Below are 72089 nucleotides of genomic sequence, written 5' to 3'. Positions count from 1 at the left end.
TGCTTCATTCCATCGATGCCTAAGAGCCAACCTCATCAGTGATGTCACAATGGCTTCATTGTCCTATATACTGGTATTAAATATCCGAGTATCCAGCGGCCGCCAAAAGATATTCAGCCCTGGAATCCGGATAGATAGCTAGGCGACTCTGGACTGCTGGTTCTCTGACTTAACCTTCCCACAAAGTTATCTGGGAACTGCTGCTAAATACTGGCAGTGTAAATGTCTGCATGTAGAGTATTGGAGTTTATGCCATTTAGGGGCTAATTCTCTGCAGGCATTGGAATGAAGCTCCCTAAGGGCTAGATTCTATATATAGTGCCTAAAAAACCAGTGTTATTCTATATGCCGTGCTTAAAGTTAGGCACAGTTTATAGAATAGAGCTTAAGCCCGGGAATTGAGCCTTACTTTAGGTCACCCATTTGAACTAACTGAAATGTGGTACAAAAGTACAAGCCTATATTAGGTGCATATCCCCATTATTCTGTAACAACACATGTTAATTTTAAGAATGCCTTCTTTCCATCCATGACCCTTCTATTTGTGTACTCAACTTCTCAGATCACGCGTAAAATTCAACTCAATTAGTGCCAATAGTTGCTTGTTAAAAAACCCAATTATTTGTGCTAATTAGCTTTTTATTTCATTAAATTGCATGCTCAAATTTGTGTGTGCAATTTTTGGAGACTTTTACAGAATTAGGGGATAACTGTTAATTCTATAATGACACTTAGACACATAAGTGCTGTTATAGAATACTAGCGGAAGTCTATAGATATACACCCAACTTTAGGGTCGAGCATCTACGCCAGCTCTGTGGCTGATGTAAATACTCACACGTACTTCTTAGTATTCTATAATCTGCCTGTGTAAGTGCTAGATATGCCCCTGACCCACCCATGCCCATCCCAGGTCCATGTCCCCTTGCAGTCATGCACTGTGGATTTTGTGTGCGCAATTTGCAGAATCCCAACTAAGCTCAGTTGTGCATGTAACTGCTAATTAATGCAATTAACATCAATTAATACCAATAACAGCCAATAGTTGGTTGTTAATGCCAATTAGCAGCTAATTATTATACTAAGTTATGCATGAAACTGACACTATTCTATAACTTACGTATGCAACTTTGTGCACTACTACTACTACTACTTATCATTTCTATAGCGCTACCAGACGTACGCAGCGTTTCACACTTGAACATGGAAAGACAGTCCCTGCTCAATAAAGCTTACAATCTAATTATGACTGACAGACAGACAGGACAAGTAAGGGATAAAGGTTAGGACAGACAGGACATATCAGGGATAGGGCACAGTTGAAGGTTTAGGAGTTAAAAGCAGCATCGAAGAGGTGGGGTTTTAGCCTAGATTTGAAGATGGCCAGAGATGAGGCTTGGCACTAAGCGTGAAACTGTGCATGGAAGTTTATAGAATTAGGGGGTCAGCATATAGTTAAGTCCTGGAACTCACTGCCGGAACAAGTAGAAAAAGCAGTTAATGTAGTTGGTTTAAAAAAGATGTGGTCAAATTCCTGGAGGAAAAGTCCACAGACCATTATTAAGGTAGACTTGGGGAAAGCCACAGCTTGTCCCTGGGGTCAACAGCATGGAATCTTGCTACTTTTGGGGATTCTTCCAGCTACCTCTGTCCTGGACTGGTCACTATTGGAAACAGGATATTGGGCTACATGGACCCTTTGACGAACTCTTATGTTCTTATGCATAAATTAAGGCATTTTATAGTCAACATGTGCAGTTTGGATTCCACCAGCGCTCTGCCCAGACCACACCTCTGACAACACCTACAGTAAAAGCACTGGAGAACGACCACGTAACAGAAATATGATAAATGTCAGTACAATACCATATAGACAGCATGGAAGAACATTCAAATAGAGATATAATATGATGTCAGCGTAATACCAATGAAACACCTAACAAGCACACATTAGAACATTCAAATAACAAAAGTGTGCATGTAAACGACAGTGTAGCGACTGCCTGTGCGGCATATTGTAAGCCACGTTGAGCCTGCAATGAGGTGGGAAAATGTAGGAAACAAATGTAGCAAATAAATAAATAAAATGTAAAAAATAATAGGGGGTAATTCTATAAAGTTGCACCTAGAGGTAAGCAGGTACCTGCAGAGATGTGCATCTACTTTTTCCAATCAGAACGGCAAGCCTCATTTCAAAAATGCAGAACCATGGGGCCCTTTTACTAAGCCGGGTAGGTGCCTGCGCGTGCCCAACGCATACCAAATTGGAGTCATCACCCGGTTACCATGTGGCCTTTGTGGTAATTTCATTTTTGGCGCGCATCCGCCACACGCGTCTGAAAAGTATTTTTAATTTTCTAGTGCACGGCAGCTACGCGCATCAAGTGGCATTTGACGTGTGTAGGTCATTACCGCCTGCGTGAGACCTTACCGCTAGGTCAACAGCGTGCAGTAAGATCTCAAACCCAAAACAGACGCCCGGCAATTTTCATTTTGTCGCACACCCGTTTTCAGCAACAACAACAAAAAAAGGCATTTCTTGTAGGTGCGCTAAAAAATCATTCTGCATGCCCAAAACACACGTCTACACTACTGCAGGCCATTTTTCAGTGCGCCTTAGTAAAGGGACCCCTAAGTGCATTGGTACCTCTCCAGTTCTAACCCTGGCCCAGGAATCTTTTTCCACAGTGCAAGCGCTTTTACCCTTCACAGTGGAGTAATTTTACAAAGAAGGTGCTAACTTTTGTGTGGCTTTAAAAACCTGGTTATTCAATTTGAAGCTATTCATTTGAATACCTAGTTATCTAAGATGCTTGTGGTTGGTTCATCATCTATTCCTTCCCCTTACTACTCCTTTGTCCCGCCCTCCATTTTAGTTATTCCCTTCCTCCTTTGTTGGTTTCCCTTAGTCCTTTGTCTCTTCGTTCGACTGCTTGGTTTCTTTCCTACCGAAAGTATTGTAGTTCCTTTTCTCTTTTGGGGGCCCTTTTACTAGGTGCCTAAGCGCGTACAATGTGCGTCAAATTAGAACTACCGCCCGTGCACCGTGTGCCCTGGACAGTAATTCTAATTTTGACGCTCTTCCAAAACACGTGGCAGAAAACAATTTATATTTTCTACCACGTGGTGCTAATTGGGCGGTAATTGGTAGCGTACATGTGCTGACAATTACCGCCCAGTTAACGCTTGAGACCTTACCGCTATGTCAATGGGTGGCAGTAGGGTCTCACGCCCAAAATAGTTGCGCGCTGATTTTTACTTTGCCACACATCCATTTTTTTCCTTCTGCACCTCATTCCTCCTTTGTTCAATTTACTTATCCGTTAACCCCACTAATATTATGTTTACTACAAATTGTATATTCTTTTTACGACTTGTAATTCTTCTTATTGTTACTATGTAAGCCGCATTGAGCCTGCCATGTGTGGGAAAGCGCGGGGTACAAATGTAATAAATAAATACATTTTTGGCAAAAAAGGCTCTTTTTTTTGCAGGCTCGCTGAAAATGGACCTGCGCGCGTCCAATACACGTGTCTACACCAGTGCAGGCCTTTTTTCGATAGTGATAAAACATCCTGTATTGAAAGGTAATAAATGTCCCCAAAAGAACAAAAAGATTCCAAAATACAAAATATCACTATAATATAACTTCACAGTCACTCTGCAAATGTACTTATCTGAAACTCAGTAGATTGGTAGTGAAACTCTCCAAGCGATGGTTCTTTTGGGGACATTTATTACCTTTCTATATGGGATTACACTATTAAATTACACTTTCACACTTTCACAAATGGTGTACTCAAGGATGTATCTGGGCATCAAATGTAAGAGCCTTAAATAGAGGGCTCAGAGTTCTTGCTGCCTTCATGAGCCTTGGACCCATGAGGGCCATGGCTTAGATAACTGAGACTCACAATTTCATTCACACATTATCTCTCTATATAATAATTGGTCAATCTGCATCCCTGGATGGCTGGGTTCGTAACCGTATGCTAATGAGTTTATATCAGCTCGCTGCCAGCGTTCCCTTCCCTCTCAGTGTCCCACCCTTGCAGAAAAGTGAAATGACATCAGAGGAGGGCGGGACACTGAGAGGGAAGGCAAGCGAAGGCTGGAGGCGACGTGAGCCGAGCCTGCCGCCACTGCGACCTCAGGTATGGAGGGGAGGGGAGAATCGCTGGACAGGGAGGGGAAGGGAGGGGAGAATCTCTCGACATGGAGGGGAGGGCAGGGGAGAGAGACGAGAAAAAGCTTAGACGACAGCCTTCCTAGCAGGGGCGTAGCCAGTATGGGGCCAAAGGGGCCTGGGCCCCCATAGATTTGCCCCTGGACCCCCCTGCCGATGACCCGATGACCCCCCTCCAACCACCGCTGCCTACCTTTGCTGGCGGGGGACCCCAAACCCCGCCAGCCAAGCCGAGGTCCTCTTCTTCCCAATTTCGAGCAAGGCTTCATTCTAGTCTGACGTCCTGCACGTTGTACGTGTAGGAAGTCAGACTAGAACAAAGCCTTGCAAAGGATTGGGAAGAAGAGGACCTCCACTCGGCTGGTGAGGGTTGGGGTCCCCTGCCAGCAAAGCTAGGCAGTGGGGGAGGGGGGTCGTCGGGTCGGCAATGGCAAGGGGTCAGCAAAATTCGCCCTTTCCTTTCTGAGCACACTACCAAAACCCTCATCCACGCTCTTATCACCTCTCGCTTACACTATTGCAACTTGCTTCTCACAGGTCTCCCACTTAGCCATCTCTCTCCTCTTCAATCTGTTCAAAATTCTGCTGCTCGACTAATATTCCGCCAGGGTCATTACGCTCATATTAGCCCTCTCCTCAAGTCACTTCACTGGCTTCCTATCCGTTCCCGCATACAGTTCAAACTCCTCTTATTGACCTATAAGTGCATTCACTCTGCAGCTCCTCAGTACCTCTCCACTCTCATCTCTCCCTACATCCTCCCCGGGAACTCCGTTCACTGGGTAAATCTCTCTTATCTGCACCCTTCTCCTCCACTGCTAACTCCAAACTCTGTTCCTTTTATCTTGCTGCACCATATGCCTGGAATAGACTTCCTGAGCTGGTACGTCAAGCTCCATCTCTGACCGTCTTCAAATCTAAGCTAAAAGCCCACCTTTTTGATGCTGCTTTTAACTCCTAACCCTTGTTCACTTGTTCAGAACCCTTATTTTATCATCCTCACTTTAATATTCCCTTACCTCTTGTTTGTCCTGTTTGTCTGTCCTAATTAGATTGTAAGCTCTGTCGAGCAGGGACTGTCTCTTTCTATTCAAGTGTATAGCGCTGCGTACGTCTAGTAGCGCTATAGAAATAAGTAGTAGTAGGGTTCAGCAATGGCGGGGGGGGGGGGGGTTCGGCAGCGCCGGGGGGGGGGCTAAAATGTGCCCCCTCACCTCAGGCTCTGGACCCCCCTCCCGCTGAAGTCTGTCTACGCCCCTGCTTCCTAGAGCCCATTTCATTTGTTCCGAAATGGGCTTTTTTGCTTGTTATATATATCTTGCACATTATGTATTTTTTTTGCATATTGTTACATCCTTTTATATTGTTTATATATTTTCTTGGAATACTATTTTTTCATGTGTGTATCTCTGGCATCTGAATGCAAACATTTACACCAACTCGATGGCTGGTGTTAAGTGCTCGCGCCTAGGCATATAGGTATGTATGTACTCACTTATGCTAATATTCTGTAAAGGAAAGTAGGCACCTGCTTTCGTTTCTAGAATAGACTCCATTAGACACCCTCTAGGCTAGGGGTGGGCAACCTCAGTCCTCGAGGGCCGCAACCCAGTCAGGTTTTCAGGCTTTTCCCATTGAATATGCATGAGATCTATTTACACGCACTGCCTCCGTTGGATGCAAATAGCTCTCATGCATATTCATTGGGGAAATCCTGAAAATCCAACTGGGTTGCAGCCCTCGAAGAGCTGCCCATGCCCGCTCTGGCACTGAAATATAATCACACCTTTATAGACATGCCCTCATACAGAGTGGTCAGTTTTCACAAAGTCCACATGTACTCAGTTAATGGCACTTCAGACTTTCCCAAACCTATTTTTATTGCTCTTGCAATTTCTCTCAAATATTGCAAGTAAGGGAAAGAGAGATTCAACAATTACAGCCAAATGAAAAACTGTTCACAAAACCAGACCTTCCTGCCGCTGCTGCTCTTTGTGTCTCATCTGCTGCTGGGTTTTCCATTTCCCCTCGATCTATTACAATTACACGCCCTAATAGATTTTTCAAAATCCCTAAGACCACCTTTTCTAATTGCTTCCTGATAACCCTGTCAAATGAATTCTGGATTGAAGAGTATTTTTATGTCTGATGTCCTTGCTTAAGATGAATTTCTTCGTGCTATGAGTTCTTGACCCAAAAGTGTAATTAGATTAAGTCGCACATGGGTAATGAGATTAACTCTTAGAGGTGTATGGTTGGCTAGGTGATTGCCAAGCCGTCTTACCAATGTTTAGACGTCGTTGTTGTTTTGAAGACTACCATGGTAGTTTCTCATGTTTACAAGCCAGAATATTGTGCTTAGTGCTAATAGGAAGGCCTGTTTCTGCAGGGCTTGGGTTTATAAAGAGTAAGTCGTTCTTGCCAAGAAAAGATAATGAACGCAAATTGAATCTTACTCTCATTGAAGCTGCAAAGCCACTGGAAGAGTAGAGTAATGAGCCTTCCAGCAATCAACTGTGTGCTTTGCCCTGCATTTCGCCAGCCCTAATACATGACTAGCAGTTCAACTCATTAACATGGTAGCATAGAGGCTGTAATCCCCATAGCAACCAACGGGCAAATACAATGTGAGAATAGTCTAAGCACCACGTCAAAGCTTTCTCATTTTTCTAGGATTTTTAAAATGTCTTCTTGCTCTCACTTCAAGGCTTCGCCACAGTTTTCAAGGGAAGTCAAATGTCCCTGATTGTGCAGTATACAAAATTCTATTGGGGGGGGGGGGGGTTGGTTCTTCTTCACAAACTAAATTTTCAAAGTAACCTCATAAGTACATAAGTATTGCCACACTGGGACAGACCAAAGGTCCATCAAGCCCAGCATCCTGTTTCCAGCAGTGGCCAATCCAGGTCACAAATACCTGGCAAGATCCAGAAAAAGTTCAATATACTGTATTTTCTGCTGCTCATCCCAGAAATAAGCACTGGATTTTCTCCAAGTCAATTTAATAATGGTCTATGGACTTTTCCTTTAGGAAGCCATCCAGACCTTTTTTAAAGCGCGCTAAGTTAACTGCCTTTACCACATTATCTGACAATGAATTCTAGAGTTTAATTACACATTGAATGAAGAAATATTTTCTATGATTTGTATTAAATTTACTACTTTGTAGCTTCATCGCATGCCCTCTAGCCCTAGTTGGGGTCAGCCTTGCCTACCTCTTCCCTCAATAATGATCAAATGATGAACTGGAAGGTTTGGGATGGCTTATTTAAAAAAAAAATTCCTATTCACATATGTATTAATTACATTTGTTAATTTACTTACCCCCCTTCCCAAAGAGGCCCACATTGATGTACAAATACAGTACTTAATAACAATAGCCTATTACATTTGTAGCCTAGGTCTCACCCCTAGGCTAGAGCTCAGTTCCTTCAGACCCAGGCTGACAGGAACAATTCCACCAGTTCACCCACCCTGTACCTCTCCACACACTCTTTCAGTTCCTGATCCACACTCTAGTCAAGCTGGTGATGGGTTATATGGTCTGGAATTGTGATCCGGGGGGGGGGGGGGGGGGTTGGGAGACATTTGCACTCTCTGAGGTCAGCTCACTCTGGTCTATTGGTCCCCAAAGACACACTGTAATCCACAGTCTTGTGTGAAAACTCAACCTTTTATTCTCCAACTCCGCAACATCAACAGTTTAGCAATCCAACGGAGTATAACATCTGAGGCTGGCAAGTAATATTTTTAATCACATTTTTTGGGGTGGGAGGGGGATAGTGATCACTGGGGGAGTAAGGGGAGGTGATCCCTGATTCCCTCCAGTGGTCATCTGGTCATTTGGGGCACCTTTTGTGTGAAGTAGAGGAGTAGCTAGTGGTTAGTATAGCAGACTTCGATCCTGGGGAAATGGGTTCAATTCTCACTGCAGTTATAAGACGTCCAAGTCTTAGGAACGCCCAAGTCCCGCCTTGAACACGCCCCTGGCACGCCCCCCCCCCCCCCCCCCCCCTGAGATTTAGACGTCCTTCTGACGGACCTCAGAGAAAAACATCTAAAAAGAAGTTTCAAAATACTGATTTGGACTTTTCGGACGTTTTTCTCTCTTGAAAATGAGCCTGATAGTCTTGAAAGCATGACACAGGATCCTAAATATGACTCTAAATGAAACCAGCAGTCAGTGACGATCTTGCAAAACTGCAGAATTTTCAGAACAGGCAAATTCCTCTGAGACAAAACAGCAAAGAGCAGCTGTTGTCCAGGTAAGACAATGAAAGAACGAACTAGTGACATCAATTAACCAACAGAGAGAAAAAGTTCAAGAGAATACAACATATGCAACCTGAACCATGGCATTTGCACAGTGATTCATCAATGCTCCATTGTATGCAAAGGGTCTAACACACTTCCAGACTCTGCACCTGAGGACTGTTAATTGTTAGCTATCCCTTTTCAATTCCCACAGTGCTATATGTTAGACAAGGCTTTCCAAGTACTTTTCATTTGGAATTTGAAGATGGCCCCTTGGGGGGGAGAGCTGATACTTTGAAGTTCTCACCAGTCATACTTGGGATTACCAGATGGCTCCAGGTCAGCGAGGACTTGCCGCGCTATTTCTGATTTCACTTCCCGTGCATTCAATGCAAGTAAAACTAAGAATGGCTCCGCCTCCTCCTCCGTGTCCTGGAGAGCTATCTAGTAACCCAAGCCATTGGTCTAAAAGTGCTGAGTTCTAGAGCCAGACTTGTGCATACGCACTGTGGTAAAGATGCAGAGCTGCCAAGTTACCCATTCCAGGAGGGAGACGTTTTGGCCAGTACTGGATTTCTGCCAATCTCATCCTGGTGCATTATGGGACCTGCAGCGCTGATTTCAATGGATAGAATCATGGACTCAGGGGCATAGTCAAGGTGGGAGGGGGCCAGAGCCCAAAGTGAGGGGGGCACATTTTGGTCTGAATCCTCACTGCCCCCTCACCGCCGCCCTGCCGCTCCCCACCCACCACCGCCGCTGCACATACCTTGGCTGGCGGAGGTCCCCAACCTCTGCCAGTCGAAGCATTTGTCCGGTGCTAGTCTCTGGTGCCGCCGCACTGCCTGCCCTACTCTCTCTCTGCTCATGTCTGGCATGCTCGTTCTAACGCTCAATTTCACTAAAACGAGCATGCCGGATGTGAGGAAAAGAGAGAGCAGGACAGGCAATGCAGCAGTGTCGGAGACCAGTGCTGGACAAATGCTTCAGCTGGTGGGGGTTGGTGACCCCCGCTGCACAAACCAGGGACACAGAGCCAACTTGGAGGGGCCCAGGCCCCCGTGGCCCCCCATAGCTATGCCACTGCATGGACTACAACAATACTTTGGGATGTAAGTTTAAAACCAGAACCAGCCAAAATGTTTCAGGCAGTGCCACGCGCTGCCCAGTTACCACCTGGTTGGCATGAGAGCCCTTGCCGTCACCTCAGTGGGTGGCGGTAACGGTTCCCCCCGAAATGGCCGTGTGGCAAGTGCTTTACTTGCCGCCCAGCCCAGCCATTTCCTGCAGGAAAGCAAGACCTTCCCTTTTACCAGCTGCGATAAAAGGGGGCCTCGGTGCGCATGTGAAACACGCGCCGACGCCAGCACCGTCCGCCTTTTGCCGCAGCTTGGTAAAAGGGACCTTTAGAGAAGAAAATGTAGATGTGGAAAAATACCTTGCATTGGAAAGAACTCAGTTTTGGATTAAGTGAACATCATTGTTCATCATCTGGAGAAAAACATTTATCATTTCTATTCATCAGGTACTGTTGTGTTCAGGCATTTAAAGAACTGAATTTAATTTTAGCTATATTCACTAAACTGTACTTGTCTAGCCAGATAACGCACACAGCAGAGAACATAGTACTTAATACCCATCACAGAAAGCATGTTGCATACCTGCAAACCAAATGCACCACTTCTGAGCTACAAATCTAAACATCTGGAAGGGTTTTTGTCCTTTTCCAGGGTCTTACAGGGTTAATCTGGCCATTAATAATGGGGGGAAAGCCCAGACAGGAGAAAGTTTGCAGAACAATGGATTGCATGCCGTGGCCTCCATTTAGCTTTTGTCCAGTGAGACTGAAAAGGATTTGATTTTCCATTTCAAAGATAATTAAGGTGGGCGGCCTCCTTGTACAGCTCACTTCTGAGGCATTTGTAATATGAATGGAAAAGCTTTGTAAACCCAATTGAAGGCAAATTCTATAAGTTCTGTATTTGAAAGACTTCTTTTTTAGTCTTATTACTAGGCATAAGTGATCGAAATGTTTGTGCCCAATTGCATTGGGAGAAATTTTGAGTAACCTCTGCAGGTGTAAGTAGGGTCATTTGAAAGGTGGGTATGACTGGAGAAGGGTTTCCAGCATGCAACTGTTTTCTAAAAGTATAAGGACTAGGTGGGGGGAATGCAATTAAACTACTAAATAGTACATTTAGAGCATATTGGAGATAATATTTCTTCACTCGACGTGTAATTAAACTCTGGAATCTGTTGCCACAGAATGTGGTAAAAGCCATTAGCATAGCAGGGTTTAACAAAAGGTTTGGACACGTTCCTAAAAGAAAAGTCCATAAACCATGATTTTTTTTTCTACATTTGTACCCCACGCTTTCCCACTCATGGCAGGCTCAATGCGGCTTACATGGGACAATGGAGGGTTAAGTGACTTGCCCAGAACCACAAGGAGCTGCTTGCGCCTGAAGTGGGAATTGAAATCAGTTTCTCAGGACCAAAGTCCACCACCCTAACCACTAGGCCACTCCTCTGCTTATTCTTAGGACAAGCAGCAAGAAATCTGTTTTATTCATTTGGGATCTCGAAAGGTACTTGTGAACTGGATTGGCCACTGATGGAAACAGGATACTGGCCTTGATGGATCTTTAGTTTGTGCCAGCAGAGAAATGTTTATGTACTTATATCAGGCCTCTGCTATCAACTCCTGTAAAGCAGTTGTGGTCCATCGTAAGAACATAAGTATAGCCATAGTGGGTCAGGCCAATGATCCATCTAGCCATCCAGTTTTCAACAGTGGCCAATCCAGGTCATAAGTATATGGCAGAAACCCAAATGATAGCAACATTCCATGCTGCCAATCCCAGGGCAAGCAGTGGCTTCCCCATGTCTATCTCAATAGCAGACTATAACTTTTCCTCCAGGAACTTGTCCAAACCTTTTTTAAACGTGAAGATTCCACAACATTCTTTGTTTACGAAAGGAAAAGGGATCTCATCATACTGTGGCAACCAAAACATAAATTTCTTAGGAATCCGCAGTGGAAAAAGTAATCACTGATCCCAAAAACCTCCCAAAGAGGGTCTATACTTGTGTTTTTGAAAAAAAAAAATAATTATTTCTATGATTTTTCTCATGCAATACAATGGTTTCAGTTTTGTGCTTCTTTGTATGTGCACAATCCAAAGCCCATTCGGCAAAATCCAACACACACACACACACAAAAAAAATTATTTTAAAAAACCGGGACTTACCTTAATTATGCAGTGTCCATCTAGCAGCCACAGCTGGGCAGTAGTTCAAAATTGATGCGTATAGGACACGCATAGGCGCCTGTATGGAATTCATGCTCAGCATGCATCATCCCAGTACCCACCTTTAAGTGAGTTATAATTACCCCTTAATGCATGTATCATTCTTCTTTTATTTTGTCAAAAGGGTACTTTTGGTTTTTAAATGATTACTCTTACTGTGTCCCATCTTGGCTTGCGGTGGAAAGGTCCTTGTCTAGTCATTTTCCTTTAAGGGTGTTGGCTGAACTTGGGCCTCAGAGCTGCAAAGGGTTGCTTCCGAATAATAGAGCGGTTATATATGCCACCGTCACAGCTTTTGCAGCCTTAACGAAGTCACTTTCTAGACCGGTGGATTCTCCCGGTAATTTGGTTTTGTGGCATAATAAACAGTTAACGGTTGGTAAACAGTTCATTAACTGACCTCTTTGGCAAAACTGTGAAATTTGGTTCTTGAGCCAACTGAGTTTCAAATCCCTACTTCTCAATTATTGCACTGGTATCAGTTACGTAGCGTTGTCAATTCCAAAAAGTGGCCACTAAGTGATGTACCGAACCATACAATTCTTTCTGGATTTGTTGGCATTCAGTGCAGGCAGCAGCACACAGCCTCATTGTTTTACAAAGCCTTGAGGTCTAGTGTTGCTGCATCACGTAGTTCCACGCAACACGTGTGGGAACTGGATTTAAACGATGCATTGTCAGATGTCCAATGGTCGCGTGTTTGGTCAACTGGCCCTCGGGCATAGGCGCCCGGTATAAGAGGCTTGGAGAGGCTAAGCCTCCCCCCTGCTGCAGCAGAATGGACCAGCTGTGGAGTCCAGCTGCTCTGAGGGGATTAAATTGTTGATTTACCTCCATCCTCACAGCAGGAGCTGCAGTGAAAGCCCTCTAGCAGTTGTAGAAATTGGTTTATGGTTTGTTTACCTTACTGCTGGGAAAGCAGGGGGGGGTTGGCTGGAGGTGTCCTGGGTTGCCAGGGAGATATTTAAGGAGGATGACTTCCTGACCTGCACTGAGGACAGATAGCAGCAGAACGGATACTGGGCCAGCATGATCAGAAAAAGTCACCAGACAACAAAGGTAGAAAAGATCATTTTATTTTCATTATAGTGTTTGGAATATGTCCACTTTGAGAATCAGGTGCTCAACATTAAAAGTTTATATTTATTTACTTATTTATGGCATTTTATCCCACATTAAACATGAATTAGGGTGTTTTGTGGCTCTACATGAGAATTATGATGATATGATCCCTTGTTTCATATTGTTGACGGTCTGCATTTTCCGTATGGGTGGTATATTGGTGTATTAGGTTCTGCCCAGTGTAATATTTATGGTACGGTAAGGTTCTGAGCGTGTTTTTGCACAAAGTTGTGCATAGTGTTTTGCAGTTGAGCGATTGTGCTTAGAATATGCTTTGAGCAACCACTTTATTCTTTGACATATGATACATATCTAATATCTAAATTTAATAAAAGGTATTAATTGTGACTTTTATTTTTATTTATTTATTTTTTCTGCGTGTTATCAGACAATTATGGATTTAAGCTCCACCCCTGGCCCCACCCGTAACCCCGCCCCCTTTAGCCTCCCCAAACAGTTGGGCCACTGACCGCCTATGCCCTCGGGCATCACTGTCGGCTGCGATAACTCAATCTCTCTTCTTTATGTAGGCTCTTTGGACACCTAGAAAGAGTAAACTGTCAGGGTCTTCTAGTTGTGATTTGTGTTGGTCCTGTAAAAACAAAACTGGAACTCTTATACATCTCCTGGTGGAGTGTTCACCTCTTGTAATATTTTGCTCAGACGTTTGGGAAAAATTGAAAGAGATCTTTGGATTCCAAGAATCTTTTTCACCTAAATATGTGATATGGAAATCTGTTTGTATTTCATTTCTCTTTACAGAAAATGATAAGTAATTGTTTAACTTTTTGGTCTCGGTTGCAGTGAAACTGATCATTTCGCATTGGAAAGATAATTCCCACGTTAATGTGGTGGTTTGGTGGAACTGGATTCTGCTTTACAAAAAATATGAGTAATCTACGGTATTTTCCATGTTTGGTCATAAATCAGCTATTCAAAAATGGAAGTCTTTGGACCTTTTTCTATCCAATACGGACTAATTTTAAGTTTTGAACTCGGCTCTGTGTATTGTATTGTGTGTTTTGTTTTGTTTTGTTGTATTGCCTTTTGGTGTGGCTGTATCTTTAAAATCTAATAAACATATTTTGGAACTGTTAAAAAAACATATATATATATATTTTTTTTTTTTTGAAAAGCAGTATCCATTCAGTTAGTTGAATTTATGCAAAAAAGAAACAAAATGAATGTCTTAGAACCTTTCTACTCAGGCTTTCACTGTGGTCTTACTACAGAGACTACATTGCTCTCAGTTTTCGATGATTTGTTTAGAAAAATGTGTGTTATTCATGATAGTTTAATAATTTATTTAGAAGTGTTGCAGCTTTCGATTCAATCAATCATGAGCTAGCTTGTGTTTGATTTCACATGTCTGTTGATAATATATAACTTTTATTTCCTGTATGTGACAGCTCTGAAATTCTACAGCAATGCTTTAATCAACATAAACAGAAGTTAAATATTGCAAAAGCAGAAGCTTCATGGGTGGGAGATAAAATAGGTAAGAAACAAGGAAACAGCAAATATGCTTTCTCAGAATTTACATGCTGCACACAAGTCTGCTTATCTTTCGTAGTATTGACATCTATCGATAGTAACATAGTAGATGACGGCAGAAAAAGACCCGCACGGTCCATCTAGTCTACCCAACAAGATGAACTCTTTTTCAGCGATTTCAGAGATAAGAGACTGATCGTTTGACGTTGTGTCAATACTCTTTTGGCATCTCTGATAGAGCTGTTTTTCTAAAGTGATCTCCTATGTATGAAATTCCAGTTCATTTCAGCACATATCCAATATTATCAATTAAACTTGTGAGTAAAGGATTGTTGTATAGCCCCTGAAGCAGCCCTGTCGGGCGAAACACGGCCTGTGTCGGGCTATTTATGTGTTTTAATAATAAATTACTGTTTTATTTTTGCGATCTGCTTCGTTTGTTTTCCATCTTGGAGCTTGCAGACCGTTTGCCCTTGGGTTTTCTTGAAGTCATATGTGCTACTTCTTGTGTATACCTTACTTTGATTTGTATCTGCCACTTTCAGGACACAGACCGTAGAAGTCTTGCCCAGAACTAGCCCCACCACCCAAACACCAGCCCCGCCTCCCAATCTCGGCTAAGCTTCTGAGGATAGCTTTGTACTGATTGTTAGAATCATGTAGTCTCTGCTCAATAAAGTTGTTGTACAGTGACTTTCATCATGGGAGCAGTGGCTATGAATACTGTTAGGAATATGTGTATAACAGAACAACGATGGATATACAAATTACAGTCTACTATTTCAAGAGGTTTAAATAACAAAATCGAATGAAAATTTTTTCTGTAAACAAAAACACACCATTTCCTGATTCACATTAAGTATGATCATCACCAATTATCTGATTCTCAGCCCCGATTGGGGGAAAGTAGAGGCGTCCTTTTAAAGGCCAGCCGCCATTTTAAATTCTTTCCTTGTCACAAATGAACAAACTTTGGACAAAACGAGTAGGCTGTGAGCTTCTATATGCTGTTAAAAAATATGCTGTTTAGAACCACGAAGCGCTGACGAGTCCTCTTATAACTAATTTTTTCCTGTCTCATAGGGCTACTTACAATTGGCTAGTGGTTCGTTTCCTGACGAAGCTATTGAGAAACCGAGGCTCTCTATAGAGCGAACCACAGAGTGAAAGTCATGTTACAGATAGCTATTGATAATTAATGAACTATCACAGGGATATCATCCAGGGCCGCCGAGAGGGGGGGCAGGGGGGACAAAATTCCCTGGACCCGGGCCTCCAAGGGGGTCAGGGCGCCGGCGCTACTGTCCCCGGTCTCACCTGCCTGCCTCCTCAGCTCCGGGCCCCCTGCATTCGAAGCAGCAGTCACAGATCGCCTCCCTTCGGGCCTTCCCTCCCTGTGTCCCGCCCTCGCGGAAGCCGGAAGTTACATCAGATGATGGCGGGACACGGGGAGGGAAGGCGAGGCCAGAACTGAAGAGAGGCGATCTGCGACTTCCACTTTGAATGCAGGGGGCCCGGAGCCGAGGAAGCAGGCAGGTGAGACCACGGACTGCAGCGGCGGGAAGAGCGGTGGGGGGGGCGGCAGGGGCGTGGGGAGCGACGGGGGCAGCAGCGGCAGGGGGAGCAACGGGGGCAGCAGCGGCGGGGGGGCGGAGGTGGGGCGGCCTTGCCCCGGGCCCGGCCTAGTCTCTCGGCGGCCCTAATAACTACTACTACTACTATTACTATTTAGCATTTCTATAGCGTTACAAGGCGTACGCAGCGCTGCACAAACATAGAAGAAAGACAGTCCCTGCTCAAAGAGCTTACAATCTAATAGACAAAAAATAAATAAAGTAAGCAAATCAAATCAATTAATGTGAACGGGAAGGAAGAGAGGAGGGTAGGTGGAGGCGAGTGGTTACAAGTGGTTACGAGTCAAAAGCAATGTTAAAGAGGTGGGCTTTCAGTCTAGATTTAAAGGTGGCCAAGGATGGGGCAAGACGTAGGGGCTCAGGAAGTTTATTCCAGGCGTAGGGTGCAGCGAGACAGAAGGCGCGAAGTCTGGAGTTGGCAGTAGTGGAGAAGGGAACAGATAAGAAGGATTTATCCATGGAGCGGAGTGCACGGGAAGGGGTGTAGGGAAGGACGAGTGTGGAGAGATACTGGGGAGCAGCAGAGTGAGTACATTTATAGGTTAGTAGAAGAAGTTTGAACAGGATAACATCACTGGAGGTTTTTCTGACTAATGAGGAAGCTCGCCCGGCTGATAAAGTGTAAAAACACACAAAAAAAGCCGAGCAACTGAAGTCTTTTCCTCCAATACTACACAGTAACATAGGGGATAAATATATAATATGTAAACCGCTTTGATTGTAACCACAGAAGGGCGGTATATCAAGTCACATTGTCTTTCCCTTTCCCTTACCAGTGCCTACAGGTTTCCACTGCACATTTTCTGGGCCTGACTTTGAACTGTATAGACCCTAAAACATGTATATTTCTTGACTTAAACTCTATGTACTGTATTTAGTGGGAAGCCTTAGGGTGTCATATTTCCAGTGAAACGTTCTGGTTCAAACCATTTTGCCGTCCATTTAGAGAGTTTGCTAGCGAGAAAGAACAAAAGCTCCTTGCGGATTTCACAGATTTTTCTCCACTAATTCACATTCTCTGCCTTTATCTGTTATTATATGTGTTTTTCACGAGATGCACTTGCTGCAGGGTAGGGATGGGAGCCCAGAACCTTTTGGTTTTGTGTTTTGTTTTTTACATTTGGAAAGGAATCTTATTGAGAGGCCCTTTTACTAAGGCGTGCCGAAAAATGGCCTGCGCTGGTGTAGGTGCATCTTTTGAACACGCGCAGGTCCATTTTTCAGCGCGTCTGAGGGAAAAAAAGCCTTTTTGTGGCCGAAAACGGACGTGCGGCAAAATTAAAACCAGCGCACGTTCATTTCCGGCCTGAAACCTTACCGCTACCCATTGACTTAGCGGTAAGGTCTCACGCATTAACCGGGCGGTAAATCATCAGCGTGCGTAAACTGCCGACTACTGCCGGGTAAGCACTGTGTGGTAGAAAATAGAAACTATTTTCTACCACGTATTCTGGATGCACATCAAAATTGGAATTAGTGCCTGGGGCAATTTTCCCTAGACTTGACGGCCTGATCCTTAACATTTTAGACAAAAGGCCCACAATGTTTTTTGCAAAAGTTTTTTTCATCTTGTCTAGGGTTACTATTCGTCCGGATTTCCCCGGACATGTCCTCTTTTTGAGGGCATGTCCAGGGCGTCCGGCGGGTTTTGCCTACACGCACATTTGTCCAGATTTCTGGACAAACGGGCGGGCGGGCGGCACTATGGGTCTCCCCTCCCCTTCCCTTACTTACTATCTGCCCTGGTGGTCTAGTGACCTCTTGGGGCAGGAAAGAGCCCCCTCTTTCCTGCCCGGAGCACTGCCTTGCCCTTCATTCTTCTCGGTCTTGGCTGGGGATTCAAAATGGCCGCCAAGAGTTGAAGTCTCGGGAGGCTGCTTCGGTGGCCATTTTGAATCCCCAGCCGAGACTGAGAAGGATGCAGGCAAGGGCAGGCAGCGCTCCGGGCAGGAAAGAGGGGGCTCTTTCCTGCACCGAAGAGGTCACTAGACCACCAGGCAGTAGATAGTAAGTAAGGGGAGGGGAAGGGAAGGGAATATGTGACAAGGGGGAAGGGAGGTGACGGGGGTGCAGGGGAGGGGAATATGTGACCCGGGGTGGAGGGAAGGGGAATATGTCAAAGGGGGCGGGATGAGGATCCGAAAGGGATGTGGTGTGGGCGGGGCAGGGGTGTGGTGTGGGTGGGCAGGGGCGGGGCAGGGGGTGTGACGTGTCCTCTTTTTCAGAGGACAAAATATAGTAACCCTAATCTTGTCCATTTTTTTCAGTGGTTCCCTCAGTGTTAATTTTTAGGATATTAAATCCTTAGATTAAAAAAAAAAACGTGAAGAAAAGCACCCTGTGATGCCTTTGAGGTGCATATTCCAGTAATCCTGACCAAGATGTATTGATGCATCCCACTAATTCAAGTTTGATTACACTGTACCCCAGGTCTAGTGGCAGCGCCACCTAGCTGCCAGGAGCTGGAGGTTTTTCTGTTCAACACGGAATCAGGACGCTGAAAGCCGCTATACAGACTGGACGATCTGTTGCATGTTTCAATCAAGCTGTTTGATTCAGACTCAAGTCACAGTATTGATTTCTAAAACAGACAGAAGCACAACACAGTCTTTACGCACCATTTTTTTTTGTTTCACTTTGCCCGAACCATGGATCTGTCCATTAGACTCTTAGAGGATCTTTTACTAAGGCACGCTCACGTTTTTGGCACGCACTAAACATCAGAGACGCCAATGCATTCCTATAGGCGTCTCTAACGTTTAGCGCGTGCACAATTTTAGCGCGGGCTAAAAGCATCAGCGCGCCTTAGTAAAAGATGCCCTTAAGCACCTTTGATATACATGGGCAACACAGGGTTAAGGAAGAAATGGGGAGCATGAACATATCCTTTATTCTTGAATAAACAGTGATTCAACAGCAGATCAGCGAACGCAGACCCAGCAGAGGAAATGCCAGATGAGAAGGTGAGGCTCCCGGCCCCATTCCACATGGATACCAAATGTTTTTCCTAATACTCACTCTGCCTCCCACCGCAGCATGGTGCTGGCTAGGAAACATTCTTCTTCCCGTTCATGCTTTCCTATCTGCAGCTGTCCCACCTCAATCTCCCATTTGCTTTTCACATTATTTGCTGCTTTGCTTGTTTCATGGTCAGTTAACAGGCAGGACAGGTGTCCGGGGTTTGCTACGGTCAGCGCCCCCATCCCCCACCCGAGCTTAGACCTGATGATTTGGATTGTGTGAGTTTCAGCAATACTTAGAGAACGAGGGTCTCTACAACAGTGACGCATCTAACATGCGACAGTTACACAGAACCAAAGGCCTGCTGGAATCATGTTATTATTATTGTATTGGTGATAATTTGTTCAAAACTCATGTAAGGGGATCCCCAGTGAACACCTTGTGGGCAGAAGTAGATTCTGGGGTTACATAAAATAATTTGTATTTTTGATAGGTCCAGAGGGTGTGGTGGGAGGGGAGACCATTCTCCCAAGGGCTTGTACAACTTCTCACTCTGACAGAGATTCAGAAAATGGAGCCCGCTGCGTACAACTGGTAGCACTATAGAAGTAACATAGTAACATATAGTAACATAGTAGATGACGGCAGAAAAAGACCTGCACAGTCCATCCAGTCTGCCCAACAAGATAACTCATATGTGCTAATTTTGTGTATACCCTACTTTGATTTGTACCTGTGTTCTTCAGGGCACAGACCGTATAAGTCTGCCCAGCACTATCCCCGCCTCCCAACCACCGGCTCTGGCACAGACTATATAAGTCTGCTCAGCACTATCCCCGCCTCCCAACCTCCAGCCCCGCCTCCTACCACCGGCTCTGGCACAGACCGTATAAGTCTGCCCAGCACTATCCCTGCCTCTCAACCACCAGCCCCGCCTCCCGATCTTGACTAAGCTCCTGAGGATCCATTCCTTCGGCACAGGATTCCTTTATGCTTATCTCACGCATGTTTGAATTCTGTTACCGTTTTCATTTCCACCACCTCCCAGGGGAGAGCATTCCAAGCATCCACTACTCTCTCCGTGATTTATAGTAGTAGTTAGTAGTAGTTAGGAAGGTAGCAAAAGAGAAGATTAAAGAGTACACAAACCCAAACTGTAAAGAAAAAAACAACACAGCAGGGCCTTCAAGACTGGAACAATCGAGAGTCCTTTATTCATAAAGACCCGACACGGGCCATGTTTCGGAGTAACGATGCCTGCCTCAGGGGTCCAATATTCAAATGCTCTCAGAGGCAAATTCAAAAAGGAGGGCAAACTCATTTAAATAGCGCTGCTAATAGACTCAAATAGAAAATGTAAAACCGCCATAGCGTGTCTATAAGTCAGAACGTCTTCCAAGTAAATCCTGGCAGCACAGCAACTAAGAATCGCTACAGTGACCGCTGGCGGTTGTCTTCGGCCACTGAAGTGATTTGTCCTCGGCCCCTCCTTTCCTCGTTTCTCTCTGGCCTGGATGCTGTTCAAAAGCACCATCCTGGAATCCCAGGCCAAATATATTCTGTGTATTAAAAAAAGAGGAAGGAAGACCAAACAACAGCTGGCATGGTTAAAAAGTGAGGTGAAGGAAGCTATTAGAGCTAAAAGAAAATCCTTCAGAAAAAGGAAGAAGGATCTGACGAAAAATAATAAGAAACAGTATAAGAAATGGCAAGTCAAATGCACAGAGCTGATAAGGAAGGCAAAGAGGGACTTTGAAAAAAAGAGTGCGTTGGAGGCAAAAACACATAGTAAAAAATTTTTTTAGGTATATTAAAAGCAAGAAGTTGGCAAAAGAATCAGTTGGACCACTAGATAACAGAGGGGTAAAAGGGACACTCAGGGAAGACAAAGCCGTAGAGGAGAGAATAAATGAATTCTTTGCTTCGGTCTTCACTGAGGAAAATTGGGATAAGCAGTATAAAATGTTTTATACTTTTTGGGGATCTTACCAGGTATTTGTGATCTGGATTGGCCACTGTTGGAAACAGGATGCTGGGCTTGATGGACCTTTGGTCTTTCCCAGTATGGCAATACTTATGTACTTATGTGCCATGCCAGAAATGGTATTCAAAGCCAACAAGTCAGAGAAACTGAATGACATCTCTATAAACCTGGAGGATGTAATGGCGCAATTTGACAAATTGAAGAGTAGCAAATCTCATGGACCGGATGGTATTCATCCCAGAGTACTGATAGAATTGAAAAATGAACTTGCAGAACTATTGTAAGTAATATATAATTTATTTTTAAAATCAAGGATGGTACCGGAAGATTGGAGAGTGGCCAATGTAATGCCGATTTTTAAAAAAAGGTTCCAGAGGTGATCCGGGGAATTATAGATTGGTGAGCCTGACGTCGGTGCTGAGCAAAATGGTAGAGACTATATTAAAGAACAAAGTTACAGAACATATTCAATAGCATGGATTAATGAAACAAAGCCAACATGGATTTAATGAAGGGAAATCTTGCCTCGCCAATCTATTACATTTCTTTGAAGGGGTGAACAAACATATGGATAAAGGTGAGCCGGTCGATATTGTGTATCTGGATTTTCAAAAGGCATTTGACAAAGTACTTCATGAAAGACTTCAGAGGAAACTGCAGAGTCATGGGATAGGAGGTAGTGTTCTATTGTGGATTAAAAACTGGTTAAAAGATAGAAAACGGAGAGTAGGGTTAAATGGTCAGTATTCTCAGTGGAGAAGGGTAGATAGTAGTATTCCCCAGGGGTCTGTGCTGGGAATGCTGCTTTTTAACATATTTATAAATGACCTAGAGATGGAAGTAACAAGTCAGGTAATTAAATTTGCTGACGACACAAAGTTATTCAAAGTTATTAAATCGCAAGAGGATTGTGAAAAATTACAAGAGGACCTTACGAGACTGGGACACTGGGCATCCAAATGGCAGATGACGTTTAATGTGAGCAAGTGCAAAGTGATGCATGTGGGAAAGAGGAACCTGAGCTATTGCTATGTAATGCAAGGTTCCACGTTAGGAGTCACTGACCAGGAAAGGGATCTAGGCGTCATCATTGATGATATGTTGAAACCCTCTGCTCAGTGTGCTGCAGCAGCTAAGAAAGCAAATAGAATGTTAGGTATTATTAGGAAAGGAATGGAAAACAAAACTGAGGACGTTATAATGTCTTTGTATCGCTCCATGGTGCGACTGCACCTCAAATATTGTGTTCAATTTTGGTCACCGCATCTCAAAAAAGATATAGTGGAATTAGAAAAGGTACAGAGAAGGGCGATGAAAATGATAAAGGGGATGGGACGACTTCCCTATGAGGAAAGGCTGAAGTGGCTAAGTGGAGAAAAGATGGCTAAGGGGAGATATGATAGAAGTCTATAAACTATACTGAGTGGAGTGGAACGGGTAGACGAGAATCGCTTGTTTACACTTTCTAAAACTACTAAGACTAGGGGGCACGCAATGAAGCTACAAAGTAGTAAATTTAAAACGAATCGGAGAAAATATTTTTTTCACTCAGCGTGTAATTAAACTCTGGAATTTGTTGCCAGAGAATGTAGTAACAGCAGTTAGCTTAGCGAGGTTTAAAAAAGGTTTGGATAGCTTCCTAAAAGAAAAGTCCATAAGCCATTATTAAAGTGGACTTGGGGAAAATCCACTGCTTATTTCTAGGATAAGCAGCATAAAATGTATTGTACTGTTTTGGGATCTTGCTGGGTACTTTTAACCTGGATTGGCCACTGTTGGAAGCAAAATACTGGGCTTGATGGACCTTCAGTCTGGCCCAGTATGGCAATATTTATATACTTACTAGTAAAAAAGGCCCGTTTCTGACCCAAATGAAATGGGCGCTAGCAAGGTTTTCCTCATTGAGCAGTTGCCTGTGAGGTGCAATGCCCCCCCTCCCGGCACCATCCCACCCACGGTGATGCATCCGGCCGCAGCCATCCGACCCACCGTGCCCATCGCACCCACCTTCACGTTGGTTTGGCGGTGGGGGACCCGGAACCCCGCCACCATAAGTCCTGTGTGCTGAGTACGGCGTCATCTTCGGCGTTGGTAGCTGTGCAGGGCAGAGTTCTGTGCGTCTGACGTCATGCACATGCAGGACGTCAGACGCACAGAAGCCCTGCCTCCACAGGCTAGGAACGCCGAAGATGACGCCGTAGTGAGCAGACAGGGCTTGTGCTGGCGGGAAAGCAACGCAAAGGTGGGTGTCTCAGGAGGGGGTTGTTGCGGGGGGTCCTGGAGGTCCTTGTGTTGAGCTGCAGCTTTAGGGGGGGGGGTCAACCGTTTGTTTAGGTGATTTTTTTTTCCTGCCCTCGATGTCATGACGTTTGACGCGAGGGCGGGGCACAGGTCTGTGGGGTGGCTTCACCACCATGAATCCACGAACCGTTCTGGGAGACTGACTGACTTCAGTGACGTCAGTGTCCTCAGAACGTTGAGGTTGCTTTTTATTATAGTAGATGTACTCGCTCACTCTGCCTTTCCATCTAACATCAATGATGCATCCAGTATTGCTCCAGGCTCCAGCTGCTATTGCTCCCTGTTCTAACCTCATGCAATCATGCCTGTAATTGATGTAAAAAAAAAAAACAGCAGCACCACAGCAGATCCCCTCCAACTCTGCCCTCTTAAGGGCACAAGGGCTCATGGGCTGCCAGATATTGCTGTACTGCTGGCCTGCAAACCTCTGCAACTTTAAGAGAACAGACTCAGAAGGGACATATTGTCACAGCTTGTTTACATCAGCAGCACACCAGGGCATGCTTAAACTCCTAATAGAGGAATCCACCTCTGGCTAGCACCATTGACCTCCCCTCCACTGGGAGTTGTTCCATTGCCCTGGAAATTGTGCAAGGTAATCCCCACCCCCCACCCCCACCCCACCCCACCCCACCCCCTTTCTCCTTGCTCTTTGCTCTAGTTCTAAGTAGCCCAGCCCTTATAGGATCTGAAGCTCTCCATCCTTCAGAGCTCTCGGTCTGCTTCTTGGGAGACAGATAAAAAGAAGGCAAAAGACCAAATATAGAAAACATAGAAACATGGCGGCAGAGAAGGGCCGAACGTGGTTAGTGCAGTGGACTTTGATCCTGGGGAACTGGGTTCGATTCCCACTGCAGCTCCTTGGGACTCTGGGCAAGTCACTTAACCCTCCATTGCCCCTGGTACAAAATAAGTACCTGAATATATGTAAACCGCTTTGAATGTAGTTGCAAAATACCACAGAAAGGTGGTATATCAAGTCCCATTTCCCTTTCCCTATTTGAGATTCTAGATGGAATGTTGCTACTGTTGAGATTCTGTTGCTACTATTTGAGATTCTACATGGAATGTTGCTATTCCACTAGCAACATTCCATGTAGAAGCCTGCCCTTGCAGATCAGTGATGTGGCAGCGCAGGCTTCTGTTTCTGTGAGTCTGGTGCAGGACGTCAGAGTCACAGAAACAGAAGCCTGCGCGGCCGCACTGCTGATCTGCAAGGGCAGGCTTCTACATGGAATGTTGCTAGTGGAGGAGTAGCCTAGTGGTTAGTGCACTGGACTTTGATCCTAGGGAACTGGGTTCAATTCCCACTGCAGCTCCTTGGGACTCTGGGCAAGTCACTTAACCCTCCCTTGCCCCTGGTACAAAATAAGTACCTGAATTAGGGTTACCATATTTTGTCCCCCAAAAAGGACACATGCCCCGCCCCTACCACACACCCCATCACGTCCCCTTTCACGCCCCGCCCACCCCCTGTCACACCCTCACTCCGCCCCCTGTCACACCCTCACTCCACCCCCTGTCACATTTTCCCCTCCCCCTGTCACATACCCCGTCGCCCCCCCTCCCCGTCACCCCCCCCCCCTTACCTTACTACTGCCCTGGTGGTCTAGTGACCTGTTCGGGGCAGGAAAGAGCCCCCTCTTTCCTGCCCGGAGCGCTGCCCTGCATGCATCCTTCCTGTTGCTGATCCTCGGCGCCGAGTCAAAATGGCCGCCGAGAGTTGCCGTCTCACGAGGTCACTGCAACTCTCAGCGGCGATTTTGAATCGGCTCCGAGGATCAGCAACAGGAAGGATGAATGCAGGGCAGCGCTCCGGGCAGGAAAGAGGGGGCTCTTTCCTGCCCCAAAGGCGGAAGAGGTCACTAGACCACCTGGGCAGTAGTAAGTGAGGGGAGGGGAGGCTAGCAATCTGCCCGTTTGTCCAGATTTCTGGGGCAGATAAAATCATGGAAGCTATGAGAAGGTAAATAAAGAATTATTATTTGCCTTGTCTCTGGCATGTATTCAGCTAGCTTCCATTGCTAGGTATCAGCCAAGCTTAGTTCAACTGAGAACATGCTATTACTGGTAGCCCTCTTTCAGTCACTGTAAGCAGGATTGTGGAAAATTTAGGTTTCATCATGCCTTCTTTCTGTCTCACCTCACTTGCCCTGGGTGATGATACAACAGTCTCATAATGCAAGAATTCGAAGGTGCCAATAAACCAAAGGAAGTACTCTATCAACACAGAACACAGTTAATCTGTGATTCTTATTACTGAGGCTTACAATAAAACAACCCAATAGATCAGTGTTTTAATCCACTCCTATAACTCAACTCATCTCACACAACCTGCTCTTAAGACTGAGCAAACATGACATTTTAATCCCTTAAACTGTAATTTTAACAAAGATGAGAATCTCAGAAAAAATGGCGGCTCAGAGTCACTGAACACTGTGCCACACTATTTAAATCACTGATTCCCAAAAGTCACAGACTTTAACGATATTGGCTATTTTTTTCAATTTTTGTTCCTATGTACATAAAATCATTGAACTATACTGCCATTCAGGGGCCCTTTTACTAAGCTGCAGAAGCGTCTATGCGCGTCCAACGCGTTCCAAAATGGAGTTACCGCGTAGCTCTTGTGGTAATTTATTTTTGGCATGAGTCCAATACATAGTAACATGGAGGGGCATAATCGAACAGGGTCGGCCATCTATATGGGCGGCCATCTCTAAGGCCGGCCCCATAAAAGCGGCATACCCAACTGTATTATCAAAACAAGATGGCCAGCCATCTTTCGTTTCGATAATACGGTCGGGGCCGACCAAATCTCAACATTTGGGCCGGCATTAGAGATAGCCGGCGTTAGAGATCGCCGCCATTGGTTTCCCGCCGATAATGGAAACTAATGGCGGCCATCTCAAACCCGGCCAAATCCAAGCCATTTGGTCGTGGGAGGAGCCAGTATTTATAGTGCAGTGGTCCCCCTCACATGCCAGGACACCAACCGGGCACCCTAGAGGGAACTGCAATGGACTTGACAAATTGCTCCCAGGTGCATAGCTCCCTTACCTTGTGTGCTGAGCCCCCCAAAAACCCCCAAACCCACTACCCACAACTGTACAACACTACCACTACCCTTATGGGTGAAGGTGGGTACAGTGGGTTTCGGGTGGGTTTTGGAGGGCTCCCATTTACCACCACAAGTATAACAGGTAGGGGGGGATGGGCCTGGGTCCGCCTGCCTGAAGTCCACTGCAGTACCCACTAAAACTGCTCCAGGGACCTGCATAGTGCTGTCATGGAGCTGGGTATGACATTTGAGGCTGGCATAGAGGCTGGCACAAAAATGTTTACAAAACTTTTTTGGGGTGGGAGGGGGTTGGTGACCAATGGGGGAGTAAGGGGAGGTGATCCCTGATTCCCTCCGGTGGTCATCTGGTCAGTTGGGGCACTTTTTTGAGGCTTGGTCCTAAAAATAAATGGACCAAGTAAAGCCGGCCAAGGGCTCCTCAGAGCCGGCCTTCTTTTTTCCATTATCAGCTGAAGCTGGTCATCTCTTAACCACGCCCCTGTCCCGCCTTCGGTACCCTGCCGACACGCCCCCTTGAACTTTGGCTGACCCTGCGACGGAAAGCAGTTGAAGCCGGCCAAAATTGACTTTTGATTATACCGATTTGGCTGGGTTTAGGAGATGGCCGGCCATCTCCCGATTTGTGTCGGAAGATGGCCGGCCTTCTCCTATGAAAATAATCAGGATAGTAACATAGTAGGTGACGGCAGAAAAAGACCTGTACGATCCATCCAGTCTGCCCAACAAGGTAAACTCATATGCGCTACTTTATATGTATACCTGACCTTGATTTGTATCTACCATTTTCAGGGCACAGACGGTAGAAGTCTGCCCAGTACTAGCCCCGCCTCCCAACCACCGGTGCTGCCACCCAATCTCCGTTAATACGCATGTCCGAAAATAAAAATTATTTTTCAGACACGCATATCGGACGTGGTTACTACGTGAGACTTTACCGCTAGGTCAATGGTTGGTGGTAAGGTCTCAGACCCAAAATGGACGCGCAGCAATTTTCATTTTGCCGCATGTCCATTTTTGGCAAAAATTTTAAAAAGAAATTTTTTTGCAGGTGCACTGAAAAATGATTCTGCGCACACCCAAAACACGCGCCTACATTACCGCGGGCCACTTTTCACGCACTATAGTAAAAGGACCCCTCAGTGTCTTCTAAAGTTTTTGGAGAACCTGCTGCAGTACCAGAACAAGCTATAATTACACCCCTTTTCCAGCTTGTGAACTTGGAGACCCCATAAGCAGGAAGTTTAGAGGAAAAAAATGGAAAAACTTAGAGCATCTACTCAGTGACGATCCTAGGTTGGCTGCAACCCAGGGTGGATCGCCAATGCGCACCCCCCTCCCCCCGGGTACAGCACGACCCCCCCCCCCCCCCCCCAGCGTATCAACCCCCCCTCCCCAGGTGCATTCTTGGCTGCTGGGAGCAGCCACGTGGCTCTCGGCTCCACTGTCTCCCTGCTCCCTCTGCCCCGGAACAGGAAGTAACCTGTTCCGGGGCAGAGGAAGCAGGGAAACAGCGGAGCCAACAGGCGCACAGCTGCTCTCTGCACCCCTCCAGCGGCGTGCACACAGAGCAGACCGCCCCCACCGCCCCGCCCTTGGTACGCTGCTGCGTCTACTGAAGGTTGGAGAGTATGAGCAGAGGTAAATAGACAGAAGTACATTTTTAGTCATTTTGTATACCATCATCATTTATCGTTTATTAATTTCGTATATTGCCAACCTCGCAAGCAAATCGAGGTGGTTTACATATACAAAAATTCAAGAAATAGAAAAGGAACGCCATTGATAAAATAGGAAAGAACAAGCAGTGTTCTAAACCTTTCATACCACTTACGCAGTGCATAAAAATAATCATCCAAACTTAAAAGCAATCTCCCACCTAGGATTTACTGAATAAATGCATAAGTTTTGAATTAGAAAATGGAAGCTGTCCCGTGACCATGAGACAGAAGCTTGTCTTAGGGTAGCCCATGCCCAATCAGCACTACTGCCGGGGTAGCGTGTGCGCCTGGTGGTAATCCTGATTTTGGCATGCGCTGAACCCCATGGTAGAAAATCTAATTTTCTATTTTCTACCGCGGGGAGCTTTCCTGGCGGTAACCGGTAGCACATCCAATTTGGCGCATGCTGCATGGTTACCACGTGGGTAGCACGTGAGCCCTTACCCCTAGGTCAATGGGTGGCGGTAAGGGCTCAGGCTGTAAAGAAACACACGCTAGTTTCAATATTAGCGCACGCCCATTTCCCGGCCCATTAAAAAATACCCTTTTTCCCAGCTGCGGTTTAAAAAAATGGCCCAGCGAGCACCTAAAAGATGCACCCAGACAACCACAGGTCACTTTTTACCACGGCTTTGTAAAAGGACCCCTTAGTTACATAGGAGCTAATTCTACAACTGGGAGCCTCCATTAGGCACCCCAAAGACATGTGGTAGGAGCCTAGTCTACAATGGCATCTGATTGGCCAGATCCCATTATAGAACACCAGCATAACCCAGTATCTGTGCTATAGAACTGGAATAAGAACATAAGCTTTTGCCATACCGGGACAAACCGAAGGTCCATCAAGCCCAATATCCTGTTTCCAACAGCGGCCAATCCAGGCTACAAGTGCATGGCAAGATCCCAAAATAGTACAATACATTTTATGCTGCTTATCTTGTAAATATACAGTGGATGTTCCCCAAGGTCATGTTAATAATGGCTTATGGACTTTTCTTTTAGGGATGTATCCAAACCTTTTTAAACCCCACTAAGCTAACTGCTTTTACAACATTCTCTGGCAATGAATTCCAGAGTTTAATTCTCCTCTGCCCCCTGTCCTCCCCTGCCATCCATGTCCAGCGATTCTCCTCTCCCCTGCCCTCCCCTCCCCTCCCATCCATGTCCAGCGATTCTTCAGAGTGAAGAAATATTTTCTCTGATTTGTTTTAAAATTACTACTTTGTAGCTTCATTGCGTGCCCCCTAGTCCTAGTATTTATGTAAAGAGTGAACAAGCCATTCACGTCCACCCCTTCCACTCCACTCCACTCATTATTTTATAGACCTCTATCATATCACCCCCTCAGCCATCTTTTCCCCAAGATGAAGAGCCCTAGCCACTTTAGCCTTTAAATTCTCATGCCTAGTTTGCACATGATTGTGCATAGATTATAAGATTTTATAATCTATGCAAGTAAGTTTGCACCCCACCCATGCTTCACCGAAAATCCACCCAAAGTACATGTCCATATTTACAGTGTACATCTTAGCTGGAAAATGCTCATTTACCCATATACACCCAGATGCTATAAATGATGCTCAAAACTGCACACAAAAAAATTGGGTGCGTGCCAATTTCGGTGTGCAATTTAATCAAGTAATAAGGGAATTGATGCCATTAATTGGGCGCTATCAATTGTTGGTGCTAATTGGCAACAATTTGAATTTACGCGTGCACCTTGCTAGGCGCTAGTCTATAAAGATGTGCATGTAAATCTTTTAGTATCAAACTGAAAAGGGGGTGTGGCCATGGGAGGGCTATGGGCAGATCAGGGGTGTTCACGTAAGATGCGCACGTTATTATAGAATATGGGAGATGTGTGTCCAGTTTAGGCACGAGAATTTATACCAGGTTTTTAGATGGTGTAAATCCTCGCACCCAGCTCAGAGCATCGTTTTTAGAACAGCGCTCAGCTCTCATTATTTTACTGACTCCAGCCCATAATAACTAGAATACCAACATTTACACATACTCCTCCCTTGTAAATCTTTTAGGGGCAAACGTGATGGAAATAAAAATTAGTACCCAGTCAAGTATGAGGCCTAGGGCCCTGTTTACTGAGTTGTGCCAAGGGTGCGCTAGCATTTTTAATGTGCGCTAAACGCTAAAGACACCCATATATTCCTATGGGTGTCTCTAGCATTTAGGGCTGCTTTTACTAAGCAGCAGTAAGCCCAGCGCAAGCTGACCGATCGCTAAACAGGAAGTACCGCTGGGCTACCGTAGCAGCACGGCAGTACTTCGCACCCCTTGCGCGCCGTCATTTCCGGCGCTACACCACTGGAGTGTACCCGGCGGTAATCACTGTGCAGTTACCGCTGGGTTAGCGCGGGAGCCCTTACTGCCCCCTCAATGGTTGGCGGTAAGGGCTCCCCCTGAAATGGCCGTGCGGCAAGCGCTTTACTTGCCGCATGGCCATTTCCTGCAGGAAAGTGAAGACTGCCCTTTTACCTGCTGCAGTAAAAGGGGGTCTCGGAACCGTGTGAAAAACACACGCCAAAGCCAGTGCAGGCCCTCTTTTGCCGCAGCTTAGGCAGATGCATTTCGTTTGAAACTGAATGCAGAAAAAACTCAATGCCTGATACTTACCTCCCAATACAACACGAATGAATTCACCGCTATAAACACACCAAAACTAAATCTTCCAATTTCTGAAACTTTAAAAAGCCTTGGAGTCACTATTGACCGCCACCTAACACTCAAAAATCACGCAAACAACACAACCAAAAAGATGTTTTACAGCATGTGGAGACTGAAAAGAATAAGACCATTCTTCCCAAGATCCGTCTTCTGCAGCCTAGTGCAATCACTCGTACTTAGCCATTTGGACTACTGCAACTCATTATACGCAGGTTGTAAAGAGCAAATACTGAAGAAACTTCAAACAGCCCAGAACACAGCTGCCAGACTCATTTTCGGGAAACCAAAATACGAAAGCGCAAAACCCTTACGAGAGAAGCTATACTGGCTCCCACTCAAGGAACACATCACTTTTAAAGTATGCACACTAGTCCACAAAATCATTCATGGTGAAGCCCCAGCCTACATGTCTGACTTAATAGACCTACCACCAAGAAACACTAAAAGATCATCCCGAACTTTCCTGAACCTCCACTTCCCTAATTGCAAAGGCATAAAATACAAAGTGATGCACGCATCAACCTCTTCTTATATGAGCACGCAATTTTGGAACAATCTTCCACGTAACCTGAAGACGACCAACGAGCTGACCGACTTCCGCAAACTATTGAAGATTCATCTCTTCGAAAATATCTATCGAAAGGATCAAAACACATGAAGTCTACGCACACTGCTAGTAATACATCAACACATTCTCATCTGTACTCTCATTTTAACATACTTAAACCTTAATCTACAGGTAAAATGCCATACCCGAAAGTTTTTCGCGCTATTGTTCTATAGTCCTATCAGTATCCATTGTTCTTCCTTGTTCCATGTTCCATTGTACTATTCTCTTAACGATACGGAGACTCTGTTTTAAACTCAATGCATAACAATTTAACCACAATTGAGTTGTAACAAATTGTACTTCCATTAACACAATGTATTGTAAGCCACACTGAGCCCGCAAATAGGTGGGAAAATGTGGGATACAAATGCAATAAAATAAAATAAATAAATACAAATTAATAAGAGAGAGAAACTGAAAGGAAACCTTTTAGATTATGAGAAAGAATGCAAAGAAATTATCTAAACAGATCCGTCACAGAGTAAAGCCACCGATAGGATTGTAAGTACATGACTTGCATCACAAGCCCACACAAAGTCATCATCTCTACAATAAAACATGAATAAAACATACCAGCCACCTTCAATAACTCTCAGTTATTAAGAAAAACACTAACCAAGGGCTGAAACGCAATAACTTCTTGAAAAAAAAAAAGAACTCATTAAAACCATGTTTTACGTAATCTCTTCTGCAGACCCTGGTGATAATTAAATACACCCCCAATCTATTGCAGCCAATTTCTTCATTACAAAAAAAATCATTATTCTAGTAATTACATATGTGGCCATGTGATTTTTTTTTATTTTTCAAACCATGAATTCCTTATACAGCTGCGCCTCAAATAGTGCTGCTACTACTACTACTACTACTACTTATCACTTCTATAGCGCTACAAGCCATATGCAGCGCTGTACACCATACATGAAAAGACAGTCCCTGCTCAAAGAGCTCACAATCTAAATATGGAATGTTGCTAGTGGAATAGCAACATTCCATGTAGAATCTCAAATAGTAGCAACAGAATCTCCAATAGTAGCAACATTCCATCTAGAATCTCAAGTAATAGCAACATTCCATGTAGAATCTCAAGTAATAGCAACATTCCAGAATCTCAAATAGTAACAACATCCCATGTTCCACTGCATTAACCACTAGGCTACTCCTCCACTAGCAACACTCCATGTAGAAGCCTGCCCTTACAGATCAGCAACGTGGCCACGCAGGCTTCTGTTTCTGTGAGTCTGACATCCTGCAGGACGTCAGACTCACAGAAACAGAAGCCTGCGCGGCCGCGTTGCTGATCTGCAAGGGCAGGCTTCTACATTACTACTACTTATCACTTCTATAGCGCTACAAGGCATACGCAGCGCTGTACACCATACATGAAAAGACAGTCCCTGCTCAAAGAGCTCACAATCTAAATAGGACAGGCAAACAGACAGAACAACTAAGAGGTAAGGGAATTAAAGAGGTGGGGATAAAAGGGTACAGATAGCGCTACAAGGCATACGCAGCGCTGTACACCATACATGAAAAGACAGTCCCTGCTCAAAGAGCTCACAATCTAAATATGGAATGTTGCTAGTGGAATAGCAACATTCCATGTAGAATCTCAAATAGTAGCAACAGAATCTCCAATAGTAGCAACATTCCATCTAGAATCTCAAGTAATAGCAACATTCCATGTAGAATCTCAAGTAATAGCAACATTCCAGAATCTCAAATAGTAACAACATCCCATGTTCCACTGCATTAACCACTAGGCTACTCCTCCACTAGCAACACTCCATGTAGAAGCCTGCCCTTGCAGATCAGCAACGCGGCCGCGCAGGCTTCTGTTTCTGTGAGTCTGACGTCCTGCAGGATGTCAGACTCACAGAAACAGAAGCCTGCGTGGCCACGTTGCTGATCTGTAAGGGCAGGCTTCTACATTACTACTACTTATCACTTCTATAGCGCTACAAGGCATACGCAGCGCTGTACACCATACATGAAAAGACAGTCCCTGCTCAAAGAGCTCACAATCTAAATAGGACAGGCAAACAGACAGAACAACTAAGAGGTAAGGGAATTAAAGAGGTGGGGATAAAAGGGTACAGATAGCGCTACAAGGCATACGCAGCGCTGTACACCATACATGAAAAGACAGTCCCTGCTCAAAGAGCTCACAATCTAAATAGGACAGGCAAACAGACAGAACAACTAAGAGGTAAGGGAATTAAAGAGGTGGGGATAAAAGGGTACAGGGCAAGTGAGTAGTGGTTAGGAGTCAAAAGCAGCATCAAAGAGGTGAGCCTTTAGCCTGGATTTGAAAACGACCAAAGATGGGGCTAGACGCACAAGCTCGGGAAGTCTAATCCAGGCGTGAGGTGCAGCGAGATAAAAGGAATGGAGTCTGGAATTAGCAGTAGAGGAGAAGGGGACAGACAAGAGAGATTTAGCCACAGAACGGAGTACCCGAGGGGGGGCTTAGGGAGAAACAAGAGTGGAGAGGTACTGGGGAGCGGTAGAGTGAATGCACTTATAGGTCAGTAAGAGAAGCTTGAATTGAATGCGGAAACAGATAGGGAGCCAGTGAAGTGACTTGAGGAGAGGGCTAATGTGAGCATAGCGACTCTGGCGGAAAATGAGTCACGCTGCAGAGTTTTGGACTGATTGAAGAGGAGAGAGCTGGCTAAGTGGGAGGCCGGTGAGAAGCAGGTTGCAATAATCTAGGCGAGAGGTGATAAGAGTGTGGATAAGGGTTCTGGTAGAGTGCTCAGAGAGGAAGGGAGGGATTTTGCTGATGTTATAGAGAAAGAAAGGACAGGTTTTGGCAATCTGCTGAATGTCAGCAGTGCTCCAAATACATTATTCGTATTCAGCCAAAGAGTGATTCAAATAATCCAGAGCTCTACTGTGCTAAATCCTACTGAAATAAACACGTTATCTCTCATTTAATGATGCTTCTTTTATTATGTTAAAGCTCAATGCCCATTATTTGTATTTTTTTTTTGTTGTTACATTTGTACCCCACACTTTCCCACTCATGGCAAGCTCAATGCGGCTTACATATTGTATACAGGTACTTATTTGTACCTGGGGCAATGGAGGGTTAAGTGACTTGTCCAGAGTCACAAGGAGCTGCCTGTGCCTGAAGTGGGAATTGAACTCAGTTCCTCAGGACCAAAGTCCACCACCCTAACCACTAGACCACTCCTCCACTGTTGCTACTATTTGAGATTCTACATGGAATGTTGCTATTCCACTAGCAACATTCCATGTAGAAGTCGGCCCTTGCAGATCACCAATGTGGCCGCGCAGGCTTCTGCTTCTTTGAGTCTGACGTCCTGCACATACGTGCAGGACGTCAGACTCACAGAAACAGAAGCCTGCACAGCCTTCTACATGCTAGTGGAATAGCAACATTCCATGTAGAATCTCTAATAGTAGCAACATTCCATGTAGAATCTCCAATAGTATCTATTTTTGTTACATTTGTACCCTGCGCTTTCCCACTCATGGCAGGCTCAATGTGGCTTACATATTATATACAGGTACTTATTTGGACCTGGGGCAATGGAGGGTTAAGTGACTTGCCCAGAGTCACAAGGAGCTGCCTGTGCCTGAAGTGGGAATCAAACAGTTCCTCAGGACCAAAGTCCACCACCCTAACCACTAGGTCACTCCTCCACTCATATTCGGTCGAATAATATTATTCATTACTTGTATTTTTCCAAATAGTAAAATATGCTATTCGGTACAGCTTTAATTCCATAGTATACACAAGTACAACCACTGCCTGAAGGCTTGATTAGCTTGTGAATGGAGGAAACCCTCAGCACAGACTTTTACGTTTTCGTGCAGAATGTGCTCTGAAAACTGATGCCGTTTCTTAATACCCAGAAAAAGTAAGGTAAACTAATATCAGGCAAATTACTGCGTTGCAGTAATCTCTGCACAGTTTCCTGTGTTGGGTCTTTCTGTGCACAAATTGGAATGTATCCACTACACCTCAGTAATGATTGATCCCTTGACAGTGAGGAGATCAATCCCTGTTACAGTGTTAAATATGGGTGAATGGGACTGATCTTCTAACACTTCTATCTATCTATCTATCTATCTATCTACTTATCATTTCTATAGCGTTACAAGGCATGCGCAGCGCTGTACACCATACACAGAAGACAGTCCCTGCTCAAAGAGCTCACAATCTAAAAATGGAATGTTGCTAGTGGAATAGCAACATTCCATGTAGAATCTCAAATAGTAGCAACATTCCATGCAGAATCTCAAGTAATAGCAACATTCCAGAATCTCAAATAGTAACAACATCCCATGTTCCACTGCACTAACCACTAGGCTACTCCTCCACTAGCAACATTCCATGTAGAAGCCTGCCCTTGCAGATCAGCAACGCGGCCGCGCAGGCTTCTGTTTCTGTGAGTCTGACGTCCTGCGCAGCGCTGTACACCATACACAGAAGACAGTCCCTGCTCAAAGAGCTCACAATCTAAAAATGGAATGTTGCTAGTGGAATAGCAACATTCCATGTAGAATCTCAAATAGTAGCAACATTCCATGCAGAATCTCAAGTAATAGCAACATTCCAGAATCTCAAATAGTAACAACATCCCATGTTCCACTGCACTAACCACTAGGCTACTCCTCCACTAGCAACATTCCATGTAGAAGCCTGCCCTTGCAGATCAGCAACGCGGCCGCGCAGGCTTCTGTTTCTGTGAGTCTGACGTTCTGCACGTACGTGCAGGACGTCAGACTCACAGAAACAGAAGCCTGCACAGCCGCATTGCTGGTCTGCAAGGTCAGGCTTCTTCATTACTACTACTACTACTACTACTTATCACTTCTATAGCGCTACAAGGCATACGCAGCACTGTACACCATACGCAGAAGACAGTCCCTGCTAAAAGAGCTTACAATCTCAATAAGACAGGTAAACAGACAGAACAATTAAGGGTAAGGGAATAAAGAGGTGAGAACAAAGGACAGGGTAAGTGAATACTGAATACTGAATGGGATGGGTGCCCTCACTGACAAGCAACCAAGGGATTAGTGAATAAACGAATCTTAAATGCTTTTAAAAATGCGTTAAACAGCACTGTGGGGTGCATAATAATGAGATGCAAAGCACTTCGTTATTATGCAAATAACGGACCTTGCATTCAACACTGCAAGCTGTGTTTTTAGATTTTACCTGCTAATTTTCTTTCCTTGAGTTCCGTCAGAGCAATCCAAACACATGGGGTATGCGGTCTCCTGCCAGCAGGTGGAGACTGAGAACCACTGACACAAAGCCCTTACTCTATACCCTGTGCAGTTTGTAACCAGGCAGTGTACAGCGCTGCGTAACCCTAGTAGCGCTATAGAAATGCTAAGTAGTAGTAGTAGTAGTGTTTCACTAAAGAAGCAGAGTAGTAACCAACCCCTCATGACCAATGGGCAAGAAAAACAACAACAACAGATAATTACAACAATGTTTAGTTCTAATAAGACTGCAACCTGAGAATAAGGTGGCTAAAGAATTCGCTCTTCTCATCAATTTTTCCAGTTGCCTCCAGGTGAGTTCTAGACTGGTCAGGAGGAACTCAATAGAAGAAACTTAGCAGGTAAGATGTAATTTTCCCTTCCTCTTCATCCCTCCAGACCACTTTCTGCTTGTGGAAAGTACCAAAGTAGTACTTATTGTGGGAGGGCCCTAGACAAGCCTGCCAACATGATACTAACCCCCAAAACTGTATCTTGACGGGTTTGCATGTCCACCCTGTAGTAATGCACAAATGAATACAACAGTGACCAAGAAGAGTCTGCCCTGCAAATGTCCTGTGGAGGAATCAGGCTATGCTCCACCCAGGCTGCAGCCTGCGCCCTCGTAGAATGCACCTTCAACACTGTGGGCGCTGGCCAACCCCATACTAAGTACACTGACGCTATGGCCTGTGCCCTCCTTAATGCCTCCAAACAGTACAAAGAGTTGGGAACCTATCCCCTCTTCAATCTGTTCAGAGCTCTGCTGCACGTCTCATATTCCGCCAGAACCGATATACTCATATCACCCCTCTCCTCAGGTCACTTCACTGGCTTCCAATCAGATACCGCATTCAGTTCAAGCTTCTCCTTCTTACCTACAAATGCACTCAGTCTGCTGCCCCTCACTACCTCTCTACCCTCATCTCCCCTTATGTTCCCGCCCGAAACCTCCGTTCACAGGACAAATCCCTCCTCTCATTACCCTTCTCCACCACTGCCAACTCCAGGCTCCGCTCATTCTGCCTCGCCTCACCCTATGCTTGGAACAACCTTCCCGAGTCCTTACGCCAAGCCCCCTCCCTGCCCATCTTCAAGTCTTTGCTTAAAGCCCACCTCTTCAATGCTGCGTTCGGCACCTAACTCTTCCTCTCAGGAATTCCAGACTGCCCCAATTTGTCTGCCCCTATCGGTCTGACTGTTCACGTGTCCTTTAGATTGTAAGCTCTTTGAGCAGGGACTGTCCTTCTATGTTAAATTGTACAGCGCTGCGTAACCCTAGTAGTGCTTTAGAAATGTTAAGTAGTAGTAGAACCTAAATCAATGAACAATCCAATATATAACAATAGGCACCTACGTTTGAAAATTCCAGATTATGTGCAAGGTTCCAAATCTAGTCATAACTCCACCCCCCCCCCCCCCCCCCCCCCAGGAACATCTCCTCCTACAGCAGATAAAATGCATGCATTTTATCCGTATATAGTAACACAGTAAATGGAGGCAAACAAAGACCTGTATGGTCCATGCAATCTACCCAAAAAGGTGGATACTCCATGCAGGTTGCCCCTCTTTTTTATTACGTTTGCACCTGCCGCTCCTTGCATGTTACTCCCTCTATGCCCTTTATTTGTACAAGTCATGTGTTTTGCTTTCAGGTAAAATACTCTATATTTACATTCCATCCTCTTGCCATATAGGGATCCTCTGCGTTTATTCCATGCCTTTTTGAAATCTGTTCCTGTTTTTGTCCCCACCACCTCCCATGGAAGACCTACCACCCTCTCTGGGAACCATGAGTGAGGTGATCAAATTTGCGGATGACACAAAACTATTCAAGTTACCAAAATCGCATCCAGACTGTGAGAAATTGCAGGATGTGCATGGGAGGCTGGGGAGACCGGTCGTCCAAGTGGCAGATGAAATTTAATATTGGGAAGAATAACCCAACTTATAGCAACATGATACCTCACACGGGTGCTGTCATTCTTTTGGGCTCACGGATCACTAGACTCAGAGCAGATGGACCTCCTATGCAGTATGCATGTGTAAATATCACCATTTGCACATGGATATGCTGTTAAAATAATGGCTCTAATATAGCAATTAGTACATGCTAAAAATTAACACGGTATACTATTAACACTCCCACACTGGACTTGCACAAAATTGATTCACTTATGTTATTTAGGGGTCCTTTTACTAAGCTGCGTGGAGGGGCATAATCGAACGGCACCGGCCAAATAGATGGCTGGCCATCTATATGGCCGGCGCCATAAAGAGCTGTCCCCGACCGTATTATCGAAAAAGATGGCCGACCATCTTTTGTTTCGATAATACGGTTGGGGCCGGCCAAAAGTCAGAGATGGCCGGGTTTGAGATGGCCGGCATCGGTTTTCGCCGATAATGGAAACTGAAGCCGGCCATCTCAAACTCGGCCATATCCAAGGCATTTGGTCGTGGGGAGCCAGCATTTGTAGTGCACTGGTCCCCCTGACATGCCAGGACACCAACCGGGCACCCTAGGGGGCACTGCAGTGGACTTCAAAAATTGCTCCCAGGTGCATACCTCCCTTACCTTGGGTGCTGAGCCCCCCAAATCCCCCCCCCAAAACCCACTCTGCACAACTCTACACCACTACCATAGCCCTAAGGGGTGAAGGGGGGCACCTACATGTGGGTACAGTGGGTTTTGGGGGAGGTTTGGAGGGCTCCCGTTTACCACCACAAGTGCCTGGGTCCACCTGCCTGAAGTGTACTGCACCCACAAAAAACTGCTCCAAGGACCTGCATACTGCTTGTCAGGGAACTGGGTATGACATTTGAGGCTGGCATAGAGGCTGGCAAAAAATGTGTTGTATTTTTTTGGGGGGTGGGAGGGGGTTGGTGACCACTGGGGGAGTAAGGGGAGGTGATTCCTGATTCCCTCCGGTGGTCATCTGGTCAATTGGGGCACTTTTTTGAGACTTGGTCCTAAAAATAAATGGACCAAGTGAAGCCAGCCAAGTGCTCGTCAGTGTCGGCCATCTTTTTTCCATTATCGGCCAAAGCCGGCCATCTCATAACCACGCCCCCGTCCCGCCTTCCATACCCTTCTGAAATGCCCCCTTTAACTTTGGCCAGCTCTGCGACGGAAAGCAATTGGAGCCAGCCAAAATCGGCTTTCCATTATACCAATTTGGCCGGGTTCATGAGATGGCCGGTCATCTCCCGATTTGTGTCGGAAGATGGCCGGTGATCTCTTTCGAAAATAAGCTGGATAGGCACCTAAGTGCATCCTCTGTGCATCATTTTTTAACTACTGCCCGGCTACTGCGTGTCTCGGGTGGTAATTTCATTTTTTACGCACGTCCTCTAAGCGTGCCGGAAATGTTGCAGCGCATGGTGCTAACTGGGCAGTAATCGGTATTGTACGCGTGTAGACCATTACTGCCCAGTTAACGCATGAGACCTTACCAGTAGATCAGTGGGCGGTGGTAAGGTCTCAGGCCCAAAATGGACGTGCGCCAATTTTTATTTTGCTGCAGGTCCATTTTCAGCCAAAAAAAAAGGCTTTTTTTTTGCAGGTGCATTGAAAAATGGACCCGCACTCATCCAATACATGCATCTACACCAGCGCAGGCCATTTTTTGGCGCACCCTAGTAAAAGGATCCCTTAGGAAACAACTTAAGACCTAATTGTTTCAAAAAGCCTATTTATGATAGTTAATTGACTCTAGCACAGAAGAATTTTATTTGATATTGTTTGCGAGGTCTGGGTCAAGTTCCCACGTTGTCTTGTCTTTTGGTTTGCGCTATATTTAACTATGCGTGTTTTAACTGTAATCTGCCATGAACTGTGGAAGGAGAGGAACAGAATTATTTTTTTGTTACTAAATTAATTGAAAGTCGCACTAAAAGCGTCTACAGCAGCTCAGTGAATAGGCCCTGAAAAAAAGCTTCAATAGCTGCTCGATCTGCTCCCCAGGGCTGTCCTTCAAGTTGAAGAGGAAAGTCAGAGCAGAAAGAATTTGAAAGACAGTTTGCAAAAAAAAATATAAACAAAAAGATGAGCCTACAATGCAGGCCATGAGCATGGAAATGGTCTCCTTTTTTTCTCATGGCTTGTTTATTTCTTTTGGCTCTGTAGGAGCTGCCTGGATCTGCTCTTGCGGGTTGCCTAGCAGGAGCGGCATTCATGGCAGACCTTGCTAGTTCCATGGATGCTTGGTGGAAGGTCCCTGCTGTTTCCTATCCAGGTGCCTTTTATTTTGTTAAGATGAGCCACCGGCTATGGAGAACTGCAAGGGAGCTTTATTTCACTGAAGCGAACGCCCCCCCCCCCCTAAACCTCTTTGACATTGCTGAGATCCTGCACATTGATATTTCTGCTGTTTTCCAGAGATATCATAAATCTCAATAAATCACCTTACATAGAAGAAAAAGGAATCAAGAAGTGTTTTATTTAAAAATAAAACTGCTATATTTTTATTCTTTGTGCTAGGTTAAAGAGCAGAAAGGTTTTCACCATCTACAAATCTAACCTAACACAGGCAGAATAACGTCTAAGAGTACATTTTCAGTCCAAAGGCCGCTGCGTAGCTTTAAATGAATGCATTCTCTTTTGAGAGCTATGAAGATTTTCAGCAGCGCTGAAGTGGTGGGTTGAAAAATCCACATATAACTTTATTTATTTATTTATTTGTAGCATTTGTATCCCACATTTTCCCACCAATTTGCAGGCTGAATGTGGCTTACATTTGCCGTAATGGCGGTTGCCATTTCCGGTTAACAGGATTACAGATGGTATTGCGCTAAGGTGCATACATTCATGGTAACATACATGGAACATAATATATATGGAACAGATCATGGTATATATATACTGTATATACCATGTGCGTACATACATGGTAAAGAAGAATGCATTATGATATTGCAAGAAGGTTCCTGAGTAATAAATTGGATTAGTTATCTGCTTAAAGATATAGTTACTATTTCTGCATTACCACTTGGATGAATAAGGGGTCCTTTTACTAAGGTGCGCTGAAAAATGGCCTGTGCTGGTGTAGATGCGTGTATTGGATGCACGCAGGTCCATTTTTCAGTGCACCTGCAAAAAAAGGCCTTTTTTGGGGGCCGTAAATGGACATGTGGCAAAATAAAAATTGGCGCGCTTCCATTTTGGGCCTGAGACCTTACCGCCACCCAGACCTGGATGATTGCATTAGCGCAATATCACATTAATGCAATCATCCGAGTCCCAACTCCCGGCGCAGACAGGCGCAGGAGAGGACAGACCGTGGGAGTAGGCAGGCAGGGAAAGGATTGCCACCGTTGAGCCCCCCCCCCCCCTTGGAGGCAGACACAGAAAGGTAAAGGGGTGAGTGGAGGCGGCAGCATGAGTGGGGGGTGGCACGCAGTGGTCCGGTTCTCCCCCGGACCTAGTTCTGTCTTTCGGTGGCCCTGTAACTGCCCATTTGAGGTTGGCAAGGTAAGTTACCAACTGCCCTGTTAATGATACCAGTGTTTAATCATGGCAAAGTGGAACCAGCACAGAGGGCCAGATACAACTCTGGACACCTCGTTGAGCAGAGTGGATGGACAATACAGCTCACTATCTGCCGACATTTACTACATTATTATTTTGCTTCCTCCGGCAACACAAGAAATGTATACTGTACTTAAATGCTCCTCACCTTGAACTACAACTGAAAAAGGAGTGAGCGAAATCCAAAACTCCCTTCGTTTTCTCTTCCCTTTGGTCTGACCCAGTATGGAATTTCTTATCTTCTCACTTCCACTCCAACTGAAAAGCAATTTCATGGGTGGATTGTTCTAGCATTCTCAGGCAAAGGTTTCTTGCATTGTACAGTACCGTGGCATATACAAGTATGGATGAACATGACTCATACAAATAACTGCGATGCCTTCCCCTCCTTTTCCCTATCATCCACCCCCCCCCCCCCCCCATAAATCCCTATTAATACAACTGGTCACGTGACATGAGAGGGTACTGCTTATAACACTGGGCTGATGCAGAAAGCTACCACGAGCGTCTGCTGTGATGTTACCAGGGATTGTATGTGCACATTAACGGCCGACCAATACATAAAATCAGTGGCGTAGCCAAGGGTGGGCCTGGATGAGCCCAGGCCCAACCACTTTGGGCTCAGGCCCACCCAGTAGCAGCACACCTATGATGTGGCTGGTAGGGATTCCCAAGCCCCACCAGCTGAAAACTCCCAACAACTGTCCCTCCTGCATACCTTGTAAATAGCAGATCTTCACCTGCAGCAAGCAGTGACTGATATATACTGCTCGCACCAACCCCACAGCCTTCCCTCTGACGTATTCCTGCATATGCGGAAACAGGAAGTTGCATCAGTGGGGCCAACATGAGCGGTGTGTATTAGTTGCTGCTCGCTGCCAGTGAAAATATGCTATTTAAAAGGTATGCGGGAGAGGGGGGGTGTTTGAGAGACCATACGGCATGCAGGTGAGAGAAAGAGAGACTAAATCACCTGTGAGATGGGACAGGGTTCTTCTGCCCACCCATCTTGGGCCCAGGCCCACCCAAAATTGAGTGTCTGGCTACGCCCCTGCATAAAAGGGTTAAGCGCAGGTGTTAACTTGCGCAAAAGGCATGGCCGCACATTGCATTAAAATATCTGGTAACAATTCCATGGCAATGCAGAGAAGGAAACAGAGGCTTTTGATGTGCAGACAGGGTGAGAAGCTTTTGGCCAGGTGGTTGGATTATCAAGCCTGTTGGATTCTCCTCTCTTTTTCTTTAATAATCTTTTCCTCGTTCATATTATTCTTATAATTCTTCCTTATTTATTTATTACATTTGTATCCCACATTTTCCCACCTAATTGCAGGCTCAGTGTGGCTTACATAGTACCGTAAAGGCGATCGCCAGTTCCGGTATGAACAAATACAAAATGATGTAGAAGTAGAATAAAGTTCACGTGTAACAGACATGTTAGGGAATCATGGGGGAAAGAGTTAATTTATGTCCAGTATGAGCTTTGGTTTCGTTGTGTTGCAGTGTTCGGGCATTCAGGTTGGGTCGGTAGGGTATGCCTTTTTGAACAGGTTCGTTTTTAGTGATTTCCGGAAGCTTAGGTGGTCATATGTTGTTTTCACAGCGTTTGGTAATGCGTTCCATAGTTGTGTGCTTATATAGGAGAAGCTGGATGCATAAGTTGATTTGTATTTGAGTCCTTTGCAGCTTGGGTAGTGGAGATTTAGGTATGTTCGTGTTGATCTTGTTGTGTTTCTGGTTGGTAGGTCTATGAGGTCTGTCGTATCCCGGGGCTTCGCCGTAGATAATTTTATGAACCGTGGTGCAGATTTGGAACGCGATTCGTTCTTTGATTGGGAGCCAGTGTCGTTTTTCTCAGAAGGGTTTGGCGCTTTCGAATCGCGTTTTTCCAAATATAAGCCTAGCTAGTATCTTTTCCTAACTTTCCTATACAGGTTAGATCATGGTTTGGGCTATTGAGGACGTCACGCATAAATGGTCGCACCTAAATTTTAGTCACAGGGATGGGCGCTACATGTATTCTATAAACTGCGCCTAACTTTAGGCAAGGTTTATAGAATAACGCTAAGCGTCGTTTTTTTTGGCGCTAATTTTTTTGGCACCATATATTGAATTCACCCCTTAGTGCATTATGATTAGCGCATGCTAATCAGCTAATACAGAGTTAACGCAGGAACACTTAGCGGAGGAACAGTGCATGCTTCCATGGTAGTTATTTGCAGGTACCGCTCTTATAGGAACATTAATGCATGACCTGCAATTAAAGCACAAGAAAAAGCCCTGAAAAATATTGCACTGGGCTTAGTGTGTGGAAAAAGTCCTGCATTAATGAATGGAATGGAGCGGACAGATGTGAAACATTTGTTTACACTTTCTAATAATAATAGGACCAGGGGACACAAGATGAAGCTAGAATGTGGTAGATTTAAAACAAATAGGAGAAAGCTTTTCTTTACTCAGCGCGTAGTTGGACTATGGAACTCATTGCCGGAGAAGGTAGTGACGGCAACTGGCCTTGCTGAGTTTAAAGGGGGTTTGGACAGATTCCCGAAGGAAAAGTCCATTGATCATTATTAAGTTTTTTGGATTCTGCCAGGTTCTTAGGGCCTGTGTTGGCCACTGTCAGAGACAGGATGCTGACCTTGATGCATCCTTGGTCTTTTCCCAGTATGGCAGTGCTTATGTGCACATTATTGCCTTTTCTGACCTAATCCTACTTTTTTTTTTTTTTTTGTTACATTTGTACCCTGTGCTTTCCCACTCATGGCAGGCTCAATGCGGCAGGCGATAGAGGGTTAAGTGACTTGCCCAGAGTCACAAGGAGCTGCCTGTGCCAGGAATCAAACTCAGTTCCTCAGGACCAAAGTCCACCACCCTAACCACTAGGCCACTCCAGGAACACCTGCAAGAACATGGGGTAAAACATGGGTAACAAGGAGTGGGAACTGGATCAGGGTCTTTAACAGATTGGCATTTTACAGGCCACTCAACAATTGTTTCTTTCACCAATGGTCTTTTTAAAGGCCAGCTCATGCTCTTTTCACAAGAAGCATCATCAACGATAAACATGATCATCAAGTATACATACCAAGACTAATGAGACAGGAAACATGGTTTTATGTCGAGTCAGTATTAATAAACATCATAATTTCATTCTGGAATCCTGAATCTCTTGTTGAAGAGCCTGATCCAGTTCCCTCTCCTTGTTCCTGGATTCTGTCTAACGCGTGGGATCTTTGTGTTCTTTCCACTTTCTGTGGTTGTAAAACGTGGGTTGGGCAATTTTCAGACAGCTCTTTTACCTGGATAGCTACCCTCTTTACACAGGTAAAGAGCCTTTGAAAATTCAAACTCACGTTCTGAGAAACTACTGGTACCTGAATATGATCCCTTCAGCAGCTTTCCAGCTTGTAGGCCGTATCCCCCCGGTTCTATAAAGGTTGCCAAAAATTGCATGTTCAAATTTAGGCCCAATTTTTAACAAACAATTATTGGCACTAATTAGATTTAATTGGGGCCAATGCATGTAAATAGGCAAGGGATCTGTGCCTAAAATTTACATACAGCCCAAAAAAGGGGGTGTAGAAATGGGAAGGTCATAGGTGTTTTGTAGCGGACCAGGGGTGTGGTTTTGAGTTACGCATGTAATTACAAAATAACAGTGCTTCACATGTAAATTTAGGATGGGCATTTGCACCACATTTTCGTTGGTGCAAATTGCCCTGCCTAAATTTACGTGCAACTCTCCACTTAAGCTTGTATTCTATAAACCGCACCAAATTTATAGAATACCATTTACACAGGTATTTTTCGGTGCCATTTTATATATATATAACCTAGCCCTATATAAATAATAACAAATAAATTATAAATAAAAACTGCTCCCAAATGCTTTACATGCACCCATTATACTATCATTTTTTATTACAACACTGCAAATTTCTTTTTAAAATGCATTATGTGAAAGCCAACCTGGACGGGTAGAAGTAGTTGAATTAACTTATCTTCCTTTGCTAGATCCTTATCCTAATGTTTCAACACCCCCTCCTATCTTTCGTCCCTCACTATACCTTATGCCCCCCTTGAGACCACAGACTAACACTCCCCGGACCTTCTCAGACCAAATGGGAACAGTCCATTCTTTTTTCTAGCCCCATTTTCTAGCTTTTACCTTTGCGTGCTGAATTATCACTTAAAACCTTTAAAACAACTTTGAGAAGGGGACAGACTCAGGAGTAATGTCAAGTATTTTTTCACGGAAAGGGTGGCGGAGATGAAAACAGTAATGGTATTCAAACATGCGTGGGATAAACTACTACTACTACTACTACTTAACATTTCTAGAGCGCTACTAGGGTTACGCAGCGCTGTACAAATCAACAAAGAAGGATGGTCCCTGCTCAGAGGAGCTTACAATCTAAAGGACGAAATGTCAAGTTGATGCAGTCTAGATTTCTTGAGTAGAGGTGTGGTGGTTAGGTGCTGAAGGCGACATTGAAGAGGTGGGCTTTGAGCAATGATTAGAAGGAATGGATCCATGGAATCTTAGCGGAGATTGGGTGGCGACGCTGGTAATTGGAGAGTAAAACCAGTGCTGGGCAGACTTCTACAGTCTGTGCCCTGATCGTGGCTGAATAGATATGGATGGGCTGGAGTGTAAATTTTAAGGGGCTTCAACATTAGCTTCAGAACATTTAGTACAGGAACACTGCTGGGCAGACTTTTACGGTCTGTGCCCTGAGAGAGGCAAGGACAAATCAAACTTAGGTATAAAGTATTACATTCCATGTAAAATGAGTTTATCTTGTTGAGCAGACTGGATGGACCGTACAGGTCTTTTTCTGCCGCCATTTACTATGTTACTATATGTTACCATGTTACTCTTTGGGGTTCTACATGGAATGTTGCTACTAATTGGGATTCTGGAATCTTGTAACTCTTTAGGATTCCAGAATCTTCAGAACTTTTAGTGCAAGAACAGTGCTGGGCAGACTTCTACGGTCTGTGCCCTGAGAATGGCAAGGACAAATCAAACTCGGGTATAAAGTATCACATACCATGTAAAATGAGTTTATCTTGTTGGGAAGACTGGATGGACCGTTCAGGTCTTTGTCTGCCGTCATTTACTATGTTACTATGAGAACCTTTTTTTTTTTTTTTTTTTTGCAGTTGGCACAGAATAACCATTTGGCTGCCTTAACCAGAAGGTTCTATGGGCTTTGCAGGATGGATTTTTCCTTTTATTGGAATGTTTGTATCCTTTTGACTGGTTGTCTCCTTCCTATTTTCAAATTGTAGTTCCTTTACTTTTTCCCTGTGTAATTTTTGTAATGTGAACCGCCTAGAGACTTACCACACAATCGAGGTGGTATAACACACCTGAGTAAACCATAAACCACGAACCACTCATAAGATTAAAAGAATACGCTTCCTTCTTTTACATTACCCCACAACATTTGCTGAAAACTTGGACTGGAACGCACACAGAGGAATAGCTCTGGCCTGCAGGTTAAAAGGTCATTCTGTTCCCACCAGGGAGCCCTCTTTTTCAGCTGCAGACAAGGGCTGCATTTGACATTTGAATGGGAAAGAGGGGAGGGAAATGGAGAAGCCCAGAGGAGGGGGAAGGGATCCTGAAAGAGAGCTGAATGGACAAAAAAAAAAAAAAGATGATCTGCATCTCTTTAATCTGTCTCCATTTGTTTGCAAGTTTTTATTTCCACAGTGGCATTCACGGGTTTTTTTTTCTTTTGATTTTGTAAGGTTTTTTTTTTTTGGTCTGATTCTTTCTGTTGTTTGCATTCAAGAAGAAATGGTGAGAAAGTTCATGGAGCACGGTGCAAGCTGAAAGTGCTCCAAAGGGTTGATTCTTACATTCTGAACACTGCATCTATTTTGGGGGGGGGGGGGGGGGGGGGGGGCGGGATGGAAGATCTACCAGCACTCTGGCACCCAGCACCCAAGAACAAAAGTCACTTTCTGAAATGTTTTAAGCAGAAATATAAAGGAATGAGGAAGACGGTGGCATTGTAAAGTGTCGGGAAGCATTAGGAGGTCATTCGCAGGAATCCTTCAAGACAGGAATGAATGGTAGAGCCTGAGGAGAACGCAACATGTTCATGCTTTACTGATTTCACTGACACTCTTATGTGTGTGGGTAAAAAAAATAATAAATAAGGGACTAAGGGACCCTTTTACTAACATATAGTAGTAGATGATGGCAGAAAAAGACCTGCACGGTCCATCTAGTCTGCCCACGATAAACTCATGTGTATACCTTACCTTGATTTGTACCTGTCTTTTTCAGGGCACAGACCGTATAAGTCTGTGCAGCAGTATTTCCCGCCTCCCAACCACCAGTCCCTCCTCCCATCACCGGCTCCGGCACAGACCCCGTATAAGTCTGCCCTCCCCCATCCTAGCCTCTGAACCACCAACCCCTCTTCCCCCGCCGCCGCCGCATGCCAGATTGGAGTTACCGCCCGGTTACCGCATGGCCCTTGCGGTAATTTCAATTTTTGAGCGCCGCGTGTAACGGATGCGCGTCAAGTGGCATTTGACGCATGTAGGTCATTACCGCCCAGATTCTTTACTGCTAGGTCAATGGCTGGCGGTAAGGTCTCAGACCCAAAATGGATGCGCAACAATTTTGATTTTGCCGCACGTCCATTTTTGGCAAAAAAAAAAGAGGCCTTTTTTTACAGGCGCGCTAAAAAATAGGTTGGTGCGCACTCAAAACCCGTGCCTATACTACCGCAAGCCATTTTTCAGCACGCCTTTGTAAAAGGACCCCACAAAGCCCTTATTTGGCAGTCTCAGCCCTAGCAGTGGTACCATGAGAGTACCACTAGGGGTCGCAGGTGCCATTTTGAACCCGGGACTTTAAAGAGCAGGAATGATCAGGAATAGCGCCTTCTCCCACCGCTAGACTTCTGGGAACCCCCAGTAAGAACCAATAACGGGGGATCTGGGAGAGGGTCTCCAAGGAGGTACAGCAGGGGGGGATGTGGATTTCAGGGAAACCATAATGGGAGGTCTGGATATCGGGGTTCTGTCAGTTGGGGTAACTGATGTCATCAGGGTGTCAGGGGATGACCAGGAGTTAGCCTTGGCCTTTCCATCTGCCCCTTCAAACAGGGACTTATGCCTGCTGACATCTAAACTTTTTTTTATCCTCTTTAAAGACTGTCCATAAAAGAACATTTTTCCATTAACCGTGGTTTCATAAGGGCATTAGGCTATGCCAGTGTCAGGTTAGAAGGGCAGAATACCAGTGACCACCTAAACTTCCGGAAATCACTAAAAACTAACCTGTTCAAAAAGGCATACCCTACCGACCCACCTTAAATGCCTGAACTCTGCAACACAACGAAACCAAAGCACGTAATGGACATAACATAACTCTTCCCTCATGTGTCTGTTCCACATGAATCTTATTTTACCACAACATCACTTTGTATTTGTTCATACCGGAGTCTGCGAACGCCTCTCCGGTACTATGCAAGCCACATTGCGCCTGCAAATAGGTGGGAAAATGTAGGATACAAATGTAACAAATAAATGAATAAATGGACATGTATTCCCCTTGTAAAATAGGGAACACCACTATTACTAATCATTTTTATAGCACTACTGAATGTATGCAGTGTTGTGCACGTTGTATGCAGGTACTTGGTACCTGGGGCAATGGAGGGTTAAGTCACGAGAAGCTGCAGTGGGAATTGAACCCAGGTTGCCAGGATCAAAGCCCGCTGCAGTAACCATTAGGCCACTCCACACATCACTCTTTTTGGTCCACCCGAATCACTCCCTTTCTACACCCTAGCCATGCCCTCTTGAAATCTGGAAGTGGTGCGGATCAGGAGATGCAAATAGCAGCTTTCTAAAATCGCTATTTGCACATGGAGATGCTTCTAAAACAAGGATCGTCCTGACAGTACTCCCATCGTTTAACGATGAAAAATGATACCGCTCATAAATGTGGCTGTGTCCTTTGCAAGGCAAGAGAAGTGTAAAGAGAAACCCCGTTCGCCATAACCTGTGTGATGCAACATTTTTATACCAGAAGAGGAATGCTGTGTATGTTATTAACTTATTAATGTAGCTTATCATAAAAAAGCCACGCATTTCACATTGTTATAAGGCTGTGGCTATATTAAACCTTGCAAGAGATAAGGAAATATATCCTTCGCACAAACACACATACACACACACAAGGGAGGAGGTCAACGGCCATTCTCCAGTACTGTGTGACCTGAGAGGTAGAGAACATATTGACAAACACATTAATTTGATTGTTCCCCTGGTGCTCGTAATCGGGATAAGGGGTCATGCTTCGTGACATTGTCCTATTATTGGCAGGATCCCTTGTCTCCTCTGACATCTGCAAAATCTCACTGTCACCAAGGAGTTTCACAGTCATGCAGCAGAATCACAGGAGACCAGAGATCAGCAGAGACTATATCCAGGGAATTGCAGCTGGCCAGGTCATCATGCACTGGTGGGTGGTCATAGGCATGTGCATAGGTGTACGTCATCATCCATCAACAGGGAAAAAAGGTCAACGTTGGCACTTTAGACCTGCTAAATTGAACCATGTGGCAGTTGGATTTCAAGCTACCTAAGAGGACATGGTCCAATGCACCAACGTTCAACCCCCATCTCCTATTGACCCAGACCGGCCCCACGGTGATAGTTATATATGATAGGAAGGCACAGCATAGTAGGTGGAATGGGTGAGAGAAGTAAAAGTTGCAGGGGGATGGAAAGGATGAGAGGTGAGAACTGGTGAAGGAATGAGACTGGGGGATCTGAATGTGTAAAGGGACCAGTTAAGTTCATAAGTGCATACAGTAAGCGTTGCCATACTGGGACAGATTGAAGGTCCATCAAACCCAGTATCCTGTTTCCAACAGTGGCCAGTCCAGGTCACAAGTACCTAGCAAGATCCCAAAGGAGTAAAATAGATTTCATGCTGCTTATCCCTGGAATGGGGATAAAAAACGAAAAAGGATTGGGAAAGGGAGACAGCTGAGGAGGAGAGGTCATAGGGGACAGATGTGTGTGTAAGAGAAAGGGGATTTCAGAAATAAGAAAGTAGAAGGGGGGAAAGTAGGAGTGGAAGAGTAGCCTAATGGTTAACGAAGTAGACTTTGATCATGGTAAGCTGGGTTTGATTCCCACTGCAGTTCCTTGTGACCTTGGGTAAGTCACTTAATCCCCCATTGCCCCAGATTAAAAAAAAAAATAACCTGAGATTGTGAGACCTCTAAGAACAGAGAAAGTACCTGCATATAATGTGGACAGCACTATGTACATCTAGTAGTGCTATAGAAATGATTAGTAATAGTAGAAGGCTATACAAGTGTGAGACTCGAGATGAAGGTGTGCACATAAGAGAAAGGGGGTCTGTGTGAGAGAGGTTGGAAGGGAGAGTGAGAGAGTGGATCCTTCCTCACATAGGCGCCTGGTATAAGAGGCTTGGACAGGCTAAGCCTCCCCTGCTGTGCTCTGAGGGGTTTAAATTGTTGATTTACCTCCATCCTCACAGCAGGAACTGCAGTGAAAGCCCTCTAGCCTTGTGAATCAGTTGTAGAAATTGGTTTATGGTTTGTTTACCTTACTGCTGGGACAGCGGGGGAGGGGGGTTTGGCTGGAGGTGTCCTGGGTTGCCAGGGAGATATTTAACCAGGATGACTTCCTGACCTGCACTGAGGACAGATAGCAGCAGAATCGGATACTGGGCCAGCATGATCAGAAAAAGTCAGACAACAAAGGTAGAAAAGATCATTTTAGAATATGTCCACTTTAAGAATCAGGTGCTCAACATTAAAAGTTTATATTTATTTACTTATTTATGGCATTTTATCCCACATTAAACATGAATTAGGGTGTTTTGTGGCTCTGCATGAGAATTGTGATGATATGATCCCTTGTTTCATATTGTTGACGGTCTGCATTTTCCATATGGGTGGTATATTGGTGTATTAGGTCTGCCCAGTGTAATATTTATGGTACAGTAAGGTTCTGAGTGTGTTTTTGCACAAAGTTGTGCATAGTGTTTTGCAGTTGAGCGATTGTGGTTAGTATATGTTTTGAGCAACCACTTTATTCTTTGACATATGATACATATCTAATATCTAAATTTAATAAAAGGTATTAATTGTGATTATTTTATTTTTATTTATTTATTTTTTCTGTGTGTTATCAGACAATTATGGATATAAGCTCCGCCCCTGGCTCCACCCCTAACCCCGCCCCCTTTAGCCTCCCCAAACAGTTGGGCCACCGACAGCCTATGCTTCCTCAGTCTTTCCTCCTTCTCCACTCCCTGGTCTCAGATCTCAATTTTCCCCGTCCTTTCTGTATCCCCTATACTTCCACATCCCTATGTTCTCCTTGACCTCCTAATTTTCCCCTCCCTCTCCTCATACTATCTCCAATTCTTCCCCCTCCTCCCCAATCCCAAACATCCAATCTTTATCCCATCCCTCTTCCTTCCTACAGCAAATACACAGATTCATTTACTCCACCCAAAAATAAAACCAACAATTTCCACACTCTTATGAAAGGTTGTAAAATGTATTTTTTTATAAAGTAAAAAAAAAATTATATTTGTATATATACATAATATAGGAAAATAATAAATATTGGTCCATCCAATCTGCCCAACAAGGTTGTACAAGCCGATCCATGCAGGTTACCCCCCCCCCCCCCCCCGGGCTTTTTTTGAGGGGGTAGTTGGGGGTACTGAACACCGGCACCTTTTCCATTATCTGCTAAAATGGACCTATGGACGCCATATTTTAATGATAGAGCTCAGGCTCTACACACCAATTCTGCCTTGTCATAGATTCTAAGACTGTTTGCAGGGGGCCTGGCTATTGTGGGGTGGGTCTCTAAGTGATCACCCAAACCCCTGAGTACCGGCACCTTTTACGCTAGAAAAATGCACTGCCCCCCCCCCCTATGCCCTGTTTAAAGTGCTAACGTTATTTAGGTTTTGTTTTGATTCCATCCTTTTTCTACATATACCTATGCAAATGCGTGCAAATGTGCCACAGAACTTTAAAAACATTGCCCAGAGGGGCCCTGTTACAAAGCATCGGTAAGTCCAATGTGGGCTTACCATACACTAACCCAGAACTACCACTGGCCCAACGCGGTAGTTCCGTCTCGCCAGTAAAAACATTTTTTTAATAACGGGGTGCTAACACAGCGGTAATGAGGCATCGCTGCACACTACCTACCTCCCCATGGCCATGCAGTAAGAGTATATTACCACATGGTCTTTTTTTTAGGAGCTTTCTACCCGCTGCGGTAAATAGGGCCCTGGCATGCGGGAAAAATGGCTCCCCCCCCCCCCCCCCCCCCCACACACACACACACACAGGGCCCTTTTTCCCGCAGCTTAGTAAAAGGACTCCTGAATTTCTTAACAGGAAACTGGGAACTATGGTTATTGCTTATAGTGGAAAGAAGACAGAAAACTCTAATAAGCAGAAGGAGAATATTTCCTCTTCGTACCTGTCCCAGAGTTAGCTCTGGTGATGTTTCCCCAGGTACTGCTGAAAGTCAGACATTGCTACATAAAATTCACTCTGTGTTTAACTTCAGAGTTCCAGCAACAAGAAGCCAAATTTTTAATCTACCCATTGTTTACTCTTCTGCTTCCCGGCACTGTTGGCGTAAGATTCAGTTATACACAATACTGAACAAACTATTTGGTAGTTACAGGAAAAATCAAAAGAATGAAGTGAACATAAAGGATTGCATCTGGAGGTTTAGGGTTTGCCTCTTCTGTTTCCAACTCTCTTCTATGAGAGAGAAATTCAACAAACTCAAACAGGAATTGGTTGCAATTAAAGAAGCTTCCAGGACTACACAGTATCCAGCCAATTTACCACCAGAGAGAATTAACAACCCAAGAATAGATGGGTCCTTTTAAAGATTTGTTTAATAAATTCTTAGAGATGGGAATAGAAAAAAAGTGGACGTGGTCCTGCTTCACAAAAATGGTGAGAAAGAAGTGAGAAAGTATAGGCCGGTAAGAGCCTCACTTTGGTGATCAGCAAATAGAAGCAATGCTGAAGGAAAGGATAGTGAACTTCCTGGAATCCAATAGGTTGCAAGGATCCGAGGCAACATGGTATTACCCAAAGGAAAATCATGCCAAACAAATCTGATTGTCTTCTTTGATTGGGGACCAGATAATTGGACCAAGGACACATGCTAGATGGAGTTTGGCAACACTTTTGATACAGTTCCTCATAGGAGGCTCATTAATAAACTCAGAAGACTGAAGTTAGGACCCTAAGGGTAAACTGGATTAGAAACTGGTTGACTGACAGAAGACAGAAGGTAGTGGGTTCATGGAATTCACACAGAAGACAGAAAGGTGAGTAGTGGAGTGCCTCAAGTATTAGTACTGGGGCTGAATCTGTTCGATATATTTGTCAGTGGCATTGCCAAAGGGTTAGAAGGAAAAGTTTGCCTTTTTGCAGATGACATGAAGATTTGCAACAGAGTAGGCACCCCAGAGGGAGTGGAAAACATGAGAGGTAACCTACAAAAATAAGAAGAATGGCCCGGAATAGACTTCTTGAGCTGGTATATCAAACTCCATCTATGGTCGTCTTCAAATCTAGGCTAAAAGCCCACCTTTTTGATGCTGCTTTTAACTCCTAATCCTTACTCACTTGTTCAGTACCCATGTTTTATCATTCCCACCTTAGTAATTCCCTTTTCCCTTATTTGTCCTGTTTGTCTGTCCTAATTAGATTACATAAGTACATAAGTAATGCCACACTGGGAAAAGACCAAGCATCCATCGAGCCCAGCATCCTGTCCACGACAGCGGCCAATCCAGGCAAAGGGCACCTGGCGAGCTTCCCAAACGTACAAACATTCTATACATGTTATTCCTGGAATTGTGGATTTTTTTCCAAGTCCGTTTAGTAGTGGTTTATGGACTTGTCTTTTAGGAAACCGTCTAACCACTTTTTAAACTTATCCCTTATTTGTCCTGTTTGTCCGTCATGATTAGATTGTAAGCTCTGTCGAGCAGAGACTGTCTCTTCATGTTCAAGTGTACAGCACTGCGTACGTCTAGTAGTGCTATAGAAATGATAAGTAGTAGTAGTAGTAATGTCTTGCTACACTATAGGATTCTGCATATAATCTTGCTACTCTTTGTCCTTATCCCTTATTTGTCCTGTTTGTCCATCCTGATTAGATTGTAAGCTCTGTCGAGCAGGGACTGTCTCTTCATGTTCATGTGTACAGCACTGCGTACGTCTAGTAGCACTATAGAAATGATAAGTAGTAGTAGTAGCAGTAGTGGTGTTTGGGATTCCGGAATCTTACTACTCTATGGGATTCTGCATAGAATCTTGCTGCTCTTTTGATTCCGGAATCTTGCTACACTATGGGGATTCTGCATAGAATCTTGCTATTCTTTGTCCTTATCCCTTATTTGTCCTGTTTGTCCATCCTGATTAGATTGTAAGCTCTGTCGAGCAGGGACTGTCTCTTCATGTTCAAGTGTACAGCACTGTGTATGTCTAGTAGCGCTATAGAAATGATAAGTAGTAGTAGTAGTAATGTTTGGCAGTTAAGACAATGCAAAGAAGTGCAGAGTGATGCACTTGGAGTGTAGAAATGCAAAGGAGCTTAATGTGATAGGTGGCAAGAGGCTGATGTGCATGGACTATTGGGCATTCTGATCCATGAGGGAAAGGTCGGCGCTGGATCTAGTGCTCACAAATGGAGGAAGTGTTTCCAACATCCAGGTGGGTGCCCACCTAGGCAACAGTGATCATCACACGATATGCTTTGCTATAAGAGCAAAAGCGGAGTGCAGATGCACAAAACTCAAAGTACTGGATTTCAGATATGCTGATTTTGGTAAAACGGGGGAATACTTGAAGAAGGAGCTGACAGCATGGGTAGACATAGGAGAAGTGGAATCACAGTGGTCCAAGCTAAAAGCTGCTATAAATGTGGCAAGAGATCTTTATACAAGGAAAGTACAGTCAATGGTAATAAGCCATCTGGATTACTGCAATGCACTATATGCGGGCTGCAAAGAACAGACTATCAAAAAACTCCAAACAGCCCAGAATACTGCCGCCAGACTCATACAAAGAGGCATATTTTCAAAGCACTTTGGGAGGCTAAGTTCCATAGGTTTCTATGGAACTTTGGGAGGCTAAGTGCTTTGAAAATAAGCATAAAAGTCTTGTAAGGAGAATAGTACAAATTGAGATGAACATGGTAAACATGGTAATAAAAGGCATGTACGATGGTACACAAAATCATTCACGCAGACGCCCCAATCTACATGCTGAACCTATTGGACCTACCTCCCAGAAACGCCACAAGAACATCCCGCAAATTTCTCAATTTGAACTTCCCCAGCTGTAAAGGACTAAAATACAAGCTGATGCATGCCACTACCTTCTCCTACACGAGCACGCAAATATGGAATGCTCTACCCACAGACCTGAAATCAATTGTCGAATCAATTAACTTTCGCAAATCTCTGAAGACATACTTCTTCAACAAGGCCTACAACGAGAACCAACAGCTCCACTAATTCACTCTCCCAACCCAACCAGTTAGGAAAAATCCACTTCTACCGTCACCCGCCCAATCACTTCCTCTTTCTTCCCTACTTAATCTCTTCACACTACTAACTGTATCTGATATTCTGGAATGACAATGTCATAACAAAACTATGTAAGCCACATTGAGCCTGCAAATAGGTGGGATAATGTGGGATAGAAATGCAATAAAATAAAAAAATAAATAAAAAAGTAAACAAAAACATGAGAATCAGGAAGCCTATATCTTTCTCCAAACAAGTGGCCGACAAAATAAGGGCAAAAGAGGATGCATTCAAGAAATACAGAAGAATGCAGCAAGAGGATCACAGAAAAGATTACCAGATTAAACTCAAAGAGGCGAAAAGGGAAACACAGCTAGGGAAAGCACAGGTCAAAGAAAAAATGGCCAAAGATGTAAAGAGAGGTGACAAGACCTTTTTGAGATATATTGGGGAAAGGAGAAAAGCTAGGAATGGAATTCTAGGATTGAAAGATGCCGAGAATAGCTATATGGAGAGAAATGAGGATAAAGCAAATGTGCTAAACATATACTTCTCTTTGGTGCTCACGAAAGCAAATCCTGGATAAGGACCGCAGTCAGCTGCTGAGAGTATATCTGAAAATGGAATGTATATTGCACCATTCATGGAAGAAAGCATTTATAAACAACTTGAAACTGTGAAAGTGAACAAAGCTATGGGGCCGGATGAGATATTGGGGGAGCTCAGAGAAATCCTGTCAGGACCTCTTAAGGATTATTTAAATAGATCTTTAGGGATGGGAGCAGTGGCGTTCCGACCCTAGCTGACACCTGGGGTGGATCGCTGATGCGCCCCCCCCCCCCGGGTGCAGCATGACCCTCCCCCCCAGCAAAATGACACCCCCCCCCCCCCGGGTGCATGCTGCTGGGGGGGGTGCCGTGGCGCGCGCCTGTTGCCCTGTCTCCGAGTTCGCAATTTGCATGTGTTCACTGCTCCCTCTGAGTCTGCCCCGGAACAGGTTACTTCCCCACCGCCCCCCCCCCCCCTTGGTACGCCACTGGATGGGAGAGGTTCCACGGGATTGGAGACAAGCTGATGTGGTCCCTCTTCACAAAAGCGGGGACACGGAAGAAGTGGGAAATTGCAGGCCAGTAAGCCTCACATCAGTAGCAGGAAATGTAATGGAGTTGCTGCAGAACGAAAAGATAGATAACTTCTTTCTTTGCTTCCAGTGTCCCCGTTACTGGAATGCTCTGCCTTTGATACAGTTCCTCAAAGAAGACTCTTCAATAAACTGAGAGGACTGAACTTAGGAGCCAAAGTGGTGAATTGGATTGGAAACTGGTTGACCAACAGAGGATGATGGTAAATGGAATCCACTTGGAGGAAAGGAAGGTGAGTAGCGGAGTGCCACAGGGGTCGGTACTGGGACCAATTCTGTTTAATTTATTTGTGAGAGACATCGCTGAAGGGTTAAAAGGAAAAGTTTGCCTTTTTGCAGATGACACGAAGATAGTCAACAGAGTGGATACCCCAGAGGGAGTAGAAACCATAAGAAGAGATCTCCAAAAATTAGAAGAATGGTCAAAGATCTGGCAGTTAAAATTTAATCTTCAACACACAAGTACGAAATTTATAGTAAAGTACTCCTATATTCCATTCATACTCACACAACTCACAACCCCCCCACCCCCAGGGGGGCATTACTTATGTAATCTAATTAGGACGTCAGACTCACAGAAACAGAAGCCTGTATGGCCGCATCAGTGATCTGCAAGGGCAGGCTTCTACATAGAATGTTGCTAGTGGAATAGCAACATTCCATCTAGAATCTCAAATAGGGAAAGGGAAATAGGACTTGATATACCACCTTTCTGAGGTTTTGTTTTGCAACTACATTCAAAGCAGTTTACATATATTAAGGTACTTATTGTGTACCAGGGGCAATGGAGGGTTAAGTGACTTGCCCAGAGTCACAAGGAGCTGCAGTGGGAATCGAACCCAGTTCCCCAGAATCAAAGTCCACTGCACTAACCACTAGGCTACTCCTCCATATGTGGTTGGCAGGATGGCGAATTGCCAATTGTCCTGTTCGTGATGCCATTGTTCAGTCATGAAGGAGTATAACCTGCACAGAGTGGAGGGTGAGGCTCTGGCCTTCTTGTTGAACAAACTGGACGGTCTTTATCTACTGTCATTTGCTCTATTACTGTGAAAGCTACCAGATAGATTTTCTAGTTCTACTTATTATTATTAATAGTCCTTTCTATGACTCAGCTTGATCATTCCCTGGGGGTCCACGGGGTTTTATAATGGAGGGAGTGACTAATGAAGAGAATTTTCAAAAATGCAAAACACGAAGAGGTCACCAGCAAAGAAAGAGAGGACGGGATAAGCCAGAGTGAACCCACCGGTGTCAGCCAACCTTAACTGCTAACTGAATTCTCTCCGAAAAGATTTGCTACATGCGATGGCTTTAAGAATCCAAAGTTGCCATCCTTGGGGGCATCTTGTCCCCTTTCCCCTTGGCAGCTCCGCGGAGCCCCTGCCACCGAGCTGCAGTGATCCGGACAAGCTGCACATTTCCAGGGCAGAGCAGCACAGATGTCCAGGGCCCTGTGAATCCAGGCAGCTGTTCACATAACTGGGATTCTTGCACTTTGGTTCCCACTTTCTCAGAATCTGCTGAGCCTGTACATTTGCACAGGGAACTGACTGTGCCTGCAGGCCTGAGAGGAATCAGTAAATGCTGCTGAGAATCCAGCAGAAGGAGGAGAGGGTCATTCATTTACAGTACTAAACCCAGGGGTAGGAGTTCAACATGAGCAGCTGTTGCACAATGTGGATAACTTGTCATAGCCTTGTCTTTCATTTCTTTTCAGGACTCTCTCTCTCTCTGTCTCTTTGCTGAGGCATCTATTCAGTGTCAATGAGGCAAGACGGCTGTGTAATTGCTGAGGCCTCCGATTTGGCTTGCAGGTTCCCTAACTGCAAACAGGACCAGATTTGTTTAAGATAACTCTCTCACACCTGTGCTGTGATAGCACATGGGAACTCCAGGAATGTTTGCACCCGCTGCTGGTAGAGGGAAACCAGCACTAAGGTGATAGGAGAAAAAAAGGGAGGGAGGAGGGGAACTCTGTTTGATGAAACACCTTGTCCTTCTCTGTCTTGTTTACGGGCAAGCAAAATCCTGAGGACTCTCAGCAGAAAACAAAAGGCTTTTGTTGCCTCTTGTGCTTCACGAATAAACAGGCCACTAGTGGCTTACCACCTGTACCTCGTAATTGTCCTTGAGCTCAGATTTGCAAAGGCAAATAATTAAATCTGAGTAAGCTTTAGATCTAACATTGGCACACGCCCTGCAGGAGATGTCATCAGTAAACTTGCAATTTACATCCCTGAGTAAACACTGTACCCCTGCAAATATGGAACTCATATAGACCGTATGGGTTATCCAGTTTGCTTGTCCATTCCCCTCTCATATCCCTTCCTCTCCTTTAGAGATCCTCTGTGCTTCTCCCATGCTTTCATGAATTCAGAAACAGTCTTTAGCTCTATTCTACACAACCTCCACTGGGTGGCTGTTCGGCCAGTGTGTTTCCTCTAGCAAAAAAGGTGCCGGTACTCAAATGCCAGGGGTGCCTTCAGGGTTGGGGTGATCACTGAGGGACCCACCCACCCCACAATAGCCAGGCCCCCTGCAACCAGTCACAGAATCTATAACAAGGCAGAATTGGTGTGTAGAGCCAGAGCTCTTTCATTAAAACTTGGGGACCATGGGTCAATTTTAGCACACAATGGAAAAGGTGCCGGTACTCAGTACCCCCAAGTACCCCCTCAAAAAAAGCCCTGGCTGTTCCACACATCACCGCCCTTTCTATAAAGAAGTATTTACTGAGATTAGTACTAAGTCTATCACCTTCCCAGGGCCGCCGAGAGGGGGGCAGGGAGGGTAAGATACTCCCAAGCCCAGCCTCCAAGGGGGGCTCAGCCATAAACATCGCTATGAGGTGGCACAAATGGCTTTACCACCCCCAGGATCTAGGTACCTTGAAACCTTCTGCTCAGTGTGCGGCTAAGAAAGCAAATAGAATGTTAGGTATTATTAGGAAAGGAATGGAAAACAAAAATGAGGAAGTTATAATGCCTTTGTATCGCTCCATGGTGCGACTGCACCTCGAATATTGTGTTCAATTCTGGTCGCCGCATCTCAAAAAAGATATAGTGGAATTAGAAAAGGTGCAGAGAAGGGCGACGAAAATGATAAAGGGGATGGGATGACTTCCCTATGAGGAAAGGCTAAAGCGGCTAGGGCTCTTCAGCTTGGAGAAAAGGCGGCTGAGGGGAGATATGATAGAGGTCTATAAAATAATGAGTGGAGTTGAACAGGTAGATGTGAAGCGTCTGTTCACGCTTTCCAAAAATACTAGGACTAGGGGGCATGCGATGAAGCTACAATGTAGTAAATTTAAAACGAATCGGAGAAAATGTTTCTTCACTCAACCTGTAATTAAACTCTGGCATTCGTTGCCAGAGAATGTGGTAAAGGCGGTTAGCTTAGCGGAGTTTAAAAAAGGTTCGGACGGCTTCCTAAAGGAAAAGTCCATAGACCGTTATTAAATGGACTTGGGGAAAATCCACTATTTCTGGGATAAGCAGTATAAAATATTTTGTACATTTTGGGGATCTTGCCGGGTATTTGTGACCTGGATTGGCCACTGTTGGAAACAGGATGCTGGGCTCGATGGACCTTTGGTCTTTCCCAGTATGGCAATACTTATGTACTTATGTAAGCACTAGAAAAATGATTGCACAGAAACATAGTCCTCAAAAAGAAACTACACCAAGACAACTGATACTGCAGTGAGTTCTCCAAAGCAGCTTCCTAAACAGCCCTTGATCTATTAAACACTTTTTTGAACATCAGTCTTTTCTAGAATGAAATGTGAGGATTTAAGAAAATACACTGGTGACCCCAATATAATGCTGGTGTCCACGATATTAAACCACATTATAAGTAAACCTGCATTATTTAGGGTCTAGAGACAGGGTTTGAGCCTTGACCACTTTATAAGTAATCTGCATCATTTTGGGTCTATAGTGTATTTTTCTGCTACCGTGTTTCCCCGAAAATAAGACACTGTCTTATATTAATTTTTGCCCCCCAAAATGCGCTAGGTCTTATTTTCAGGGGCTGTCTTATTTTTCGGGGAAGCATCGGGGTTGGCCCGCCTGCCCTCCGTCGCTCCCGGAACTAACCTTAAACGCCTCCTTTCACCTTCGCAGCAAGCAGCAGCGGAGCAGGCCACTCCTTCCTTCCGTGTCCCGCCCTTGCCTGATGTAACATCCGCGAGGGCGGGGCACGGAAGGAAGGCGAGGTCTGCCCTGCTGCTGCTTGCTGCGAAGGTGAAAGGAGGCGTTTAAGGTTAGTTCCGGGAGCGACGGAGGGGGGGCCCGGCGACCTCGGGTGGGGGGGCGGCCTTGTCTGGCTCTCGGCGGCCCTGCTTTCAAACAAAAATTTGCTAGGTCTTACTTTCGGGGGAGGCCTTATATCTACCAATTCAAGAAAACCTCTACTAGGTCTTACTTTCGGGGAAACAGGGTAAGACTGAATCTATTAGACTGAGCCTTTGGAGTGGAGGAGCACTCTAGGGATCAATGCAGAAGTTTCCAAGCCATGGATGTAAGTGATGTTCCTTGGTCAGCTGCCACCTGGGGCGGAATGCCACCGCGCACCTTCCCCTCCGGGTGCAGCAGCATCTCCCCCCCCCCCCCCCAGGTGCAGCACGATTCAACCCAGTGCATCACCTCCGAGCCCCTCTCCCCAGGTGCATTCCTCTTACCTGCTGGAGTGCTGGGAGCAGTCGCACGGCTGTTGGCTCCGCCGGTTCCCTGCTCCCTCTGCCTCAGAACAAGAAGTAACAGCAGGGAACTGGTGGCGCCAACAGCCATACAGCTGCTCCCTGCAGCCGTCCTGCAGCGTGCACCCGGGGCAGACCTCCCCCACCGCTGGATCAAATCCCACTGTTTCCATGGATTTTCCTTGTGACATTGAGCTAGTCACTTGACCACCTCCAGGTGTGATTTAGATCTGTGTTTCCCAAGTAGGTCCTGGAGTACCCCTTGCCAGTCAGGTTTTTAGGATATCCGCAATGAATATGTATGAAAGAAATTTGCATATATTGGAGGCAGTGTATGCAAATCAAGTTCAATCAATAGTAAAACAACCCAGCACTGAAGTATTATTCAATGTTTCCAAAAATCATCAAAGTATGTGGCCACTAACAGTGGGTCAGAAGCCTCGGAGGTGACTCTTTTCACACTGGGACACAGCCCAGTGCCTTGTACAAGTTCATCACCAGCTTCCAACATGCACCCACTCTGTTATTCCTTACGTTCAAACTTATAACATTTCTTTCATATCATTAAATATTCATAGCACAGGAAGCAGCGACAGGAGGACGGTGTCGATGAAGCAGTAGCGGCCGTGGGTAGGTGGGCCACAATGTGCTCCCCCACCTTGGGCTCTAGCCCCCCCTCCCGTTGAGGTCTGGCTACGCCCCTGGCATAGATTTAGGTGCATTGCGCCATATTCTATAACTGTGTGCGTAAATTTTGGCACGCCCATAGCCATGCCCCTTTTTGCCTGCGTGCATTAGAATTTAGGTGCAGTGCATTACAGAATACGCTTAACGAGATATGCACATAAATTCTAATTATTGCGAATTAGTACTCATTATTGCTTGTGAAGTGCTGTTAACAATGCTGATTGGCTTGTTAAGCCAATTAAGTTACACATGTTGTTATACAGTACGCTTAGATTTCGACGTGGAATGCTAGGCGCTAGAATTGAACACAATCTTACACTTGAGAGCCAAGTAAAGTCCACTACAAAGAAAATGTTCCACTCAATGTGGAAACTTAAACGTGTAAAACCTTTCTTCCCGAGGGAAACATTCCGTAACCTATGGAATCTATGCGGGATGTAAAGAACAACTCACAAAGAAACTCCAGACTGCCCAAAACACAGCAGCCAGGCTGATATTCGGTAAATCACGATTCGAAACTGCCAAACCCCTCCGAGAAAAACTGCACTGGCTACCTATCAAAGAACGTATCACCTTCAAAATCTGCACTCTGTCCATAGGATTGTCTACGGTGAAATCCCAGGATACATGACAGACCTCATAGATCTACCAACCAGAAACAGAACTGGATCATCACGGACATATCTAAACCTCCACTACCCAAACTGCAAAGGACTCAAATACAAAGCAGCCTATGCATCCAGCTTCTCCTATATAAGCACTCCTTATGGAACGCACTGCCAAAAGCTGTGAAAACAATCTATGACCATCTAAACATCAGGAAATCTCTCTAAAAACCAACCTGTTCAAAAAGGCGTACCTTACCGACCCAACATAAAGGCCTGAACTCTGCAACACAGCAAACCACAGATCGTACTGGACACTATCCTGCTTATAATCGAAATAGAAAAACGCCTATATTGTGACCCAAATCGGGAGATAGACGTTTATCTCACAAAAACGAATAAAGCGGTATAATCGAAATCCGAATTTGGACGTTTTCAACTGCACTCCGTCGCGGATGCGGACAAAGTTGATGGCGTGTCGAAGGTGTGGTGAAGGCGGAACTGGGGCGTGGTTATCTGCCGATCAGAGATGGGCGCCTTTCGCCGATAATGGAAAAAAATATGTGTTTTTAGCGAGAATTTAGGGCACTTTTCCTGGACCCTGTTTTTCCACAAATAAGGCCCCAAAAAGTGCCCTAAATGACCAGATGACCACTGGAGGGAATTGGGGATGACCTCCCCTGACTCCCCCAGTGGTCATAAACACCCTTCCACCACAAAATATGCCGTTTCACAACTGTTTATTTTCACCCTCAAATGTCATACCCACCTCCCTGGCAGCAGTATGCAGGTCACTGGAGCAGTTATTAGGGGGTGCAGTAGACTTCAGGCAGGTGGACCCAGGCCCATCCCCCCCAACCTGTTACACTTGTGCTGGTAAATGGGAGCCCTCCAAACCGCCCCTCAAACCCACTGTACCCACATGTAGGTGCCCCCCTTCACCCCTTAGGGCTATAGTAATGGTGTAGACTTGTGGACAGTGGGTTTTGAGGGGGATTTGGGAGGCTCAACACACAAGGGAAGGGTGCTATGCACCTGGGAGCTGTTTTACCTTTTTTTTTTTTTTTTTTGTAAAAGTGCCCCCTAGGGTGCCCGGTTGGTGTCCTGGCATGTGAGGGGGACCAGTACACTACGAATCCTGGCCCCTCCCACGAATAAATGTCTTGGAGTTATTCATGTTTGAGCTGGGCGCTTTCATTTTCCATTATCGCTGAAAAACAAAAACGCCCAGCTCACACATTGTCGAATAAAACATGGACGTCCATGTTTTTCGAAAATACGGTTCGGTCCGCCCCTTCACAGACCCGTTCTCGGAGATAAACGCCCATGGAGATAGACGTTTCCATTCGATTATGCCCCTTCACATAACCTTCCCTATCTTCGACCCTAATGTGCCTGAAACATACCTACTTATTCGACCACAACTTAACCCTATCTTTGTTCATCTACCGGACTTGGCGAACGCCTTTACGGTACTATGTAAGCCACATTGAGCCTGCAAATAGGCGGGAAAATGTGGGATACAAATGTAACAAATAAATAAATATAGAATCCAGGGAAACGTGTGCTTAGCATGGGAAAAACAGGTCCCATTTGTGCGTGCGTTAACTATTTTCAAAAGCGTATTTTACAGGGGGTGTGTCGGGGGCAGAGAGTGGGCATTCCAGTGTTATCCAGCTAGTGCATTCACATTAGCACACACTAACCCCCTCCCGGATTCTATAAAAGTCATGGCGAGTAGTGCACCTTAAATTGGTCATGCACCCAATTTACGCAAACTATTTAATTGAGTGATGAGCCAGATAATTTGAATTTATGCACCTAAATTCTAATGCATGTAGCTCCTAAGGGGGTGTGGCCATGAGAGGAATATGGGCGTGTCGAGGACATTATTCAAATTTATGTGTGTTGTTATAGTACTCGGGGGAATGCGCCTACATTTAGGCGTGGGTGTTGACACCAGGTTTTCAGTGGCATAAAGGGCCACATCTAATGTAGGCGCGTTCTCTTCCCTCTTCATTTAAGCTGGGGGGGGGGGGGGTTCCGCTTTTGGATATTTCTTTCTGTATTACTGTAAAAAGCAGATGCCCGTGCAATGTTGTTTAAAAATAGCATAAGTAAATCATTTTTTAAAACTATAGGCGCATTCCCCGGCCCTATGCGCTATTCTAGACACTGTGCCCGTCTTTAGGTGCGTTACAAAGACTAGCGCTGTGCTTTTTTTCAGATGCATCTTGATTTTAAACACTATTTACAGAATCTGGCCCTAATTGGATAACACAGGTTTTATGCAGGAGCACTTAATGTCTCCTAGATAGGAAGTGATATGCCCCTCCGCATCATTGGTTTGCAGGTGCTGTGCAGTAATAGGAGCATTAGTGCATGACCAGCAGAAAAAGAGAAAATTCAAAACTATAACGCCATGACAAATATGAGCTTTGCACTGGAAATTCCTTTGTTAGAACATGCTAAGCCCAGATTTTACCTCACTTTGGTAAAAGGGCCCCTAACCAGCTTATTTTTAAAAGAGAAAGACGCCCATATTTCGACCCAAATCGAGAGATGGGCGCCTTTCTCCCATGGGTGCCCATATCGGTATAATCGAAAGCTGATTTTGGGCGCCTCCAACTGCAGTCTGTCGCAGGAATGAACAAAGTTGACGGGGGCATGTCGGAGGCGTGGTGAAGGCGGGACTGGGGCGTGTTTATCGGCTGAGGAGAGCTGGGCGCCTTCGGCCGATAATGGAAAAAAGAAGGGCGGCAGAAGCGAGAATTTGGGCCGCTTTTTTGGACCCTTGTTTTTCACGAACAAGTCCCCAAAAAGTGCCCCAACTGCCCAGATGACCACCAGAAGGAATCGGGGATCACCTCCTCTGACTCCCCCAGTGGTCACTAACCCCCTCCCACCAAAAAAAAAGAACTTAAAAAAATTTTTTTCCCAGCCTGTATGCCAGCCTCAAATGTCATACCCAGCTCCATCACAGCAGTATGCAGGTCCCTGGAGCAGTTGTTAGTGGGTGCAGTGGACTTCAGCCAGGTGGACCCAGGCCCACCCCCCCTACCTGTTACACTTGTGTTGGTAAATGGGAGCCCTCCAAACCGCCCCCAAAACCCACTGTACCCACATCTAGGTGCCCCCCTTCACCCATAAGTGCTATGGTAATGGTGTAGAGATCTGGGGAGTGGGTTTTGGGGGGGATTTGGGGGGCTCAGCACCCAAGGGAAGGGAGCTATGGACTTGGGAGGTATTTTACTGGTTTTTTTTTACTGTTTACAAGTGTCCCCTAGGGTGCCCGGTTGGTGTCCTGGCATGTCAAGGGGACCAGTGCACTACAAATCCTGGCCCCTCCCATGACCAAATGCCTTGGAGTTGTTCATTTTTGAGCTGGGCGCCTACGGTTTCCATTATCGCTGAAAACCGATACCGCCCATCTCAAATCCGCTCAAATCTGATGCATTTGCCCAGCACCAACCGTATTATCGAAACAAAAGATGGACGCCCATCTTTTTCGAAAATATGGTCTGTCCCGCCCCTTCGCGGACCCGTCCTCGGAGATAGTCGCCTATGGAGATGGGCGTCCGCGTTCGATTATGCCCCTCTAAGTCTTCTAAATGACACACAGTACATTTTATGTTATTATTTTTTACAATTTTCTTCTGTTTTCCTCTTTCCTTTTAACTACTCTCCTTTTAGTGGCCATAGAACACAACTTATTAATGTGACAAATATTTTCCTCATTGTTGGTACAGATACAACAGACATTCCATAATGCAAGCACAACAAGATTTTTTGCCACTTAATTATACGCTGCTGTTCGTGCTAATGAAATCTGTATGCAAAATGCGCACAGCTAATGTTCAATTCTATTACTATTAATGCCCCAGTCTTCCATTCGGCAGTATATTTATTACATATGATATCACACAGAATGTTAACGTAAATTAAAAGGTCTGATCATGCAGCTTTTCGTTTTTAATGTAAAGCATGAAAACTGCAGAAATAGCGATCCAATGTTAAAGAAGCTTCACCACTGTTTGGAGACCCTTTCTCTCTTGGACAGATAAGGGTGGAGGAAACCGGAAGGACTGACATGGTATTTTCGAACTCAAAATTCAGTTTTCAGTTTCACTCTATTAAAATGTGGGATACAAATGCTACAAATAAATAAAATAAATAAACTAGATTTTCCCACTTTTAAATTTGTAGAACGATTGTTGTGCATGGCTCCGGAGTTACTTACAAGATGGGAGCAACAGACCTATTATTTGGATTTTACATGTTCTTAAGGTGTTGCCCTCAGCTCCATCGAGCATCAAGAGGTGGGAAACTTGGGACAAGACCTAGAGTTCGATTTCTGTCTACTTTGGAAAAGATCTCCAGCAGAAATCTGGGCATTACAATTTGTGTCTACAGGGGCAGATGGTGGTAGTACATTTCTGAAGCAATCAAAGCCAGATAGGCCTCTTATTTTCAGAGATCATTAGACATAATTCTGGGACAGGAACGCTCTACAAGACTCACTGCCTCATCTTATCTTCTCAGCATAATAAATATAAACCTACCACTTTAAATATCCCCAACTACTCCCTCCCCATTTCGGATAGCCTAAAACTACTTGGAGTCACAATCGATCGGCACCTATCCCTGGAAACCCAAGTAAACTGCACCACAAAGAAAATGTTCTATTCGATGTGGAGACTTAAACGTATAAAACCTTTCTTTCCACGAGATGTTTTCCGCAATCTAATACAATCAATGGTATTAAGCCACTTAGATTACTGCAACGGAATCTATGCAGGATGCAAAGAACATTTAATCAAGAAACTTCAGACCGCCCAGAACACCGCAGCGAGATTGATCTTTGGAAAATCAAAAATCGACTCTGCCAAGCCCCTTCGTGAAATATTACACTGGCTTCCCATTAAAGAACGCATCGCCTTTAAGGTCTGTACCTTGATTCGTAGGATCATCTACGGAGAAGTTCCCGAATACATGTTAGATCTGGTGGATCTAGCACCCAGAAACAGTTCCAGTTTCTCCCGATCCTACCTAAATTTACATTATCCAGATTGCAGTGGCCTTAAATACAAATCTACCTACGCATCCAACTTCTCCTTCATAGGCACACAACTATGGAATGCACTACCCAGAACCTTAAAATCAACTCAGAATTATTTAAATTTCAGAAAAGTATTGAAGACCGCCATGTTCAAAAAGGCATACCTTCCAGACTTAACATAATCTCAATTTTTCCTGTTTTCAGCAAAATCCATGGACCTTATTATCTTGTATTACCCTGTAATATCTTTTGTTATCTCTGTTGTTTTATATGATACCTATACGCTTAATAACCTACTACATTGTTCATTTATACTTTCTGAACTGTAGCCTACCCTACGGTTATGTGTAAGCCACATTGAGCCTACAACTAGTGGGAAAATGTGGGGTATAAATGTATTAAATAAATACATGAAATCAACTAAAAAACAATTTATTTATTTTTATTTATTAGGATTTATTTACTGCCTTTTTGAAGGAATTCACTCAACGTGGTGTACAGTAAGGATAGATCAAACATGAGCAATAGGCAGTTGCAGCAGTAAAAATATTCAACAATACCAAGTATGGCATGGTATACTATTTGCAATGTCAATACAATACATAGAAACATGACGGCAGATAAGGGCCATATGACCCATCCAGTCTGCCCATCCTCTGTAACCCCTAACCCTTTTCCTAAGCAATCCCTCCACCGGGAGGCCATTCCATGCCTCCACCACCCTTTCTGTGAACATTATAATTGATAGTGAAGGGTATGGCAAAGTTGTAACATATAGATGGGTAAGAAAGTAGGAAGAGTTAGAAAGTAAGGTGACTGATTTGAAGAAAGTTGCACATGACGTCATAGAGATGGTTAAATATTATCTCAGCTAGAGTAGGAGTGGATAAACGGTATCTATGCTGGTTGCAAAGAACATCTACTGAAGAAAGTTCAGACTGCCCAGAACACCGCGGTGAGACTGATCTTCAGAAAATCTAAATTTGAATCTGCCAAGCCCCTTCGTGAAAAATTGCATTGGCTTCCCATTAGAGAACGAGTAGCCTTCAAGGTTTGCTCCTTGATTCACAGGATCATTTATGGTGAAGTTCCCGAATACATGTTTGATCTGGTTGACTTACCACCTAGAAACAGATCCAGTTACTCCCGATCTTACTTAAATCTACACTATCCAGATTGTATTGGCCTCAAATATAAATCTACATGTGCCTCCAACTTTTCCTTCATAGGCACTCAATTATGGAATGCTTTACCCAAATTAGTAAAAACAACGCAGAACTATCTAAATTTCAGAAAGTTATTGAAGTCAACCCTGTTCAAAAAGGCTTATTCTCCAGGCTCAACATAATTAAGATTTTCTTATGGTTTCAAATAATTCATGGACACTAATACCTTATATTTTCTTTACTATCTTGTGTTTAAACTGATACCAAATTGTTTATAATCTTACTGTTATACTGTATAATTGTACTTTTTGTAATGTAGACCTACTACAATTTTGTGTAAGCCACATTGAGCCTACAACTAGTGGGAAAATAGTAACATAGTAACATAGTAGATGATGGCAGAAAAAGACCTGCATGGTCCATCCAGTCTGCCCAAGACAAACTCATATGTGTATACCTTACCTTGAATTTGTACCTGTCCTTTTCAGGGCACAGACCATATAAGTCTGCCCAGCAGTATTTCCCGCCTCCCAACCACCAGTCCCGTCTCCCACCACCAGCTGTGGCACAGACCGTATAAGTCTGCCCAGCACTATCCCCGCCTCCCAACCACCAACCCCGCCTCCCAACCACCAGCTCTAGCACAGACCCTATAAGTCTGCCCAGCACTATCCCCGCCTCCCAACCACCAGTCCCACCTCCCATCACCGGCTCTGGTACAGACCATATAAGTCTGCCCTCCCCTATCCTCGCCTCCCAACCACCAACCCCTCTTCCCCCCACCTGCTCCACTTTATGTGGGGTATAAATGTATTAATTAAATAAATAAATAAACATGGTAAGCTGGTATCTGGTTCAGGTTGCATCCTGTCGTGGACAGGATGCTGGGCTAGATGGACCCTTGGTCTTTTCCCAGTGTGGCATTACTTATGTACTTATGTCCTCTACTTGGCTCACTTTTATTACATAGAGCAGTGATTTAACCTATTGTGATGTCATAGTGGCTCATTCCACCAATAAGAGCCAACCTCATTAGTGATGTCACAATGGCTTGATTGTATAGAATGTTTGTACGTTTGGGAAGCTTGCCAGGTGCCCTTGGCCTGGATTGGCCGCTGTCATGGACAGAATGCTGGGCTCGATGGACCCTTGGTCTTTTCCCAGTATGGCATTACTTATGTACTTATGTACTTAGGTCCGGCTCACCATCCTGCCATATGTTGAACTTGCACCAGAACTGGTGTATAGTTACTAGGGACGGGCAGACAGAAAATGTTAATTTTGTGTTGTCTCCTGTGTGGTTTTGGGGGAAAATTTGTTTTTATTCATTTTTGTTTGGCCATTTTGTCATCACAGGAGCAAAGACATTAAGGGGTCCTTTTACTAAGTTGCGGCAAAAAGGGGGCCTGCGCTAGCATCAGCGCGTGTTTTTGATGCGCGCTGAGGCCCCCTTTGACTGCTGTCTTGTTCTCGGAAATATATGGCCATGCGGTAAGTGAACCATTTACCACGGGGCTATTTCAGGGAGGAGCACTTACCACCAGCCACTGAGGTGACGATAAGGGTTCCTGTGCTAACTCGGCGGTAACCTACCGTCGAGTAAGCACCAGTGCTATAGAAAATGTTTTTGTAGCGCTGGAAATGGCACATACTGGGGGTGGGAACTACTGCCGGGCTCCTGCGGTAGCCCAGCGCTTGTTCCTGATTGGCGTGCGGTAGTAAAAGTGCCCCTAAGAATTAGATTCAGTAAATAGTGCCGAAAAAAATCCATGCGGAGCGATATTCTATAAACGACATTTCGATTTGCGTGCTGTTGATAGAATAGCACTAAAGAGACGATTTCCATGCCAAACTTTGGGTGCAAGAATTGACATCAACTGAAATCCAGTGTAAATCCTGGTGTGTAAGTTATACACGGATCCCAGTATTCAGTAATACTGCACGCATTTTTAGTGAATGCTCCTGACCCGCAAATGCCCCTCCCATGGCCATGCCCCCTTTTGAGTTA

The sequence above is a fragment of the Microcaecilia unicolor genome, chromosome 1 (genome assembly GCF_901765095.1).
Source record: "Microcaecilia unicolor chromosome 1, aMicUni1.1, whole genome shotgun sequence".
Taxonomy (NCBI): Eukaryota; Metazoa; Chordata; class Amphibia; order Gymnophiona; family Siphonopidae; genus Microcaecilia; species Microcaecilia unicolor.
Note: the sequence above shows the minus strand (reverse complement) of the source record.